General features: G+C 41.1%; 3 protein-coding genes and 1 pseudogene across 3 annotated transcripts; 2 read left to right on the top strand and 2 right to left on the bottom strand.

Moving 5' to 3' along the window:
• The first annotated feature begins 2,351 nt into the window (after positions 1–2,351).
• On the top strand, positions 2,352–3,342 carry LOC147884158 (uncharacterized; annotated as a pseudogene).
• An 18,645-nt stretch (positions 3,343–21,987) lies between these two features.
• LOC147884157 (pentatricopeptide repeat-containing protein At1g08070, chloroplastic-like) lies at positions 21,988–27,681 on the bottom strand. The gene is made up of 4 exons (XM_087398427.1): positions 27,387–27,681; positions 27,225–27,292; positions 26,926–27,122; positions 21,988–26,719 (listed from the first exon to the last, which is right to left on the bottom strand). Exons 1-4 carry the CDS (start codon positions 27,553–27,555, stop codon positions 23,611–23,613), a joined length of 3,543 nt encoding a protein of 1,180 aa, XP_087254553.1. The 5' UTR covers positions 27,556–27,681; the 3' UTR covers positions 21,988–23,610.
• A 9,681-nt stretch (positions 27,682–37,362) lies between these two features.
• LOC147884156 (borneol dehydrogenase, mitochondrial-like) lies at positions 37,363–38,526 on the bottom strand. The gene is made up of 2 exons (XM_087398156.1): positions 38,459–38,526; positions 37,363–38,188 (listed from the first exon to the last, which is right to left on the bottom strand). The coding sequence occupies exons 1-2, from the start codon at positions 38,524–38,526 to the stop codon at positions 37,363–37,365; spliced, it is 894 nt and encodes a 297-aa protein (XP_087254282.1).
• A 25,552-nt stretch (positions 38,527–64,078) lies between these two features.
• Positions 64,079–68,354, top strand: LOC147884155 (uncharacterized). Its single transcript, XM_087399056.1, has 3 exons — positions 64,079–64,761; positions 64,870–65,676; positions 67,924–68,354. The coding sequence occupies exons 1-2, from the start codon at positions 64,080–64,082 to the stop codon at positions 65,253–65,255; spliced, it is 1,068 nt and encodes a 355-aa protein (XP_087255182.1). The 5' UTR covers position 64,079; the 3' UTR covers positions 65,256–65,676; positions 67,924–68,354.
• The last annotated feature ends 3,735 nt before the right edge of the window (positions 68,355–72,089 follow it).

Below are 72,089 nucleotides of genomic sequence, written 5' to 3'. Positions count from 1 at the left end.
GTAAAAAGTGTCCCTTTCACATGTGCCAAGTTTCAAACTCCAAGAGATCTAGGTCCCATCCACACGTGTGAAAACTGACTCCATTCCACACGTCTAGGATTTAGTAGCTGCCTTGTTTGTATTTTGCACTAATCTTTTCCCTCCTATTTAATCTATCTTGTCTTGGCCCTCCAATCTCAGCTCTCTTGCCTCCCTACCTCCATACTCTGCAACATCAGCATCTTGACCAGTTGCACAGGTTCATCCCCAGCACAGGGTACTCATCAGCAGCACAACACATCCACAAATAGCTTTCAGGTCAGTATTTATGGGTTCTTCCCTCAGTCTCTGCAATCTTCCCTCAGTCTCTACAATCTTCTTGCCTTCTATAGAAACAATTTATCCTGCATGGACATGCAAACACATGAAATGACTGAAGGCATGTTCCAGCATGCTGCCTCATGAATTTGTAGGAAAATGTGAGGAGAAGGCTTTAGGAATTTCAAATAGCCGAAATTGCATTTTCTTGCAAAAATTGAAATGTTGCTTCATCCACCCCTATCATTGTGGTTTTGTGTCATGGCTATACTCTCCTTGCATAGACTCAATCAATATTCTATTTAGTTGTAAAGATAGAGAAATCATTGTAGGAATGCAGATCTTCAAGTGTGATAATTGCATGTGAGGGTAAAACTGTACTTATGGGTTCTTCCTTCAGTCTGTGCACACTTCTTGCCTTCCATAGACTCAATCCATCCTACATGGACATGCAAACACCTTGAAATGACTGAAGGCATATTCCAGCATGCTACCTCATGAATTTGTAGGAAAATGTGAGGAGAAGGCTTTAGGAATTTCAAACAGCCGAAATCGCATTTTGTTGTAAATATTGAACTGTTGCTTCATCCACCCCTGTCATTCTGGTTTTGTGACTTTCATAGTTGTCCATGGCTGTACTCTCCTTGCATAGACTCAATTCATATTGTATTTAGTTGTAAAGATAGAGAAATTACTGTAGGAATGCACCAGCATGTCACTTCAGGTATTTGCAGGAAAACGCGATTTCGAGTTGTTAGGAATTTCAAACTATCTGTATCGCGTTTTATTGCAAAATTGTCAATGTTGCTTCATCCTCCCTTGTCATTGTCTTTTTGTGTCATACCATATTCTCCATGGCTATAATCTCTTTCCATTGCTTTGTATGCAGTTTGTCAGAGTGATGGCAAGAACCAAGTCAATTGCAAGGAAATCTGGCACAGGGCCAGGGCTTGCAGCAACAGCAGTTGGGGCAGGTACCAAGAAATTTAGTGTGCCTCCAAAGGGAAGAGGTGCACATGGCAGGAAGGGTAAGCCAATGAGCCTACTCTAGCAAAAGGCCAAGAGATTGAAACATGGTGTAGGTGTGCTAAGGGAGATTAGGAAGCAACAGAAAGCTATAGGCTTTGCAATCCCCAAGGCACCTTTTCAAAGACTGGTGAAAGACATATGTGATAGCTGGCACCTTGGGTTCAAGTGGAACAGGACTGCCATTCTTTCCTTATAGGAAATGGTAGAGGATTACTTAGAAAAATATTTTGAAGATGCAATGCTGGTAGCAGCCCATGCTCACAGGGTGACTCTGATGGCCAAAGACTTCAACACTTTGTCTAGAGTGAGATGGAGGTATGACAAGCTTGTTCATCCTGTGGAATGGTAGGACATAAAGATGAGAGACATATTAATAATTCCACCTACAAGGAAGTCGAAGGTAGATGAGGTTAAGGTTGTTGAAGTAACCCACTCAAAGAACACCAGAGGGAAGGCTGCTTATGAGGAGTCACTGAAGCAGCAAATAAAAGAATCAAAATCTGTTATAGATGTGGAGACTGGAAAGAGGGAGCTGTAGATACAAAGAATGTTACAGGATCTGGGCCCTAATATAGTTCTCCATATTGAGGATGAAACTTTAGTGAATGATTTTAACTTGACAAAACCATGCTTGGTAGCATTGGCTCATAAGAATGAGTATTGCTCGGATACTATCATTCTTGCAATGCTCTAGTAAGTGTCTATTATTTTACATTTGTTTGCAAAACAATCCTCCTTGTACCTCCTTTATACCCTACCCTAATTATTTTTTGGTCCCATGCAGCATGATGAGAAGCTGGCTTCACCACTCTGTACAGCATACAGTTCATATTATTGATCCTGCCATTTCTTCCAAGTTAAGAGATGCAAAGGAAACTCCCATCGGTATTTCCAACTGGTTCAGACACTGTAATTTTGAAGTTATCGATGTTTTGCTACTTCCATACTATAACAAGTATGTGGGTGACTGCTTCTTTTGGGATTCTTCTTTAAGATTGAGAACTCTTGTAGCCTTTGATTTCTTAATGCTTTTTTCCTTATGCAGTGACCACTGGAGTTTTGTTTCTATTGACATCCAGCAGAAGCAATGCTTTATATTCAACTCTCTTCAAAACACACACAGAGAGCTGAAATTGTAAGTGGTGTGTGTGCTTTTTTTAAACTTCAAACGTCATTATTTTGATTTCATACTAACTAAATTATATGTATTGCAGTTGTATTAGAAGGCTTCTAGATGCATTGGATCATTGTCCTCCTAATGTCTCTCTTTTGGATTCAATAGAGCCAATAAATCTAGAGGTAAAAAGTCGTTCCCTCTACTGATGTCTATTTCATGCTATGCCTTTGAACTTATTGAATAATTTTGTTTTGTTCAAATGGTAATAGTTTCTAACATATCTTCCAACTGTACAGACACCACAACAAGATGATTCAAGTAGTTGCGGATGGAGAGTGCTGATCAGTGCCAAATATCTACTTTCAAGCTATTTTGAGATAGAACAGCTAGACCTTGTAAGAAAAAATAATTTTCATTTAGCTTCAAGATAATTGATAGTGGTACAAAGTGTTCTAAATCATCATATGCCACTGCAGATGAAAGAAGATAGCTTCAGCTCAAACTATGTATGTAATTTCAGAGCTGATACAATTTGGAAGTTTTTGAGCTATGCCTCCCCCAAACATATTGTACCAACTACTGTCGAGTTGGGTGCGAGCTCTAAAGTTCGAGAAGGTGTCATACACCTTGATGACACAGATGAAGCTGATGTGGTACCACATGAACAAGGACCTAGTGCTGATGAGGAGAAGCCACAGGAACAAGGACCTGCTGCTGATGTTGTTGAGGAGAAGATGGAGCAGCAGCAAACAGATGCTCCAGGGGTAGTAGAGGAGACAATGGAGCAGCACCAAGTTACTGTACAGGATAGGATGGAGCAGTAGAAAACAGATTCTCCAAAAAATGATGATACGGAGAGCTTGGACCATGTAGAGCAGCCTCAAGCTGTAGGCAAATAGAAAATGGTTGTCAAGAATATGTTCTACATGTACAATTAAACACTTTTGTACAAAATTTTACTTTATTGAATACAATACCTTTGTTTATGGAGTCTGTGTTATCTAAAATTTTAAATTTTCAATGTCTTTGCATTTTATTGAACTCTCTCTTCTTTCGAGCACCTGTAAAAAAGCAATATGAATCAAGAGGGTAAAGTAAACTAATAGCAGTGCTTAATGAGACTAGGATAAATCAGATGGTGTACCTTTTTATTGTTGTAGATAAATAAAAAGTCCTTTGAAATAGAAGCTTCTGTCTCAAACAGAATGTCATTGCACAATTGAGCTAGGGGAACATTCTCATAATGATATATTGACTAGCACATCACCATTCTCAACAACATCAATATCAAGAAGTTTCTTTTCTACACCAAAAGAATCTTCGTCTTGATCCATTGGGACTAGTTTTGTGCCTAGCATTTGACTGCGCTTATAATAAACAGAAAAAATAAAATTTTGTGATGCAACCATGTACTTCAGTTGCATAGAAGGTTGGACAACCTCACAAAACACTGAACTACATGTCTTCTTATCCCAACCTTTATCCAAAAATTGTGGCATGCATGCTGAACTTGTTGCTTTAAATGTGAACATTGTTTTGAAACCTTCACTAGAAAGGTATTAAACAAGTCCACAAAAACTGTGAGAGGCATGCATAAAGAAATTTTTATTATCCTTGTGGCAATATTGGGCCTTAGAGCTTTCTATACTTCTTTGAAAAGCTTGGCCCTATATGCCTGTATAATACTAAAATGTGGGTGAGGCCAATCCACTGAATTCCATGCCGGAAGGTCTTGTTTCCTTAACACACCATGTGTGTTAGCATTGTCCAGCAACTGATAAAAATGATTAGTAAAAAATACACCCGATTGAGCTAGCTCTATTGCACATCGACCTTGGTATTGTTGTTCTCCTATCGATCCATGCAAAACATCTATAAATCCTAGAATACAATCGATGTTTTGCCATGTCTCATATGATGAAGGGTATAAATCTGAAATAAAACAACACAAGAATGTCGATAAGCAAAGAAAGAAAGCTTCATCTTAAAAATCCACACCTCGTAAAGAAAAAAACCACAATAGAAAATATACAATTAGGACTATGTTGCAGAAGATCATTTGGATAGTCTCGCAAGACAAGTTCTTTATGCATGTACACATGCTGAATCAAAACTTCTTTCATCGATATCTTCCCTCTGGTGATTTTAAAATCTCGTACTCTTCCCTTCCATGATGCCAAGAAAATGTTTTTTGTCTGGGGTCTTTTTCTTTTGCTAGGTTGCATGAGCACCCATGCTCCTTTTGAAACACTAAACCTTTCCCAAGTTCCTTCCGTTTTGACTGTACTTGAATTCTCTACCGAAGAAATAGAAGAAGCAGGTCGATGGGGTAAGGATGTGTGGTATAATTTTGCCTTCAGAGCATTATCATCCATAGAGCGTCTTCCACAAGTATGGCCATGGTTTTTATTCACCATGGAGATCTTGTGAATCTGTAACAATAGCAAAGTAATGTAAACAAGATAACAAATTGAAGTTTCAAGAAAGAGAAAGTGGGCAGACAGACAATTGACAAGAAACATCTTACTCTACACCAAACAAGATCAAGGGAGCAGTTTTGGAAAAGAAGAGGCTACTGCACAATGAGGCAGTGGTGTAGAATGGTAGACCTTTCGAAGGAAAGGCAACACAACATTTCAAAGTTCAAAGGAAGGTGGAAGCGGGAAGGCCCTTATCAGATAAAATGTCAGACTAGATTCTATCTTCATGTCCAAAGATCTTGTGAGAATAAAAAACCAAAATCTCCATATTAATGTAGCACGCTTGTACCTACATAAAGTATTGTTTCTTTTTTCTATTTTCTCTTATTTTCATGAATTTCCAACATTACATTGGCCCTCTATTGATTGGTTGAGAGCTTATTTTTCCAAATTGTAAAAGGCCCCAAAATGAGCTCCCTTTTTTCCTAATGTCTGTCTCCTTCATCAAGAAATACATAGCATGTGGTAAGAGCCTACTGCTAGCAAATATTAAAGACATCCAAACACACAAACACACATTCACTTGCAATTTTTTTGAAACAATAAGTGTAGATTCCACTACCCAAAATTTGTCCTGCATGAAACAATAATATTAGAACCTCTAGAAATAGAGCAACATCCAAACCATTTATGCAAACATAGACTGTATGGAACCTGACTCGAAGTTGACATATACTAAATGGATTGATAGTATTGGAGTGGATATACTAACATACATACTAGCACTACATTCATCAATATCAAAACCAACTCTATTCTTAAGAAGACAACCGAAATACATTTTCACTAATGCTTTCAATCGTGAAATGAGTTTCTTATGGCAATCAAACATGGACATACAATACATTATGGATCCATACTCATCTTTAACATACTGTGCTTCATACATCACAAACATGATAATAGCAAGCCTCCAACAAACAGTGAAGACATGCACACAAGATAACAATAGCACACATGATAGATTATGAGAAATGGGCAATACATTCTTGCATGCACAACAAATGAGTGCACAATCAGCCACTTCTTGCACAGTTATGAAAGGTTCTCATTCCTATAAGCCACTTCCAAGGAACATCTTGGAATTAAGGGGAGGCTAGCTGACCACCTTGTGAAAGCTTGTATAAGGTAGCTCCTAAGAGGCGGACAAGGGTTGTCATTGACAAGGCTTGCAAGCTACATGCTCGACCAATGTGGCTTTCAACCACCTAGTAATAGCTTTATGAATGATTGAGCAATCTCTAAACATATATACACTGCCCTTGCTACCCTCACAATGTTGCACAAAACAAAATTTCCAAATTGATTCATGAGATGAGAACTTCAAATCCATGATCAAATATGGTCCATCATCCTTTCACAAGCTACGCCTCTCTAGAAGCTTCTTATTGCTTTGCCCATCTCATGGGAAAGCTTGTCTAGCCCACTGCCCTAATTTGTAAATCAATCTCCATTCATACTTCCAATCTCCATTAATACTCTCATAGTGACAATGCCACATTGCTCTTTTCTGTGGAGTGGCAAATTGGGCCATGTAAATGTCATCGTCGCGAACTCAAATTGTCACATCTATGTAGCAAGGGAAGAAACTACACGTGAACCCAAATCATTTGTTTAGCAGGAATTCCACACGATAGTGAAGAGAAATAGATCCTCGCAAACTGGGTCGATGGTTGCAACTAATGCTTCTTTGCCCTAGCTCTATGAAGTTGTTGTTGGAGGTAGTAAAGGACTCGATAATAGCTTGTGAGTATGGGGGGATGGCTAGATACCAAGACACCCACAGCCACCCTTGCCACTTCTCTGATGTTGTTGATGATCTGGCATGCTTGGACATAGAATATAATGAAACGGTATAGAACAAAACATTGAGAGCTAGGATGAGTTTGGTGTCTTACCATCTGTGTCCGCTATGTAACGAAGACAATAGCTTGTGATGATTCCATCCACCATGGGGATCCAAGGAACAACAACAAAGAGGGAGGCATGCATTTTGATGAGATCTCTGCATTAAGAATTAGGACAATGAAAGACACATTGTTGAAAGTTATAGACAGAGACTCTTGAAATCAAAGGATTGTGAACGGAGGTTGGAATTACTTGAGAGCCAGTTGGTTATACATATTGCTGTGCTCACATGAGTTATGCAAGATTGGCTAAAAAGCTGTTGAGGAATGGAATAGTGAAAGGTTGTTTGTTGATGAAGGGAGGATGCCGGTGTTGGGGGATCAGAACAACAAAAGGCGGTCATGGCTCACAATGTATACAATGATCAATCATGAAAATCACCCCTGACCGATACTATTTGAGGTCAAGAAGAGAAGCCCAAGTGAAGCCTATTAAGAGTGTAGGGAAGTTAGCCAGTTAAAAATGCAAATTGACACTAGGTTTTGAACGAGTCCCACAATCCTCACCATCTAGCGAAGAAGCTCATAATGAACCTTGCACAAAATAGGGTACATCATCGCCCACAACCCCACGACAATGGGAAGAGAGATGGTTGCTAGCTTCACAACCTTCAGCCATGTATTAATCTCTTTGACGTAATATCTGATAGCCATTGCCAAGGACATGTCCAAGAGGATCCACATGAACAGGTGACACCATCTCCTAGAAGGGGTCCTCTGTAACAATACTGTTGAGTATTGCTACAACTACCAGCAAAATAGTGTGGAAATTAAGGAACTTGCACTAAGAAATCAATTGCTGAGGCTTTTTCATGATGAATTCGTGTGGAGAAGAGCAGCATCAACATCTCAATCACTCCTCAAGCAAAGCTTGATTGTTAAGCAGCTCAATCGTAGCTTCACCACGATGGATTAAGCCCCAAATTTTCTCACAATCTCAATCATGAATAGGCATCGCATGATCCAAAGAAGAAGCAAGATCTGCATAAAAATTAGAAGCAATTGGTCCTATAGCCAACACCAAAGTAAAAAGTCATAGATGTAACAATCTTCACAATCATCAATTGGTCCTAGGTATCAATCCTTCAATGTTTTCACAGGCAGGTGTGTGGACTTGCAGTTCCCCATTGAGGGCCCCAAGAATCCACACTGTTATCACCTTCCCACTAGCATTCAGATCAGTGCAAATAACCTGGACCTTCCTCACGGAGAGTTGTTTCATCTTTACTTCTTCATCAATATCTGAGAGCGGCACTCCCCAAGCCAACAAACTCTTTCCCATCTTGACCTTCCTAGAAGATCTAGCCTGGGAATTTAACGTCTAAAGAATTCCATGGACCAGGCACTCTTGTCACCCCGCAATACCTAGCTAAAAAATCATGTGCCCTCCTTGAGAAGATGTGCTTCAATGGACGCAGAGCTATGGAAATTTCAAAGCATCAAAAGCATCCCAAAACATCAACGAAATACGCAATGTTACAATTAATGGTAGGTATAAATCTACACATGAGGAGCAAGAGCGTCAATCAATAATTGGAAGATGCCGTAGATTCAAAAAAAGTGGAGTCCACAAGAACAAAGAGATGAGGAGAAGTTGTCTGGAGGGGTGGCAAGCGAAGCTCGAAGGGAGAAGTAGGTTGGAAGAGAGAAAAGCGTTCCAAGATGAACAGAAAGGGATCAAGAATAGAAGTGAGTTGCTACTAAAAGGGGAGTCTACTCACCCAAAAATACAACTTTTGAATTTAAAAAATTCTAAAAAAACTACCAATAATCACAAAACTTCGCTTCAACTCGATCCTTAAGCACTGTCTCTAGGAGAGCCAACTAAAAAGGTAGCTCAACATTTTACATGAGTCACGAGTGTAGGAAGGCATTCTTGGCACTTTTAATTCCACTACAACACACACAAAAAAAGCCTTACTCTTCATTTTTCCATTTTTTTATTTTTTCTAGGGGCACATCTACTCATGGCCTACACAGGCTAGTAATAGGGAGGCACCTTAAGGGATTCAATGTGAGTGGTAGCTCAAGTGGACAAATGCCCAACCACCTTAAGCCACCGCTGCTTTGCGTTTTTCCTTTTCTTAACCTGGTATAATCAATTTGGTATTTATCTCCCTTTTAGGAGATATCTTAGGCCTCTATATTAGCACCACCTTATTGCTCTCATCAACTCCTTCCATTAGTTTGCTCACTTGTACTTCCCATCCACCTACTCTAGAAGCCCTTATCTACCTATTCTAAAGGCCTTTAATTTCAACAAACTATTACATAACTAGACCTAAAGAGGAACGTAATTGAAAAGGTCTTATTTTCAATGGAGGAATAGAGGCATTCTCATTTTTCATGTCTCCCTTCTCACGCTCTCCCCCATGCATCTCTTTTTGTAGCATCCCTTTCCTCCCCATCTCTTATCATTGCATCCATTTCCTCTGTAATGGGGATTATAGTGGTTTTGCCACCTTGTTAGACCTACACATGCACCCTTCATAAGCCTATGATGAAGCCATCCCTTGCTTTCAATACATATGTTTGTATGTGCATACATATCTATATACCTCATATGTACATACGTACATACATACATGTGTATGTGTATATACATACATATCTACCTACGTACATGTATGTACATATGATTGTATGTACATAAATACATGCATGCATTCAAAAACACATGCACACGCACATGTGTGTGTGTGCACATGCAGGTGCACACACACACACACACATAGATACATACATTTGGTATGTATGTACATACATACATATATACATGTGCACATGCGTGCCCACACACACACACACACACACGTGTGGAAATATTGATGGGGTACTTGCACAATTACTTGTGCCATATATGTTCCTTGCACAATCACATGTGCTTTATATATTCCTAAGAAGGTATATTCCAAAGAAGTTACATACATACATTGACATGTAGTATATATATTCCACGGTATGACATAATGGCCATGTCTGACAATATTCTTACTATAGTTTGGAGGATTTGTTCCACACACACAAGTATGTGTTCCAGATGTGTTGTGGATATGGTACTTACACAATGAAATGTGTATTAATGGCTCCAAAGATGATAAATTCACAACTTTTTGAGACATGTTGGTAGCTCCACTATGGTGACCATACTCCAACATGTTCTAAAAATTTATTTTCTTTCTAGAGCTATACATAGTCTATAAATGACATAGTGCCTCCTTGTTTACCATCTTTTTGCACAATGGCATGTGATATTGGATGATGGAAAATTATGTGATTGACCTTGTGATCAAGGTGATGGTCATGTGAGACACCACATGTATCATTTTTGTAAATGATGGTCATGTGAGACACCACGCTTTTGCTAGTAAATGACATTATTCTCGTGTAGTAGCATTCATGGCCTTGGCTTGCATTTGTGATGTTGAAGGAAATGACATTGTGATGTTGGCCATTGGATTATATATACATGTCCATTCCAAGGGTCGAGTTATCTATGAGCACACATAGACCCAACTCGTTCTGCCTCTGTTCTAATGTACAAGACCTTCATGGTCTTTGCAACACTACTACACCACCCACCTCATATCTACTGCTATGACTTATGTGTGCTATCTCGCTCTTCGTTGTTCTCTTCTATTCCTTGCTTATGACCTTGAGGTGGTAGCGCATATCTTATTACCCTTAGTGAAGGAGTGGCTAGCTATCAAGCAAGTCATGTTTTTGTATGAAAACATCATCGTTGGTAGATTTAGATGCACCATTGAAATCATGCCAAACCAAGGAATTCACTTCTTTAATGTGGTGATTGAGATCATGAGAATAAATTCATGATCCAAAAACATAAGAAACGATAGCATACTATCTGAGGGTGAATGGTTAAGTTGAAGTAACAATAAGGCACTCAAAACATAAAATGGTGAACAAGCATCAAAATGATTGGGACGATGAGATCCACATGACACTATGAGCCTAAACACCAAAGGGGAATAGCGGCAAGGGCACCTCTGAGGGGCAGTTGGCTCAAGAGTCTGCACAAGGGGAAAAGGGTAGTGAAATACTCAAGGAGCAAAGGGAAGAGGAAGCTATTGAGGGAACAGAATCCCTCGCAAACACCTCACGAGTAATCCAATTATTTCTAAAGGGCTTTTTCTTGGCCTTAGTATGTCGAACATCGAGCCTTAGACTTGACATAAGGAATCCCACTAGTTCCACCACTTCTCTATTCCTTTTTCTCAGAGGTTCCCTCACTATTGTTCCCCTCTAGTGTTTGTTCCTATTCCTTCTCCTCGACACCCTTGTCAATCTACTCCTATTCCTATTGTTTTGGGTGCTCATCATTCTTGGCTCTTGATGAGCCTGATCCACCTTATGCTGAAAGAGTATTGGGTCATGGAACCTGTCCCATCATAAGATGGTGATGCATCATGCAGAGGTGAGGACCAAGCTTGCAGTGCATCTATCCCATGCTTACTACCTTTAGTTGGGACTCGAATGTTTTTTCAAATGTGGTGAACCATTCTAGGGCCAAGTCATCCTCTAATGCTGCCCATGATCGATGAACTACAATTGAGGGAAGCTTGATCACAAAGCGTAATCAAGCAATAGAGGACAAAGGCATGGCATGACTAGCACAACAAGAAAAGAGCATTTAAGGATGGTATGCTTGTGTTGATGTACAGTGCACCATTGGGAGCAATGAAGCAAAACCTCCATCGGGGACCATACTGAATTAAAAAGTGCTTTGAAAATGGGGTTGGCACCTTGGAAGACCTGGATGGAACCAAATTGCTAAAACAAATCAATGTGATGAAGACCGAGTCATTTCAGCCACAAACACAATTTGTTAGGATGAAATTCACCATGGTAGCCATGATGGGACACTAAATGGGGACAATTTCCAAGGGGCTAATACAAGTTAAATCAAGGTTGTCCCTATAATCAAGCAAGATCATGATTGGAGGAGATGTCAAATTGGTCCACGGGTTCCCAAAAACATGCAACATTAAATGGCCATGATTCCACAATGAGAGGGGATGTCTCGGATGGAAAGGTTGGGAGTAAATGTGGCCGGTGAGCTAGTAGGTAATGGGCAAACAAAGGAAAGGAACCCTAAATGCCCCACTAAATGAGCCTTTCAAAAAATTTAGGCCCATATTTCTAATTCAATCTCTTTAGAAACCTAAAAAATATATTGGCTCCACAACATCCAAACTCCCGACCACAAACATCTTCCAAAAACCCATGCCAACCAAACAAATGGCAAGTAACACAGAGAGCTGAAAGAAAATCAAGAAGAGGGATGTGCTTGCTGAAGGAAGATGATACAAAGGAGACTAAGATTCATTCTCCCTCTAAACAAAATTGTCCATTAGCAACCATCTTACATTAATGCCTTATGTAATTCTGTGGTTGCAATATGCTCTTTCATGCCTTCTCTTCATCATGAATGTTGCAATGTTCTAGTCTACATATCATTTTCTATGGATGTTGCAATATGCTCTTTCATGTCTTCTCTTCATCAAGAATGTTGCAATGTTCTAGCCTACATATCATTTTCTATGGATGTATACATGTTTCTAAAGGTTGTGCTAGGCCACTTTGGTAGCTTGTCCTATTTAGCCAATAGTATATTGTGTTTGACTTATTCATTCAGTGCCATAGGTTTTAGTCTATTTTGTTATATTCAATAGCAGTTTCTACTTTCTTTGGTGTGGATGGTGAGGGCTCCATTGGGAATGCTAATGGAGCCAAGTATATATAGACTGTTTAGAATTTGGATTATTCTTTTATTTTTTAGGCATGCCATACTTTGCATATTTATTTACATTTGATATGACTATGCAAAGATAGGTTAGCTTTGTGCCGATCCTTGCTAGCCTAGTGGAGGAACCTCATGTGAGGTGACATTTGAGGCCTCTTTGTCAAAGGGATTCTACCACTTCAAACACTCTCTCTATCAATTCTACCAAGCAATTAGTAACTCCAACTATGGAGCTCTGGGAGGTGAGCATCATTGAAAGGCTTGGATGGAGGGGATGTTGACATGTGATATCAACATCGTACCTCATCTTCATTAGTTATGTCTAAGTATTACATGAAGAGATTATGCCATAACCAAGGGCAGTAGTCTATTTATTTACATTTCTAGATGGTGATTTGTGTTGCACCTATGAGCAACATCATATTGATCAATTGTCTAATTGAGCAATATGTGGGGTGGCATGTGCATTCTCCTTTACTCAATCTTGTCATGTGTTAGGTATGAAGCAATAGAGAATGCACAACTTAAGACATGTAAGTTTATTTATTAAAGACTTGGCTCATCCATATTATCATATAGTTTTCCATAACTTGTATGCAATGGAGAAACATGGGTAGAGAGATATACACATGTATGGGAAAGAGATCTCAAGAATTGTGTTGACTTATGTTCTAGAAATATATTTGAGCATGCATGCATGTATAACCATTTTCATCTATGTTTGCAGGAGATTCCTAGGCTTTTGGGTAGTTAATGTCCATGATGCAAGCTAGCGAATATTAACTTGTAGCTTCATGGGTCAGTTTAAGACACAATAAATAATCATTGAGCTTATTATTACTTAATAACTTTTATATCAAAACTAGCAGAGAAGGCATTATACCCAAACCCTACATCCTAAACTTTAAACAATTAATACCAAAACATCTTAACCACCATAAATCCTAAACTTTAAACATTTAATCCCTAAACCCTAAACCCTAAATCCTAAACTCCTAAACACTAAATCCTAAACCCTAAACCCTAAACCCTAAATCCTAAATCCTAAACCCTAAACCCTAACCCTAAAAAACAACCAAAATCTAATGAATTATTTTGATTTGTGCAATAGCTTGGATATATCCCCCAACTTGTTGCTTGAGCTATAGATTGGGGGATATATCCAACCTGTTGTAGAAATCAAGAAATTTCTTAACTTGTGAAACAGGTTGAATATATCCCCCAACTTGTTGCTCAAGCAATAGGTTGGGGGTGCATTTTCTTGACTTCCCCAGCCTGAGGCTGGGGGGTATATCCAACCTGTTCCACAAGTCAAGAAATTTCTTGATTTGTGCAACAGGTTGTGGTGACCCCAGCTTGTTGCTCAAGCAACAGGTTGGGGGAGGGATATATCTAACCTGTTGCACAAATCAAGAAAATTCCTTGATTTTTGCAATAGGTTGGGTGCACCATTAACCCGTTCCACTTGCAACAGGTTGGGTGATATATCAAACCTATTGCAAAAATTTTAAAAAATCATTAGATTTTGATTGTATTTTAGCGCCATGAAATGGTGACGGTTTAGGCTTGCTTGCTTTGGACCTAAAGCCAGAATTACCCTATAGTGCATATGCATATATGTATATATGTTAGTTAAAAATTTATCTATCAAGATCTTATTAAAAGTTAGCAGGTGTTCCATAAAGAAAATAACACAACAAGAAATCATATTTCAAAGAGTTGGTTATGACCATAGATATGTGAATGCTTGTATGACCACTAGGAAAATGGCATGCTTGCCCTACTTCTATTTTCCATCATCCTACATGTGTTTGTAGGAAACCACCATGGATCTGGGGAATACCACACCATGCTGAGTATATAATTCAACCAGAATAATCCTCAATAGAATTTCATAAAACCACAAGTGTAGTGGTATGAGCATCATAATAAAGAAATCTTTTAATGATATACACCATAAGATGGTTTAGCAGCCTTAGTGTGTTCATAGGCTCTTCACCATAATATTATGCTTTTGTAAAATGATCTCTTTAATTGACACATCAACAAGATATATAGCTTGCATGACAATGTTGCAATACCTTTGCCTGTCACCACACGATTCTCATGGCAATTCCATGCATGTTGCAAGCTTTCAAAAAAGGTGCTTTAGGCACATTTGCAATGATTGAATGAAAATAATGCTAGTATTACCTCGTATGTGGCATCTCCTTCCATGCTAATTCTTCCAGTGATCACTTTGCCAACTAGCTTGTTATGCATATATGGCCGGCTACAACCAGATCGTTGCTCGTAGAGTAGCTAATACTACATACATCCTCTCTAGTCTGAGGTGTGAGGTTCAACCTCATGCATATGCTCTTTGATTCTAGATGAGCATTGGACACCTCTCTTTATGGCTCACATACTCCCCCTTGTGAATGATAGGGTCGAGGCAAGAGGAGCCACAACATGTATCAGCACATAGTCATGCATTGCCTGTGGTTTGGGTTGTGTTGTTGCATTTCTGACATAATCAATGGCCTCTATGATGTATTTGTTTCCCCTTGGATGTGTTGGGATTTTGCTTGGACTAATGAAATCCAATCCCCATTTTTGGAAGGGTTCCCATCGATAGGTCATTCGTAATAGTGTTTGGCCTCTCTACACATTGGAGTGATCACATCTCTTACACTGCCTTGTGACATATGCGTAGATGGTACTTCAACACAGGCCTACACTTAGAAATTTCCTGACTATGATGTTAGTGGAGAAAATGGCCACCTGCCTCCCTTCATGTGCTTCATCTATGATGATTGAAATCTCTTTCATGTGGAAAGACACATTGTCAAAGAATCACAGCCCCTCCTTTTCTTTGGATAAGTAGTCCGCAATCAACATATACTTTTGGGGTTTGAGTGCAACCCTTGCCATTCATTGATGGTTGCATCTTTCAGAAATAGTGCCATGGAGAGGTATTGTGAATAGTATGGCATCATTGAAAAGACCATCACCTATCCCTTTTGTGGATTTCTTGTGCTCAATGTAAGATAAGTAGTTAGTGCCATTGTTCTATGTCTTCTTCTTTATATAGGCTTTAGTAGTAGGCACCAAGCATCACTAACCCCATTTGGTCTAAAAGACTATGATTTTGTTTCATCTAATAGATGGTGGGTAAGGAGGTTAGACAACATAGCTTGGGGTGAGGTCACTACTTGGCTACATTCTTAGGTTAAGAAAGCTACACAATGGAAAAATCCATGGGTCGCTCCCTCACGAGTCCAGACATAGAATTGAATCTCTAAGGTCAAGCGAATATTTAGGTGAATTAGATTTTTGCCCCACCAAGATCCTCACCAATAACCCATGAATGCACAAGGATTTCATTACAAGTAGCATGAGAATAATGTCATGATTATCCAAAAAAGAAAAACCAATAAATTGGATAAGATTCTCTAGCAAGGTACTTATTGCACATAGTATTCATGGTACTAGTGGTTGCATTCACGGAACAATCATGGCTTTATGCTATCAAGTGGCCTTGACCTAGAAACCGGATACATACCAATGGTAACAGTAACACTATCAGCAACATCTAGGTATCGGCAGTAGTGCTAATAGTACCGCTAGTAGACTGACACATTATCATCGATAGTAAAAGTGACCATATTGCTAGTACTTTTACTACCGTCAATAGTTTAAGTTTAACCACCGATAGTATTATTACAACCGGCGGTATTAATCTTTTTACCACCAGCGGTTATACTTAAACTACCGATGATAGTAATATCACCCCAAAATATATGCCAACCATCGGTGTCATTGTCCACTAACAGTGGATTGAGAAGAGGTTTAAAAAAATCCTCCTCTCTCCATGTCTTGGCTGAGGGGCTTGGTGGTCTAGGAAGTGGTTCTTGGTCCCACGTCTTGAAAAGGATGGGGGGCTAGTAGGGACCACGACCTGGAACTAGGTTTCCTTGGCCCTCCACTTAAAGGGGGGTTATCAAAAGTCTTACAAAATTACCATGCATTTCTTGCATGCATGCATTGAAATCAATTTTTTAACGAAATTATCTTGCATTTCATGTATGCATGCATTGAAATCAATTTTTTTACGAAATTATCTTGCCATTTCTTGCATGCATGCATTGAAATCAAAATTTTTTAGAAATTATCTTGCATTTCATGCATGCATGCATTGAAAGAATCATTTCTTGCATGCATGCATTTCATGTTATTAAAAAATTTGCATTGAAATCATTTGCATGCGTGCATTGAAATCATTTGCATTTGCATTTCATGCATGCATAGGGTGGGAGTTATTGTCAGATGCCTGCTTGCTCACTATTGTGTGGCAACTGCAGTTGTTTGCTAGTGTCAAGCAAGAAAGCTTTTCGCACACACATAGCAAGATCTAATCGCAAGCATGGCCTCAACCATCGGCACTATGCGAAAAGTAGGGGAAGCGCTAAGTAAGGGCGAGTGTAAGAGAGTGATGAGAAGCATTCGGGATGCCTTTTTTATTAGGGTGTGCAACATGGAGGAGAATGAGATGGAATCAATAGTATCTAGTTTAGAGGGAGTTAGCACTATGAAGAGGAGGATTCTTGGTGATGCTAAGACCAATTTGTAGTTTGAAGTCAGGATGACCTTGCGAGCTGGGTGCGATGGGAGATAGATGCCATGCTTTGGGTTGATAGCTTTATTGGGAATGTAGAGATTTGCTTCAACGAAGCATGCAATGTAGACCCTACTCTTGCACAAGAGTTTGATGTCTTCAAATTAACACAATGGACGAGTGTATGGGCCAAGCATAAGAGTAAGGTCGTTGCGTCAGATCGCCATGTCATAGTGGCTAAGAGCTAGGAAAAGAAGGCTGTAGTAGCTTATGGGCAAGCTACGTCCTTGGCTGTAGGTGAAGAGCAGCCAACCTCTACACCCTCTTAACCATTGAGAAGTGATGAGGTCCAAAGGGCACAACACCTGGCTAGTAACATAGACAGTGTCAATCTTGGCCTATGTCACAAGATTGCAACATTTGAAAGCATTTATCCAAGATTGCAACATGTACATTTTGCATAGCATATGTAACATTTTCATCTTTCATCAAGCATATTGTATGTGACATTTGCATCTTGTGTCCTATCTCACACAAGAGAATTCACAAATATTGAATTTGATGCATGTAGACTTTGCATACTGCACTTAGGGCATTTATCTATATTGTGCTATCCAAACTAGAGTATCCGCAATACACTTTTTGAAAATGTCACAAGGAGAGGATACTCCTCGTCCGCACAAGGAGGAGGAAGTCTCCAGCAGAGCAAGAAAGTGTCCACTGACACAAGAGGAGGCTAAAAAGAGGCTCGACGTGCCGAGCATCAATGGTTACAGTTGGAGCGACTACGTAGAGTTGCCAGCGCAATGCCCGAGCATTGGCCAAAGACTATTGCACGTACATCCATGTACGCTCAACCTGGCGGTCTATATGTTTAATAATTCAATTTTGGTTTAAAGATATTGCCAATAAGTATCTGACTAGCAATCGGCACCATGGATGTTGGTTTTGCATGCATGCAATGGAAAGAAGTAAACCAGCTGGTCTCCAAACAAGAGCTCCAGGCAATCTGGCCCTTAGAGGCAGATGAAGAGGCAGCCTTAGGCAGTCAGGTGAGGAGACACAAAAGAACACAGGGAGATGGAAGCACCCCAACCCAAGCTTTGGACTAGCATGGGAGGTGGAAGATAGTCAATTGCCGAGACGAATGGATTCGGCAAAATGCCAAGCAAATCTACATCGAGGTATATGGAAAGCCCCCACACCATAATGAAGTGGCGATGTACTTCGCCAAATTCTTATACGCGCGCTTCATTGAGGGTATACATGTGGACTTCTCCTCTTACAAGGACAAGCGTATGCATGGTCATACAGAAGTGACAATTACCCAATCACAATTGTCCAGGGCATTGGAGGGTGCGCATGGCCCACTGGAGCAACAAGTGGTGCAACTTCGTGGAAGAGAACATGGCTTGGTTTGAGCAGGTCCAACACCTAGAAACTGAAAGACCGTGAATCGAGCCAAAGTTGCAGAACGAGATTATTGCTCTACGTGACCAATTGAAGAGCTTGGAGTACCTCAACACATGGTTGTGGCAAGAGGCCCATGAAGCACATGCAATACCAATCGGAGATGCAAGCATGGAGGTGCGGTTAGCTATTTGTCGCCCATCCATCCTCACAACCATAGGCCGTGGAACCCCTTCCCTCTGATAGCCCAGACAATTTCTTGTGCCCAATATGCCAAAGCTTTTTTGATAATTGTACTGGCTATTACTCTCTACCTTGCGGCCATAAATTTCATCTTTATTGTCTAGTAGATTACTTGCCAGCTAGACCAATTTTTCCACTTTGTAAAGCCCAACTATCAATGGCATTGTACATGTTGTTGGGGCTTAGGACAGTTGTATCCAGGACCATGACATTGAATGTAGTTATACATTCTCTTTATGATGGAAATATATGTATACAATCTCTTTATGATGGAAATATATGCCTTTGTTTTAAGTTCATTGAAGTTTTATGATGGTATACTATATGATCTAGTGGAATTCATATATTTAAATGCTTAGTGATTAATTTATATTCATCTAATGCTCATAATTATTTTGCACTATGCAATCCCTAAATCCCATCACATGCAATCCTAAAGTCATCAGTTAGAATAGTGTCAATATATTATGTCATAATAAATAATTTAAGGAAGGCTATGGTTAATTGAAAACAAATATAATCCAATGGTCATATTCATTTACATCCATCCTAATACTTAAAACCTAAACCCATGCATCCATGATCCATCATATTACTTAAAACCTAAACCCATGCATCAATTGGAATTTGGAATTTAAAACACTATGCAATCCTATATAAAGTAAACTTTAAACTTTAATCATGATAAACTATATAAAGTAAACTTTAAAAGCATTTTCTATTTGCCATTGAAATATAATTATCTACACTTTCATCACAAGCTCTCTCTCTCTCTCTCTCTCTCTCTCTCTCTCTCTCTCACGAAGAGGATAAAATGCTACGAGATGCACGCAGAAAGGTTGAGGAAGGAGTTGGCACCACCAAGGGCAATGTGGATGAAGAGAACACTGACCTAGAAGAGAACCAAAAGAGAATCTAGACTGACAAGGGGGACAATCAGGATAACAATGATGATGAGGACAAGTCAGATGCATTAGGGGAGAAATGGGGTCTCAAAAGGGCCTCGTAAGGAATGGATAAAGAAATGAATTAAGTTAATGGGAAGTGAACCAACTATGGTAATCCATGGGCTAAGGGCCCCATAGCATTGACTAATTGACATGGACACCTTTAATTTGAAATTAGGCAACCTTGGCCCTTTAATGGAGGTGGATGGTGGATGGATCAAAGGCCTAGGATGCCTTTGGTGGATGGTGGATGCACTTTGGTGGGCTCCAAATGGCGAATTTTGACTTTGGGGAGGCCTCATTAAGAGGGGAAAGGCTCCTTTCAATGTGGACCCTTGATTTAGATCAAGATCAATGGCTGAGATGGAGGTGCATAGCATAATGGAGGGTGGACATCAACCTCCTTAGAAGGAGGGCTAGGATGAAGATGCATAATGGATGGCCCGGATTGAAGCGCCTAACTCTACAACCTCCTCCCTAGGATCCTCCATCACATCAATAGCCCGGATTGAAGTGCCTTCTACACTCATCTCCTCCCTTGGATCTACAATCAAATCCATGGCCTATATTGAAGCGCATTTTTCTCTCACCTCCTCCATTAGATCTTTGTTCTGATCAAGGGTGGATATTTAATCCCTCTTTGATGGTATTCCTTAGATCTACCCCTTGATCTAATGGGTGGGAGTGCTCTACCTCAAATTTAAATGTATCCTTTGATTGGAGTTAGATCAAGGGCTAGGAGTGAAGATCATGTGTGCAAACTTTGGGTCAGAGGTCTCCATGCCCTTAAATGTTGTTGTCAACTTCAACATGGCATTGCCCCACATCTCAAAGCACTGTCATTGGTACACCTCAAATTGCTCTCTTAACCCTTAAAATTAGGAAACACTAATTCGAAGCCCTTTTGAGAACCCATTTCTCCCCTAATGAGGATAAAGCTAGGGGTCCACTGTAGTATCCAATTGATTGTAGTATCTTTTGATTTTTAGCAAGACAAGTCCGAAATGTAAATTTTATCGAGATAAGTACTACTACAAGGATGTTGTGCATATTGTACAGACGATATAAATACATCATCATAGATAAAAAGTGGGCCAATTACCTATTTTCTTTGTGAAAATGATGACAACATAAGCATCAGTAAGATTACTCGAACAATGATGACATGGGAAAATGATGACAACATAAGCATCAGTAAGATTACTCGAACAATGATGACACGTTCTTCCCATGCTAATACCAATGCTTATTCTAATGTTACATTTTTAAAGCTTATACCAACAAATGACCACTTCTAGGAAAAATTTCAAGTGCAATACCATTAAAAGTAGCATCAAAATTGCCTATTTTCTTGTAGTGAGGTCTATGGATAAAAAAGTCTGCATACAGCATCTATAAAGATGTGTGGAGCAAGGAAAATAGCATTTAGTGTGTAAAGTTGAATTACAATAAGCACAAAGGTCTTAGCAGCTCTTGCATTCATGATCTTATAAACATTGGTTTTCAAAGATCAGCAGTCAGCAGTCGATCATATTTTTCCTTTAAAAAGCAACACAAGGACAATTTAACCAAGACTGGAAGCAGTTTAAAGTCAAAAGCAGGTTAAGAAATCCCTGAGATCAAAGGATTTGAACCATCTTATTTCAAACTAAACTGACCTTTCCAAAGACATAAATATTACGAATTATCTTATTTCAAACTGAATTGACCTTTCCAAAGACATAATATTACTAAGACAAATATTGTGATGGCACCTTGGTAAATGCTCCAATGGATCAGTCCACATTTATGGAACCTATGGATGAGCCTATAGATTCAATCAGTAACAGCAATTCGTGGAAAGCTTCGTTTACCTTTCTATTACCACGCTTGACACATCTTATGATGTGAGTGTATTTGCACAATGCACACCCCACCACCAATGCTCCTATTTGGTTGCATCGAAAAGGGTACTTAAATGGCTGGAGAAAAAGATTTTGGTCTTAAATCTGAGTGGATAAAGTCATTTGTGATGCAAATTTAGGGTTCAGTTATGCCTTAGATCTGAATGCAATAAGGTCAACCACTGGATATGCATTTTACCTTGTAAGATGAGCAGACAATGGGTTCTAAAGAAACACCCTAGCTTCACCAAAAGTTATACAAAAGCAATCCAACATTTGGATCAGAAAAATCCTTCTGAAATTTGAGATCATAGACCACAATGGTTTATTTTAACAACACTTCCGCTCAAAGAATCCGGTTCCAAATACAATGGCCAAACCTCCAACACGTAGGAGCATTTCATCAGGTAAAATGTTCAGGCTACAAAAATCAACCTGAGAAATGTGGATATCATCACCGAGTGGCTGATATTGGAAACTGATCGATTTGAAAACACAGAAAGGAAGTTGCCCTTAAGGAAGGGGAAGGCACGGGGATGTGCTTGGGGGATGATGAAGCACCTAAGTGCAACCACCTTCTCTCAAAAACCCTAACGGCTCTTGTACCTGGTTTGGGATCGAGCACTTAGCAATTGTTTGACATTGTGGCTAAGATCTGAGCCTGGCTTCATTGAGCTAGTTGAAAAGGAGCGACCAATCATCACAGCTTGAAAATCTTTGATAATAAATACAATCAAGTGTGTGAGCCCTCAGCTTGATTTCAGGAGGGCTGATGCATCAGTTGGCCAACCAACTAAAGGGCCTGCCAGTTACATGGCCAATGAATCCAGCTGTCTAGCCCCAGTTGCCAAGCGGACAGTTGCTCTGATCTTGTTTGCTCTCGCCAGCAATTGTAACATTCACCTTGATCGTTTCAAGTTAGCTCACCCACGTCCACGACAGTTGCCTTACTTTCACTAGAGTATCTCCCTCTTAGTAAATCCCTTTCACAAGCTTCTCCACTGTTCTTTTATGTTTTCTCCTCATTTGTCAATCTCAACCTGTTTGCCAATATGCAGTCTCCGTTTCTCTCTTCAATTTTCCTTCTTTCCTTCTGTTTTTCAAAATTTCCTGCTGTTGTCTTGCATCCAGTTTGGGACCTGGCACTTTGCATCATCCAGCTAAGATCTGAGCTTTGCTTGTATTGGGCTGTTATAACAAGGAGCTACCAGTCCTTGTACACACATTGAAAGTCCTTGGTCAAAGATACAATCAAGTATGTGGACTCTCAGCTTGCCTTTGGCAGATTTCAGCAATTCCTTGAAGTCAGTCAGATGACAGTTGTAGAAGCAAGTGGTGGCACCAAATTTTCAATAATTGATGATAAAAATAGTGAGCCACCTTCTCATGAAGATCGCTGAGCCTCCATCCAAGCTACCAGAAGATGTAACAGTTTGCCAACCAAATACAGAGCCAGCCAATCATATGGCCAACCAGTCATGCGACCAGCCAGTCAGCTATATAAGAGGGCAACCAGCTTGCATTCAGTTGCATAGTAGACAGTTGCTCTGTTCTGCTTTGCTCTTGGTTGATTCCTCTCGTCCAACTGCTAGCAAGTATTACATGCTCTTGATAATTTCGAATCAACTCGCTAGTCCATCATGCTGTCCTTCCCTGCACCGTCCCCTATGCGTAGTGCGTGTTCACACCTTTGACAAGATTTCAACTGTACTTTTCTCCTGTTTCTTTGAAGCTCCCAGTCTATTCACATGCACAATTATGTAACTTCCTCTCCATCATGCCTTCTCTCCCTTCTTTCTATTGATTGTCCCAAGTCAAACCTTAAATCAACCATTTCTACTATTATCTAGCCAAACTGTTCCTCAAACCCCAAATCACCAAGACACTCCTCAAATCCATCTTCGAATCTTGAAATTTTGATTTTATTGTGTCAGTGTTAATTTTTACAACAACATGTCCCATCGTTGAAGTGGTGAATACAATATGTATCTTTAATAATGATCTCACGCTTTTCAATCTTTGATATTATCTTAGTGACATTGTGGCAGTCAGCACAAACACGTAGATTCTTTGCTACACGGAGAGTAGCTCCTTTAGGGGTACAGAGAAGACCAAAAGCTATAGCCAATTTTTCACTGTGTCCACACAAAGCATTCTCCTTGTCCTCATCTGAGGATGAATCTTGCACTAAGTCCAAACGTGGGATGTACCCCTTTTCTCTCATTTGTATGCTTAAAGTCCTGAGCTTTGCATAAATGTCATCACTTTGTGGATGAGTTTTGTCTCCCACACCAAAATCATGCACCTGATTATCAATCTCAATGAAAGCCATTGCCGGCTTCTTCCACACATTCACATGTCTCCTCAGGTTTTCTACTTTTTCTGCATCCTCCTTCATGCCGGCATGCATATAGATGTTTGACATAAGTACATACCCACTAGAGCTCTCACCTTTCATAGTAACAACACGATCAAAGCATTGTCTTCCTAACTGAACATTCCCATGAGTCTTGCATGAAGCAAGCAATGATGTCCACCCTACAAAATTTGAGGGGGATGACAAAATTTCGAGTAATTCTTCTGCCTCCTTTAGGTAACCAGCCCGGCCAAGGAGTTCAACTATGGAATTATGGTGTTCAGGTGTAGGTAAGATGCCATGGTTTTGTGTCATTAACTTGAAGTGAAGGCATCCTTCGTTCAATAGCCCTGCATGATTGCAAGCAGAGAGAAGAGAGAGAAACGTCACTCCATTTGGTTTCAAGCCTCTTTGTTGCATGTCCTCGAAACATTTGAAGGCAAGCACATAATTAGTATGTTGTGCATAGCCTGCAATCAATGTACTCCATGTGACTTCATCTCGCTTTGGCAATCTGTTGAAAAGCAAGTGTGCATCCTCCATGTTCCCACACTTAGCATACATATCAATGAGGGTGCTGCCGATGAACAGATCAGACTCGCATCCACTTTCACAGATACGGTTGTGAATAGATTTTCCCTGTTCTAGTGCTGCTATGCTAGAACAACCTTGAAGGATGGAGACAAATGTAACTCGGTCTGGCCTTATGCCTTCCTGTTGCATTCGCTGAAAGAGCTTAAAAGCATCCTGAGCATGACCATGCTGGACGTGCCCAGCTGTTAACACATTCCATGTGACCACATCTCGCTTTGGCAATGTGTCAAACACCACACAAGCAGCCTTAAGGCTCCCACATTTCGCATACATGTCAACAAGAGTGTTCCCAACAACAAAATCTGACACAAGACCCCTTTCAATTATGTACGTGTGAACCTGCTTACCCTGCCCTAGGGCTCCTATTCTAGAACAAGTTTGCAGCATGTAAACAAATGTGAGCTTGTCAGGTTCCAAGCCATCCAGTTGCATTTGCTGGAACATTTCAAGAGTTTTGTCAGCATCCCCTAGGTGTACTCGCCCTGCGATTAATGCATTCCAAGTGAGCTGGTTCGGCCTGAGGCCCTCCTGTTGCATTTGCTGGACATATTGGATAGCCTCCCCAACACGTCCATATTGAGCACACCCAGCAATCAATGCATTCCATGTGACCACATCTCGCTTTGGCAATCTGTCACACAACATGCATGCATCCTTGAAGGACCCACATTTGGCATACATGTCAATAAGGGTGTTACCAACAACGATATCTGCCTCAAACCCCTTTTTTATGAGGTGGGAGTGGAGCTGCCTACCTTGCTCTAACGCTGTTGTGACAGAACATGCTGCAATGAGAGAAAGAAATGTAACCTTATCTGGCTCCATGCCTTCCTGTTGCATTTCTTGAAGCAGTTGGAAAGCCTCTTTACAAAGCCCATGGTGAGAATAGCCTGCAATCAATGCATTCCACAAGACCACATTTCGTCTCAACAATCTGTGAAACACAATGTGTGCGTCCTCAAGGTTGTCACATTTGGCATACACGTCTATAAGAGTGCTGCCAACAAGGACCTCTAACTCAACCCCACTCTCAATTATTTGGGACTGAACCTGCTGTAGGTCTTCTATGCTAGAGCATGCTTTCAGAAGGCATACGTATGTGATCTGATCTGGCAGCATGCCCTCCTGTTGCATTTCTTCAAAAAGCTGAAGAGCCTCCGGGGCGAGCCCATGCTGGGCATGCCCAGCAATCATTGCACTCCATGTTACTACATCTCGTTTTGGTAATCTGTTAAACAATGTGCATGCATAATCAAGGCTCCCACATTTAGCATACATGTCAATGAGGGTGTTTGCAACAAATATGTCCAACTCAATGCCACTTGCAACAATGTCGAATTGAATCAGCTTGCCATGTTCCAAGGCTGTTATGCTGGAACATGCTTTCAAAAGGCAAACAAATGTAAATTGGTTTGGCTCAGTGCCCTCTTGCAGCATTTGCTCATAAAGTTGGAAAGCCTCCTCTGCATGCCCATGCTCTGTATACCCTGCAATCAATGCACTCCATGTAACCACATCTCGTTTCGGCAAGCTGTTAAAAACAGTACACGCATCATCAAGGCTCCCACATTTTGTATACATGTCAACTAGAGTGTTGCCAACAAATAGATCCCAGTCCGAACCACTCCTGATGATGCATGCATGAATTTGTTTGCCCTGCTTTAAGGCTACCGTGCTGGAACATGCTTTCAGAACGGCAGCAAACACATGTCCATCAGGTTCGGCATTTGAATTTACCATTTCAAAATAAAATTGTATAGCTTGCTCATTCTGACCAAGCCTTGAATGTGCTGAAATAATTGCACTCCAAGAAAATGCATCTGGTTTGGACAGTCTTCTGAATACTCTGTTTGCTTCCCCCAAATTTCCAAAAGATGCAAACATTCGGATTAAGCAACTCCCTAAGAAAGCATTTGACTCGCATCCACTACTCACAATGAGGCAATGAAGTTGTCTTCCTGCTACCTGGTCCCTCTCTTTCATGCATCGTTGCAGAAGACAACAGAAACGTTTCACTGACGTGGAATTTCCTTGCTGGGCTATACCATCCAAGGCAAGAAGCGCCTCCTTTTGCCATCCCTCGCTAGTCAGTTCACTGAAAGCTCCAGCACACAAAAGAGCCAAAAATAACCGTCATTTCCTGCCACCCTGCATAATAAGAAAATTCGGAGCAATACAGGTACTTCAAACGCACATTAATAGCAGGGAAATCCGATATCCAGGATACAACTTTCTTCTACTTTGAACAATGGCAAAACGCAATGATATTCCAAGAAATACAATTCATGTGCAAAGAAGCACCTGCGGGACTCTCCAGTTCGAACTTCCCAATTATGAACATCCTTCGAATGCGGTAGTGTTACCGTATGGTCAGTCAGAAGTTCACTTTGCTTTAAAAGAGCCACTTCTGCTTTTATCCAAGAAGGGCTCCAGAAACCATCCGTCCACAAAAGCTCATTCGTGGTACGACGGCTAGAGTCAGGATGTTTTGAAATTCTCTGGGAATGCCAACGACCACCAATTTAAAACTAAGAAACGGGTAGACTAGAATAAACGGGACAGCTGATTTCAAAATTGAGAGGAAGTTTCTTGAAATTTACCTGGTTGGACCTATCGTACACCCATCCACCAAACGTCCTCCATACATCTTGCGTCGCTACGGTCTTATCTGCATATAGGGGGACGCAAAATATCATAATTTGGCCAGTGACGCGGACCCAAAAGCGCAGCAATGTGATATGATGTGAGAAAAGCATGGCGACCTTCATGTCGGACGTTCACGACGCCAAGCTGAAAGTGGGCGACGAAGCAAGAAGGCGTTTGTTGGATCCTGCGAGAGCCAACGAGGAGAGGGTGCCGTGGATGGATGAAGAAATCCTCCACGAATTGGGAACTTCCAGATGGGAGAATCCATGGATCTGCAAGGGACATTTGTGGAAATGGCAACACAAGAACAGAAAAGGTCTGAAGCTAGCTGTTTAAATAGCAAAACAAATGGAGGAGGAGGAGAAGCTAGCAACAACCCAAGAACAGGAATGGTCTCAAGAAAATGAACTTTGCGAGAAATGCTCTCTCTCTCTCTCTCTCTCACACACACACACACACACGTCAAGGCCCGAGGTCCACCATAATTCAATGTGGACCATCCGATCGAAAACGATTCCTATGCAGAAACCGCCTCCAACCGACACGTGTTAGTCACCCGTCGGAACTACCAACAATCAATGGCCTCCCTCAGGGCCTCGATGCTTGAGAAATTTCTGTGGTCGGCATTACTCGCCTGTTGGGAAGTGACCGCAACTCACGGCCTATCGTGCCCAGAGCTTGTGCCCAAATGTCATGATCACGACACGAGTGTTCCATGAATTGGCAGAAGCGCATTCGAGCACAACATTGATCACGGCGCTTCTGCACCAATCACGGTGTTTCATCATTTGGTTCTCCACTCGGACGTCCCCCCCAGTGTGAACATGCAGGGGCGCTGGCGGTAATCCTTCAATGAGAGCTTTGGTTGTTGTCGCTCGGTGTGAACTTAGCCTAAGGCTAGGTTTCCGAGCACCCGCCAAACCATCTTGTTCATACCAATCTAGTCACCACCGGAGGATTCCCAGAGCTGCATGCCCACGAGGAGTTCTGATTCATGGATTGAATAGAGAGTATGCTTGGGCAGGGAATGAACTTTGGAAGAAATGCCTTGTCTCTCCCTTGTAGGTCTTTTTGGCCTGCCCATATTGGCAAGGTCCAAGGGTGTTCACACATGCCGGATGATGTTTGGCAATGCGAGAAAGTGTGTGACACTCTAGGCGGACGGGTAGGTACAAAAACCAGGTACATGACAAATTGTTTGGATGAAAACAATATTTGATTTGGCAGATCTAGTCAATAAGACCAATTGCCAAGGATGGGCAGAGGTCTTGGATATTTGTGCTCATGGGCATTCCCCTTTTCAAGGATTCAATCTAGTTCACCCACGCGACAACCAAATTACCTAATGTTGGGTTCACACCACCCGCCCGGCATCTTCCCAAAAGGTTGCTTGGCTATCACCTCACCTTTTCACACCAATTTGCCTGTCATAACTGCGACATGGGATTGGATTCCCACATTTGCACGCTTGGGAGGAATTCTAATTCGTGATGGTGTACAAGAGTATGCCTGGTTGATGCTTCGGCGGGGGAATGTGCCGGATGATCCTCCCTACCGCGGGACACCTTTTCTATCAAGTCAGTGCGGGACAAGTCATTTGAGCAAATTTTGCATCCTTAGCCGTCGCTTTGTTTGAATCCTCCCTAAGAGTTTGGCTTGGTTTTTTCCCTTTCTATGGTAAACATGTAAGGTCTTAAAGGATATAGATAATGTCAGGCCAAGTGGAGTTTATTGGATGTAGTGTTAAGGTTTGATGAGGCCAAGTTGGATAGGGTAGGGGTTACCGTGGGATGAGGTGAGGTGTAGTGAACATAACGTTAGAGTGCGGAGAGGCCAACTGGGGGTTTAATATCGAGGGTACACATTAGAGTTTGGTGAGGTATTGTGGTTGGGCTAATTTGTTTGTGATTTTGAGGTAGACGTTAGGGTCTGATGAGGCAACATGGGGTTTTAGGGTAGGAGTTTAGAGGTCTTTTCTCTTTCTTTGTCTCTATGGCTCACTGCCAATTGTCTGGCATTGCGCTTCGTTGATCTGCTCCTAGTTGCAATTGCTTCATCTAATGCAGTTTGCTCTACTTTTGATTCAATCCAGCTTTGCTGTGGTATTCTTCTGCCAGGGTCATCCACTTCAATTGCTTTACTCTAATAATTAAAAAATGCCTTAGCTTGGAGCTTTTTGTGATACAATTAAGAGATGCATGTGCACAAATGTCCCTTCCTTCACGTCTTTTGGAACTCTCATGAAGAGTGGCAAATATTTCTTCTGATGCATTTCAAAGATTATAGGTTGAGGCTGATATTGATGTCTTGAAGATCACCGTCATGATCAGGAAATGCCCATACAAAATCCTGGGGCTGTATAGAGACAAAGGCATTTAGATCTACTAAATGTACATGCTCACACAACCCTAAAAATGGAACCCAAAAAGAACTAAAGTAATGAAAGAAAGGGTTTCGAGAAGTCCATATTTGGCAAAATAGATATTATTATAAATTTTAGAAAGTGTAAGCCATGGACTTGAAAAAGTTACTTATATTGAGTTTATGGTTTTTTAGTCCTTATTTGAAAAAGCAAGTATTTTTATATTATTTTAAATCTTGGACTTGAAAAGTTATTTAAGTTGACATGATTACCTTAGACTATAAAATCCAAAACCTAAACCCTAATCTCCCATTGTTTAATATTTCCCAAAACCTAATCTCCCTCTTGCCAACTCTGACAGCCTCTAGAATTGTAGCTTGTAGCCATAACATCTACAAACCCCAAAAAGTGAGTGGAATAATAAGATTCTTTTTAGATGGATTAGCATGCATTCTCATGCTAATCCAGTCCCACAGATTGGATTAGCATGGGGAGATATGTTAATCCCATCCTGAGGATCAAATTAGTATGTCGTGTCATGCTAATCTTATCCCATGGATTGGATTAGCATGAGGGGGCACATTGATATGATCCCCCAACATTCAATTAGCATGATGATGCATGTTAAATCCATCTCAAGGATTGGATTAGCATGCCTCCTCATTGAATACAATCCCTATGATCAGATTTGCCTAAGAATGCATGCTAGTCCAAACCCATAATATGATTAGCTTATATGCTCAAACAAATCCGATACTTAGGATCCGATTTCATCGATTAGGGATCCAATTTGATGTTCTTTGTGGATTTTCGATCCTGGGGATGAATTTCGATGTATCTTGGTAGATTTTTTGCTCATGATAATCATTTTTTATAAATTTTTTTTACAACTTGTATTTTTTAATGGTTTTAAAGCCATTTTTTAATTTCCTTTTATCATTTTTTTGAGGCAAAATATATTGCTTTTGCAGGATTTTACATGTTTTATGCTCTAAAAATTTGTTTTTGTGCCTTTAAGTGTCTATTTTGCAATGTGTTAACAAATTTTCTTAGTTTTAATCAATTGTTTCTTAGTCAATTGCTACTTTTTGATGTCTCCCTTTGTGCAACCAATTAGGTTGAAGGTCAAGAAGCCCATAGATGACATCAACCCTTTAGGAGGTCTTCTCCTAAACCAACTCCACAAAGTGACAAAGAAATGCAAGTCAAAAGCTTCTTCACCTGTAGCACAGAAGTAGTATTCTCTCTCTCGAGGCTAGCAATGAGGGCTCTTCAACATCAAGGCAGCTACACAAAAGAAGTTGCTGGTAGTAGAGCAATTTCGCTAAGAAGGCCCCCAACCCACTCATCAGGATAAGGACGCCAAGGATAAGATTTTTTTTGTCCAAGTTTAAGGGTGAATGTGTTTGTCTACCCATAAAGCTTACAGGGTAAAAAATAAGGGGGGAACAAGATTATGACAATGTAGGTCAATAATGGGCGAATCTTTCCCCATATAGAGTTATATATATTAGCCCTCCTACCACTTTTAGGGCGAATTTATCAAATTTGAGGCTCTAAAAATTAGCCCACCTTTATTTTTGGGCTAATTTATTAAATTTAAAGCTTTGAATATTAGCCCAACCAACTTGGGAAAGCCTATAAATTAGCCCTTGGGCTAAAATTCGCCCCTAAGTTTTTCCCTGATTAAAGGTTGTCCGGTCACTCCTTTGTTTGGCTATCTCTTTCTTATGTGGTGTTTACTTGCTTTGTTGTGCTTGTGGTGGCACTACAGTGGTAGCCTGACATCCGTGCATTGCGGGTCTTTGGGACTACCTTCGGGTTGGCTATGCCTTAGAGTTGGCGTTGTAAACATCATGATCTTTCACATGCTCAATACTCACGGGCCTTAGAAACCCCCAGAAGAAGCCGATAAAGCAATATCTATCTCCGGAGCTTCTTCTAATCGTGTGCCTTGCGGGCTAGCTGCATCATTGTTTGAAGTATGACAGTTGCACCCCACAATTACAACCAAAATGTTCGGGGGTGTAGGCTTCATAGCCCTAACATTAGTATCAACAAACCAATAGACACCTGTACCTAGGCAGGGCATAAGGCCGCCTATACATCCTATTAGTCCCATAACAATTCAACCTCCTCCAGCATCCTAGACAATGCTATCGGATGAGGTGATGCGTATCCTAGTGGATGCACTAAGAAGTGGGGCCTCTCTAGTACCGATATTTCTAGCATGGAACATGAACCCCTCTAGGAGTCGACATTTAGCTATCTCCAAGCTGATAATTAAATTCTTTAGAGAAGGAGATCCAGTCTCCCACATGGAGTGGTTTGAGCAAATATGCAAAGCATTTGGTGCTCCCAGAGATCTGGAAATGGTTAATGCCTTCAGCCTCATCCTGGATGGCAAGGCAGGCCAATGGTATAAGGCCTTCAACCGCCGTGATGAGAAAATCAACTGGGAGGTGTTGCAAAAAGCCTTCATCGTAGGGTTCGCTCCAAGTGGCCACAGGTGGAGCCCAATCAATCAGTTGTATGAGGTGAAATAGAATAAGAATGAGTCCCTTCGCGACTACATTGCCAAGATCAATCACATCAATTCCCGCAACGAACCACATGAGAGGATGAGTGACAATCAACTATTGCCACGCTTCCTCATTGGATTGGCTGATCCAAAATTGCATGACCATTTAATGGTCATGAACCCAACTTCTTTTAAACTTTGCAGCAAGGTATCCATCCACATAAGAAACAATATGATGGATAGGGATACCAAGGACAAAGCTAAAACCCCGTCAGAAGTATCACATCCGATAAGGTCTTCCAGTACGGAGCCTACCAAGGAAGAGAATAAGAGGCCTAAGGGTTTGGACATGGGAGAGTTGGCCTCTAATTTGCTGAATCATTTGGACCAGCAGTGGAGGGTAGGAACGTCCAAGGAACCACCAAGCAGCCCCCACCTATTCTCTAGAAGGGATAATGTTTGGTGCAGGGTATGCAATGGCAACCATCCCTCAAATGAGTGCCCTCGCCTTAGGGCAAGGCCAACACTCATTGTGCACATTGCGTTCGATGGGAAAACCACGAGACCTCCCAGTGTCGATTTTTGAAGGTCCTCTCCCAACCAGTCTACCAACCAAGGCCAATTGGCCTTAGTAGCCCCACCCAACTCGATGACTGCACAAGGAACCCCTCTTGCCAGTCAAGGACAATATAGGGCACAACATGCTCCATTACCGCCGCTTGTACGTGGCTCACAACCACCCCCACCTCGTATAACTCTGGTCAACCAAGTATTGGTGGAGGAATAACCTAGTGATTGGGAAGAGCCTGAGCATGCCTCGGTATATTAGACAGCCCCCATACCCCAGAGGGAAAGAGACATGAATTCCTTAGCACGGAGCCCCCCGATCCAATGTTATATATGTCAAGGGCCACACAGGGTAAGCAAATGCCCATACAAGGGAGCAACAAACCCTCACGTGTCATGCTTTAAATGCCAATGGCTGTACTTTTTAAACGATTGTCCTTACAGGGATCTCACCCCAATGGATCCTTCCGCAACTGGGCCCACGCCCTTGTGCACTAGATGCAGAGTCGAGCATATATTTAAGGATTGTCCCCTAAGGAGGCCAGCAACTCCGACCACTCTGTCCAAGAGCACTAGCACCAATTTGCTAAGCATAGATCAAGGTCAAGTACCAACAGTGCCCTTGAAGGTCATCATGAGGATGTAGGCAAAGGCCCTGGGCAAGGAGATGAAGAAGTAGGCTAGGAAGGGTAGGGCTTCCACGTCTCAACTTCTCGAGGCAAACCAATCCCACAGACCAAGCCCAAGAAGGTCACTAGGGTGGGCGAAGGGACAAATCAAATGCTCATCCAAGATGGTTTATACGAGGAGCTTGGCCACCTCCTTTGCATCCAAACGATCCCCTTCCCTGGATGATCCTAGTGTGCCCCCATATCCAGAGGTAAACAAACCAGTTTGGGCCCAAGGCCTCACCTTCACACTTGCTCATAAAGGAGCTTATCAATAGATGCTCAAAACTTGGTATGGGAGTGCCAAGATAAATTTGAGCATAGACTCAAGGTCAACAAAGGGTCAGATACCATCCACCCTGACTACCTAATAGCTCATAGGGTAGCAAAGGCACTTCGAGTGCCAGAAAGGGTGGAAGAAGAGGAACCACCCAGCTCCGATAACTCAGAGGGTCCTGACATGATGCAACAGATATTTCATGAGGACCAAGTGTTGCAAAACCTGTGAGAGGAAGAAGACCTAACCCTCTACATCTTTGAGGAGCCACTATCGATGGGAAGGGAACCCTCCCAGGAATCATGTGATATTGCTAGGTTAACAGCCTTCCTCTCTACAAAGGTTAAGATGTCGATTGCATCCTTGCTGCGAGGGAAGCCTACCCTCTGGAGAGACCTCTCAAACTGGATGAATGGGCAAATCTTGGCACAAGAGGCTACCAGCTCGAAAGAAAACCAACCGCAAGAAGAGGGCCAAAACCTACCTAAGGTTCCCATTAATAAATGAGGCCAATACTTCAAAGGTGATGACACCAATGCGATTATCCCCATAACCTACAGCATCGATATTTCTCTCAAACAGCTTCTTAAAAATTTATCAGAGTTGATATAAGCGTCAAAATTGTCTTGATAGAGCTTTTGGAAATTTACCAGAGTTGATATTAGTGTCGATATCATAGTTGAATTTACTGTCTAAAACAAATGGTTGATATCGACGGAATTATAGTCGAATTTTGATCAATATTTGCATTGTAAATCTCATTTATCAAATGCAACTCATATTTCTAACACTTTTGTTTGGACACACATGTTGGCGCTTTCCAAAATCTCCCTCTCATGTGAGCTTGCTAGGTTAGGGAGCTAATACTGATTGTTCATTGCAAGCCAAGGTAGCTTGGTTATGCAAAGGTTGCATCAATACAAGTTGATTCATTTACCTATTCCAAGAGTGTTGTCCACTCAGTGTATTGATAATTTCCTCACCATACGGTTTTTTCCCTTCAACAACCATCCCCAAACTTGGTGTGTTTAATGTTGGCATCTATTTCGCCACCCTAACCACACTGCACTAAGGATTGCAAGAGCAAGAATCTTCACTCAAGCATTGCATAGGGTTGGGTTAGTTCTGAGCACCGAGCATCTTATAGTTAGTGAGTCGAGGGTGAGCAAACCGGAGTGTCAACAGCCATGGAGGAGATAAATAGTGAGCAAGAAGGATACGTCTTTTAATAGACAACTACCAAACTAGAGGCCATCCTCTCATTGATAATGAGAAGTTAGGTCACCAAAGCTAAGCCATCCTCTCATTGATACTACCAAGTTAGGTCGCCATAGCTAGTCAATGTACAAACAATTTTGTCAAAAAAATATATTTAAAGACATCTACTTTGAAAATTTTAACCATAAAATAGTTTTAAATTCCATTCTAAATGGCTAAAAGGTAAGCAAAGCAAAGCCAGCTCTCAAAACAAAACAAAAGGTAAGCAAAGCCGGCTCTCAAAACAAAACAAAAGAACAGCAGAGGAGGAGATAATCTCCATCCCACAAAAAGAAACCAAAAAATGGGCATATGCATGGAGAAACAATCAGTCCACAGCCTATCCAGAATTTAAAAAAACCCTACAATGTATTGTAGAAGAAGCCTAATCATGCCCTCAACACCTTTAAATAAAGAACCTATCCATCTTTTTCCAACATGTGGATACGAGTGGAGGAAGACCTCCACTTTTGTAGCCAGGGCTAATTGAAAAAAGGTGAAAGAAGACACTTCTTGCCCTTCCCAAAGAGTACTGATGAGCAAGAGAAGCAACGAAAATAAAGAAAAGCATGCAAAATAGAGAGATCAGTTTCCCTTGAACCCAAAACAATACACCCCAATAGACCATCTTACCAATGTCTAGGTTTGGAGCTGAAGCAGGTCGGCCTTCTCAAAGAGAGACAATGACCAAGAGGACCATGAGCAATGTCTATTTGTATGAAGATGGAGCAAGTAGACCAATGCAAAAGACAGTGACCAAAAGGGCCAAGGGTTCATCCAGATGGGAAAGAGAAATAGGTCAACCAGCCCCCACAACAAATGGTAGCAGCAGGTACAAATTGGGAGGGGGGGGAGGAGGAGGCGAAGATGTAGCATTGAGCCTAATCTCAACACTGCACTCACTCAAGAGTGATAGGAGAGATGACGGGAGTGGTGTGACAAGAGGATAGAAATTATACAAGAGGTGGGAGAGTAAGAACTTTATCTGACCTCTACAATATGACAAAAAATCCAAGGGGTAATATGTAGTCGCAAGACATCCCAAGCAAAGTCAAATGAAAAAAAGAAAACAATCCTAGGTCCTCATGAACGAGTTTAGACTCTCTTGCTCCTTTGCAGAGGACCTAGCACATTCTCTCCCATTCACTCCTAATGGTGAAAATAACCCAAATAGAGGCCAATATAGTAGCTAAAGAAGATGGCTAGCTGCCTAAAACAAGTGCACATCTCAAACACGAGGTCCGCCATAGTGCGATGATGGATACCACCTCCCAAGCCAAACCAACCTGTCAAGAAGGCAAGGAATCTTGAGTTGGAATAGGAATTAAAAAATTCCTATGGATCCATGATGCAAAGCTCTGTGTAGAACCACATCTCAGGCAACGCTAAATGAAGGAAGCATGGTAAGTAGTCTGAGACCCATATAAAGCAAAGGCATCAGATCCTATGCCCCATATAGCAACTCCCAATATCATAAGACAAGACCTGGATGTGATATAAGAGGACAATCCCAAAGTTCGGCAGATTATAAGGACCCATACAATTGGATGTATCTGGCATGCCAAGAGCAAGTTAGTCTTCAAAAAATGCTACGGAGCAAGGGCATGGTATAAAGAACTAGAGAGTTTCACTGAGATTTTGCTTCAAAAGTCTAAGTGAGGAATTGTTGTGCTTTGTGGGTAGCAAAGTAGAAAGTTGTCTAATCCCTCTGTAATGGCCTCTTTGAGGCCGACTTTTCTTTTTATATAATATACAATATTTTATTCCGCAAAAAAACTATAATTTTGTTAATACTTTTGAGATTTTTGTTCTTTTGTAATAACAGGTTTTTAGTCTAGGTTCAGAAATGTCTCGCTATAACTAGAAATTTGGAGATCATTAGAAAATCTAGTGGTACCTTCCATCACCTCTGTTATTGTCAAAGGTTTCTCATGTTTTGGTATCTTTTTAATACCATCAATCTAATGGATTTCCTATTCTTCACAAGTCAAAATGGTGTTTAAGACACAAATTGGTGGTGAGGCCCAAGCAATCGAAAGGCATTCCCATAGGATTCTCTCTCACAAGTGGTTTCACTGCATTGTACCCAATGTTTACACAAGCTCAAAAGCAAGCTAAGGCATGATTCAAACATATGAATCCACATAGATGAGGCTAACGTATCGCAAAGAAACATAAGTGTTCTTATGAATAAGGGCTTGCAAAAAATTAGAGAATGTTTAAATGTTGATTGAAATAAAATGTATCTAGTTCAAGTGAATACCTTCTACATCTCTTTCTATGAATCCACTCTTTTGTAGTGTTGCCTTGATGTAGGAGAACATTAATCAAAGATACTCAATTGAGGCATGGGTAAAATACGAGGGAGTTTTGCAAAAAAAAGAAAAGAATTCATGAAGTACGGGTCTATGCAACTCTATGACTTGTTTCTGCTAAAAAATCACTCTCTCTTGTTTTTCTTAAGAAATGTGAAAGCATCGAATTCTTTTGTTACAGTAAGAGCACCATCCACTACCAAGTCATGGCCACTCATGTGGCCGCTAGATCTATCATCTGCAATGTATAGGGCTGCTTGGGCAATCATATCAACTGTTAGAGGAGGACCCTTGAAATGTAGGTGCTCATGGAGCTCTCGAGAGATGTCTGCAAGTGAGGATCCTTGAAAGCCTTGAGCTTGAAACTTGGTTAACCACTTGGGAATGGGAGTCGCTCCAGGTGAGATGCAATTCACACGGATACCTAAGGGGGCAAGCTCATAGGCGGCAGCTTTCGTAAGGGTGACTATGGTGCCCTTGGATGCCACATAGCAGATTGGTCCGATCCGTCCGAGGATCGTAGATGCACTGGCCATGTTGATGATGCATCCTCCATGACCGGAGGCATGCATGTGCTTGGCCGCCTCATGGAGGCCAGCGAGAGCACCGCCGACATTTGTAGTAGCCACTTTAGAGAAGTTGGACCAATTGGCGCAACCAGTGAGGATACCGCGGGGATCACCACCGATACCGGCATTGTTGAACATGATGTCGAGGCGGTTCCATCTGGAGAGGGCGGCGGCCACGGTGGCAGCCACATGGGCATCGTTGCTGACATCGCAAGGGCATGCCAGGGTGGACTCTTGGCCGAGCTCCTCACAGCAGGATGCTGTTCCAGGCTCGTCCACGTCAGCAAGAACCACCATAGCGCCCTCCTCCACAAACAGCTTGGCAGTGGCCTTGCCTATGCCTCCTGCAGCCCCCGTGATGATAGCCACCTTCCCCGCAAGCCTGCAGTAGCACCACCCACAATCGCAAAATCAGCAACGAGCATCCTTTCTCTCAACAAATTCAATGCTGGAGCTGCCAATGCGAGAACTTTGCGGCTTAAGGCGACGGATGGATGATTGAGATGGCGGAAATCTGCATCATGGGCAATTGTTGAACGCAAAAGTGGGCAAAAGAAGGCTTTTGCAGAGTCATCCTGAAGCAATCGCTTCAAGAATAGCCCTCTCTCGAATACAGTGAGGATTTTTTAGGTCTTTTCGAACGAGCCTTTACCTCTGACGGGGCGATGGTGAGCTCGAGATTTGCCTTGCAGGGCCGGCTGCACGCCAATGCGCTGCCATGGACCTGGAGATGAGCCTGAATTGCAACAAAGTAGCAAGATAAGCTTGCGATAATCTCGAAAGAGGTGGACATGGTTGTGCGTAAGGGCCTGCATTGTTGACGAACTGGGTTGAACAAAACTTGCGAAGGGATCGCTATTGTTGAAGATTGAGCTACTTGATGCTAAGCTTGCAATTTCAGGAAGGCGTGAAGCTTGGGATCTGTGTGTGTCGCTCAGTTCAGATCTTCTTCCTTGAGTGGGTGAAACTCTCTTGCACAGATCTTTCTGTTTCTAGCTATATCCAGATCGTCCTTCTTGCTGATGTACAAAGCTTGCAATGCAATTGCTACTCTTGAAGATTGAGCTATTTGATACTAAGCTTGCAATGAGGAGCGCATGAAGCTTGGGATCTCCATTTTTATCTCTTCCCTGTGTGGGTGTTAGGGATCAATCGATCTTTCTGTTTCTACCTCAAAACCAGATCATCCTTCTTGACTTGTCTTTCTCTAAAGATCAATCGATCTACCTCAAATCCTTCTTGCTTAGACCAATCTCAAATCCAGATCGGCCTTTTTACTTGTCTCTCTCTTAAGGTCAATCGATCTTCGTACTTCAAATCCTTCATGTTTGCCGGATATGGGCGGCTACATTTGCCGCCCTTAGCTGGAAATTTTAATATGGAAAACTCGCCAACTTCAAGGTGGTCAACTTTACTTTGATTGGTTGCTATGATGTGTAATAGTGTTTGTTGGATAAGATGTCTATTTTCTTCTTTGTAAATTTGTTAGCACTCCCTCTTAAAGGGGTGGGCTATAGCAACGATCTAGTTTTCCCTTGGAATTTGGGTTTTCAGACATTTGGCAGCCATGGAGCTCGTTCTCACGAGAGTAGTCATATGTGGTACCCATGCGAGCTTTCGTCTTTTCTGGATCGTAGGTTTATAAGTGGTATCGGCGCCTCATCTTTTCTTTTCTCTTTTCTCTTTTCTCCTTGCTGCTGCTCGTTTTTTGTTCACCCGTAAAATCAGAGTGTTTTTCTCGCATACAAGTTGCAAGTCTGTGACGTTGCCGTGCCAAAAAATATGCGATAGTGAGCTCCTTGTTGACGATAGGCAGGTGCTACTGTCTATAGCCTCGGCTCCAATCGTGGACATCGAGAAGTTAGACAGAAGTACAGCTTTTCCTAGTAGGGACAAAGCCATAATGTAGCTAGGCCCGAAGCCCCAACTATGAGATATTATTTTGTTTAGGAATCGTATAATAAGGTAATGAACTGGTCAAGTGAGCACATGAAGGTCAAAGGGCAAATCGAGGAGCACGGAGTGCAAGCCATAGAGGTTGGGGATCACTGAGTCGTTAACTGGGATGAATGATATAAAGACCATGGCGAGGAGGGGAAGAGCTGCTAGCAAGCTCCATATGGGTCCATTCTTCGTAGTGTACGGGATTCATAACACTTGGTTGGATGGGATGAAACTAGACGCCATAGCCGAGGGAGCTCAAAGATAATTCTTTAGGGGTGAGCAATAGAGCATCTCTCCACATCACATCCCAAATCCATGCCTAAGAACTTAATAGATGACAAATTTTGTAATTTGAGCAACACCCATAGAAAACAAGCTAGTACAGTCTCTTTAAAAAAGGGCAATGTTGTAGGCACCCGAGCCTCTTGTTTTTCTAAAAGATAGAAAAAAAGATTATTTTTTCTATTCATCCATTCATTAATTAGTTTTGATTGATGGAGGCTTAATTAACCTATGTTCATATGTGGCTTAATTTATTTATGCTTTCATTAAGCTATGTCTCTCCATGGCTTTAACTCATTTTATGCATAGACTATATCCAAGGGGGGCTTCCTCAAACATTCAAGAAAAGATTCCAACCCAAAACCTTCTTTTTCCCATGCGTGAGCCCTACCACTAAGCTATAAAATGTGATAATATATGCCCCTTCTTGAAGGAGACTAATCCCAAACTAGCCATGTGGCAAGGATTTGGAGGCTTAGGGAAGAATTCTAGAGGTTCGGGGGAGGAGGAGGGAGGTTCCGGGAGAGAGGAGGAGCTCTAGAGGTTTGGGGAGAGGAGGAGGGAGGTTGGAGCACCACATCGCACTACGAGAGGGCAGAGTGGCAGACTGGTCGTGGAGGACACATGTGCTAACCATGGGGGCACTGCGAGAGGCCAGAGATTAAATGCACTTGAGAAATGGTAGAAATGGGAGCCACAGCAACACGTGGCACAAACTCGCATCAACAGCGCAATAAGAGGCTTGTGGCACGGGGCAAGGCGGGGGCTCACACGAAGCACCAACACGTCACGTGGTGAAGAGAAGGGACTATGACAAAGGACTCGGGAGCAGACTACGAGCTACAGCAGGCACGAGCATGACATGTGGCACATGTGGTGCAGTCGGTGACATGACGTGAGTAGTGCCAACAACTAGGGAGTAAATGCACTAGGGGATGTGGTAGCCTGACACATGGCCAGATAGCTTGCCACTAGGCCACAGATGCTTACATGGCCCGACCCACATGGCATGGCACCGTGGACAAAGACGAGTGCGTCGGGGAGTGCACTGGTAGAGTTGCTGATAGTGCGCCGGCGGCCACAGAGTGCACACTGGTGATCGGATTGCATGTTGTCAAGGACTACGAGCTACCAGGAGTGTGTCGATGGGGAGAGTAATGTAATATAATATAATAATATATGACATTATACTATATATATTATAGTATAATATTGTATTATATAATATTATACATAATATATTATTACATAATATATAATATATCTAATTTATATTATACTCTACATGTGTGTGTGTGTGTAGCGAGAGAGAGAGAGAGAGAGAGGGACATGGACACGGGCACGGACACGAACAGGGACAAGGACAAGGATAGGGAGGGAGGGAGAGAGAGAGAGAGAGAGAGAGAGAGAGAGGGAGAGACAGACAGACAGACAGACCTTTTGTAGCGCAGGAGAGTTTGCCCACCATAGGCCAACTCATAGCCAAGGAGATTGGACTAGTAGCAATCTAACAGACTCTGGACTCCACAGAGCTGACACGTAGTTCACACAGAGTAAATGTTAACACATAGAGTAAATGCAACTGACATGTGAGGAGATAGAGAGAGAGAGAGATAAAATACATACATACACACAAACATACATGCATGCATGCATACATACATACATACATATATATATAGAGAGAGAGTAACACACACACACACATGAGTATATAAATATAAATATGCTGGGTAGAATATACTATAATTTATAAATAGATTGGCCCATTGTTATTATTATTGAAGGGTCATGGGAGAGAACAGACCTACCAGCGATGCCATTGATCCTAATGATGATATATGAGGAGGGAGGAGAGGATAGGAATCGAGGGAGAAGTGACACTTAGGGTCAGTCCATGGAGAGGGTAGAGGAAGGAGATGAGGACTGAGATTGCCCCAAAGTTATTACCATCACCACACCCCTCCTTGCCTCAGTGAAGAGTGTAGCCGACTACCCACATCTCTTGCCATCAATTGCTATTGCCTAGGCACTACAACACAACTAAGTTCCAGCATGAAGGCCTCTACTCACATTGCCTTTCTTTATGATAAGAGTGACCTAAAAGACTTAGACACACAGGCGATCCAAGGCTTGATGTTTCTTTTATAGGTCTACTTCAAAACATCGATACTCATGCTGATTTCAAGAACTAATAAGAGTGACCTAAAAGACTTAGACACACACGCGATCCAAGTCTCGATGTTTCTTTTATAGGTCTACTACAAAACATCGATACTCATGCTAATTTCAAGAACTAATAAGGCCACACAATGGGAAGAAAAAGGGGACTGGGGGAGCGAACATGCCCACCAACAAGATGCCTTTGATGATGATAATGAGGTGTCGAGGAGAGAGGGTGAGGAGAAGAATCAAGGGGAGGGATCAAGCTCGATGGCAAACTCCATCATGAAGGAATGACATGAAGCTTGAGATTGCCCTATGGTTATCATTGTTGAAGGATTCGGGGAGAGGATAGACCTACCAGCGATGCCAATGATCTTGATGATGATATATCAAGGGGAGGAGAGGAGAGGAATCCAGAGAGGGGCTACAATCCATGGAGACGGTAGAGGAAGGAGATGAGGACTGGGATTTCCCCAAATTTGATGCTATTGTTGCTCCTCCTCCTACTGCAAGTGGCTACATCATAATGCTACTATTGTTGGTGCATCTTCTAGCTACTACTATGGGGGATGTAGCTATGGCAACGCCGGGGGTAGTGATGGAGATTGCAGTGGCAATTGCAGGAGGAGCTACAGGGATGCCAATTGTGTGGTGCGATATGGAGTGATGGCGATGGAGATTTAAAAATGTAGGAATATGGAGATGGATATGGGAATTGCAATGGTGGAAAGGAAGAAGAGGGCGCTATGGCAATGGCGATACTATACATTCAAGGAAGAAAAAGAAGAAGAGAAGGGAGCTATGGCGATGCAAAAGCTTGCAATGAAAGAGATGACCCCTAATCACCTTTGAGAAAGAATTCATAATGAGAAGGGTGAATAGATACAGATATTCCTGAGGTGAACTAGGCCACATATCCACATTGCAAGTTGCTCTAACCGGACTCTCAAAGAGAGAAGTCGATTCGGATGTGTGAACATCAAAGTTTTAGGGGATTGCGATGAGAAATATACAGAAAGGACAGAGGTGGTTTCTCCTAGTCTAGCAGAAGAGGACTATGAGGGAAGTAAATGGTATATACATAAGAGCATAGGAAGAAAGTATGTAATGCACAATTAGATCATAGTAGTGTGTAGGCTACAAAGAGATAGGTCTAACATAGACTCAACACATGTACATCATGAATGGATAAGTCTAACATAGAGTTGACACATGTAAGCATGTGCATGCATATGTGTCCAACCACACGCATGTACATACGTGAGTACATGTACACACAAATACATACACATGCACATTGATATCACGTGCACATAAAATTACACACATGCTCAAGTGTCCATATACATGCACATTTTCACGTGTATGTGTGTATATCTGTGTGCATATGGAGGTGTTTTATCTACATATGCATATACATGTGAGGGTGTGTCTATACATGTATGTTGATTCTCTAGGCATGTGTGAGTGTGTCTATATGTGTCTACATATGGTGTAGTCTCTTTGTGTGTATGTTTTTGTTTGTGTGGGTGAGTAAACACACAAGATCTCACAAGATACACACACATGTACATCTACATGCATACACATACATAAGCATAGACCGCATGCACATGTAGATAGAGATGTGCACACTCAAACCTGCCCAAAGACTCAACACATGTGTGTAGACACACCATGACCTATGTGCACACACAGGCAAACACACACATATGCATGTGTAGACAGATAGGCATACACATGTACATGAGCATACATACACTTGAGTATGTGCACACATGGGTGATATACAAGTATGTGTGTGTGTGTGTGTGTGTACATATGCATATAGCCACGTAGGAATGGTCATGGACTGTGTGTGTGTGTAATGAGATGCCCATCCATCTTTAAAAAACTCGCCTCCAATTGTTTCAATCGATTGCCCAGCCATCGGTGCCTATCAATGTGTAGGGGAAGAGAGAGGTGTTGTATAGCGCAAGGGTCTAGGGGGGATCTAGGAGAGAGGGAAGCACAAGGTTGGAAACAGAATGGAGAAGGAGAGGTGCATGTGCATGCGCACACACACACACACACGTGCACGTGCACACACATTGATCCAATTTTAAAATTCCCTAAGAAGCATTGGATATACATATTAATAAACGAAATCTTAAAATTCTTTCCTTGAAATGAAAGGGATCCTATAATCCCAACCTTTAGACCCGGTGGAGCGGGTCTCTAACCCATCATAGATAGGTCATGCTACTCGTTCCTTATAATAGTATTATAAATAATCACCCACCCCCCTCCTTAATTCCCTTCATAAGTGGTCCCCCCTCCCCAATCTCACACACCCCTCCCTCTTTAATGCCCCTCGTCGTACCCCATTTATTTAATTCAAGCTCTCCCCCTCCCCCCGTGTGATACTAATTATTACCCCTCCCCCTTCCCCCTTTATTCAATTCAAGCCGTCCCCACTTTACTGAGAGATCTCAACAACGGAAGTGGAATGGAAGAAGGTGAAAGAGAGAGCCACACAAGTTTTGGTGGGTGCAAAACACCCTAGTCTTCTATGTCATCTATATATATGTGTGTTTGAGTATTCTACATAACCATGGTTAAGGTACAATGGCCTTTAACCCCCACAACCTCCCACTTAAAGGCCAATGTGCCTTTAAGGGAGAACAACCAATGGGCATACTATCCAATGCCCATCAATACACAACAATACTCAAACTGCTGACTAGGTAGACTCTTCGTTAGCATATTTGTAGGGTTATCATCTGTATGAACCTTGATAAGCCCTATGCACTTGTCCTTAAGTACCTTCTTGATAAAATGGTACCTGACCTCAATGTGTTTGGTCTTTGCATGAAAGACCGGATTACATGCCAACTGAATAGCACTCATGGAATTACTATGCAATATTGGTACACCTATATGAATCCCCAAATCTCCCCCCACTAGCCGATTAAGCCATATTTCCTCCTTGCAACCCTCTATGGCTGCAACATACTCGGTCTCTGTGGTAGACAAAGCAATGTAGTTCTATGCGTGAGACATCCACGACATTACACCACCTGCAAAGGTGAACACATAACCAGAAGTGGATCTCTTGCTATCCACATGCCTTGCATAGTCTGAATCTGTGTACCCAAGTACACACATCTCTCCTTTGCCAAAGCAAATGCACATCTCCTTGGTACCCTTCATGTACCTCATGATGCACTTAATTGCCTCCCAATGCCTCTTTCTTGGATTAGCCATACACCAGCTAACAACTCCCACTGCAAATGCAATGTCCGGTCTAGTAGCTATCATAACATATATAAGACTCCCAACCGCTAATGGATAAGGAACCTTTGCCATCATGGCCCTCTCCTTATCTGATTGGGACTATCTTCCTGACTCAGTTTCACATATGGAGGCAATGGGGTATGTATTGCCTTCCCCCCATCCATATTGAAATGTTGCAACACTTTTGTAGCATACTCCTGTGCGTGATGCAAATACCAAGAATATGACCTGCAGGTCCCAAATCCTTCATGTCAAAGGCCTCATGCAACTTGGCCTTCAATGCATCTAGCTCGTAAGTGTTCTTGCTAGCCAATAGCATATCATCCACATAAAGTGCCAAGAGTATCAAGCTATTATTCTTAGCCCTTTTAGTGTAGAGGCAGTGATCAATCTCACTTCTTCTGAAACCCTGGGACTGAATGAAAGCATCAAACTTTTGATACCGTTCTCTAGGCGCTTGCTTAATGCCATAGAGACTCTTTTTCAACTTGTAAACCAAATTCTCTTTGCCCTTTTCTTCAAAGCCTTCTGGCTATACCGTTCACAACGGAGAGAAGATCTCATCAAAGTCCACACCTTTCTCTTGCTTGAACCCTTTAGCAACCAAACGGGTCATGTACTTAGGCACATCATCACCTGTGACCTTCATCTTGTAGACCCATTTACATGGCAATGCTTTCTTTCCATATGGCAAAGAAACCAAGTCTCAAGTATTATTTTTCATGAGTGAATTCATATCTAATTGCATAGCACACTTCCACTTGCGCTGATCCTTGTGCATCATAGCCTCTTTGTAGCAAGAAGTCTCCCTGAAATCAGTAAGCATCACATAGTCTGCCCCTGGAACAAATCTCTCAAGCGGTCTCGACACTCTAGATGATCTTCTCAAGGGAATTTCAACTTGATGTCCCACTTGCATATCAGCCACATTTGGCTCATCATTTCCACTAATAGATTATCCATCATCTGCCCTTGATCGTGTACCTATGGGAGTACCTGGTGGCACCATTTCTTGCACATTTGGTGCATGGACATCTTGATGTCTATCAGCATATGTGGGTGGATTCACATCCTAGAAAGTGATTCTCCTCATTTCCAAATCCCTCATGGGTGTCATGCATATTATTCTCATTGAAGACCACATCATGACTTCTAGCTTCTTTCGAAGCTCTTTTGGCACATGCATATGCCTCACACCCAAACATATGTGGTAAGAGGGCTTCTTGCCACTCCATGCCTCTTCACGAATACCACCATTGCATGGACTTGTTTCATAATCAATTGCATCTCATTGAGGTATACTGCTAGAGAATCTCCTTCACCCATATTGAGTCCAAATAGCTCCTGCTTGAGCATTACTTTTGAATGTTTTACCTATGAATCGAACATTTCAACTCCAACTTTAGGCTGTTGCCATTGAGACATCCACATGATGAAAAAACTCTATGCCCAAAGCCCTGCCAGGTAGCCCAGGACCTTCTCATTCTTTAGAACCCACACCTATATTTTTTCAAGGCCTTGGTTGTTGTTTGTCTTCTTCTTAGTGCTAAAAACAACCCCCCATGGGCCCTTTTCCATGAGAAGAAATTGTACTACAAAGAGCTGCTAGTAAGGGAAATTCCTCCCATCAAACCTGACAATGGATGTTCTAGGTGGACCAAACTTTGAACTCTTAGACCATGTGTCCATGGCTCTAAGATAGAAGACCTTGATAGCAGAGTTCGACCAATATATATAAAGAGGAAGCTTCCTCCTTCAACTAGATTTCCTCGGTTTCTTTGGAATTGCAATTCCAAGATTTACTAGTGACTTTATTCGTATAGTCTTTCTAAGCATAAGGACTCAACTCCAAGCAGTATGATGTACTCTGATACCAATTGTTACATTTAGGTGATTGCAGGTCTTATCATAATCCACAATATATGTCGCTTAGCCCTACGAGGCTTGTTGCAACTTACAAAGCTTGCAAGTAACTAGAACTACAACCACAAAAGCACTCTAAGCTTGGAAATAAAAGGAACTACAACCATAGAAGCTCTCTAAACTAGTCACAACATGACTCTATGACATAAATGCCACACGCTTTGATGGACACGAAAGCCACATAGGCTTGAAAGAGTACCTAGCTACACATGCAATGTATGAAGAGTCCACACAGGACTTAGGAGGTTTGCCACACAAGCTTGATCAACCCTCACACTGTCTACCATTAGTAGCAAAACAGGACTTAGAAGGTTTGCCACACAAGCTTGATCAACCCTCACACTGTCTACCTTCTACCATTCAGTACGTGCTACTCCACCAATGCTTATATGAATGAAATCCATGAGCTAGCTTGCTAGCAACATCAATCTTCATAGGCCACTTCGAATCCTTCCAACATCTTCTAGCTATTGCCAAAGGTCACACCTTGCGACTCTCATGGAGAGCTCTCGAACCACAACCGGAGAAATGAAGAATGCTCATGATGACAAAGGTCTAGAAGAGGCATGCTATCAACATGCATGTCCATTATTGACTGCACCACATCTGCGTAGTCTCGATGGTGACTCACGTGTCATGGGGATCTTGAAGGAATGTCGATGGAGCCTCCAGTCCAAGCTACTCCTTGTGAGAGCATGCAAAGCATGAGCTCCACAAGTGTATGCAATGTGTTTCCATGAGAGAAGGAGGGAAAGGGGAGAGGGGAGAAGACGGAGGAAAGGGAAGGAGATGAGGGGAATGAAGGGGGATGGAGTGGCAAACACAAAGGCACTACAAAGGAAACAAGAGAGTACCCAAAAACACTCTTGGAAGAGAAGAGGAAGCTTGTATTCCAAACTTGTTTACCAACAATGAAGACCAAAGTCAATCACTTGGCCTTTTATACATGTCACCTTTTGAATCAAGGGCCAACCCTATTCCTTGTACCACACACACACACACTCTCTCTCTGTCTCTCTCTCTCTCTCTCTCTCCAACCACTTGGGCCCATATGGCACCAAGGCATTTGTGGATCAAAACTCGTAGGGTTTGGATGGGCTAGACCTGTTAATATGACCAATGCCTATTAACATGCCCCCCTTGCTATTCTTGATCCAATCCCATGGATCGTGCAAAGGCATTGGTAGTTGGAGTGTTGTTAATGAAGATCATGCAAATTAGTCTTTCTTGTGCATTGGGCTGAATCTTCTTTTGCTACATTACAACAAAGGGATGTGGTGGATCCTTGTTATGGAATTGTTGTTGGAAGTATGGATGAGTGATTCTTCTAGAACTGGCACCTCATGGTTTGAGTGAGTCGAGTTGAGTACTTGTGACCATTCAACGAAGGAAGAAGAAAAAGAAAGAGAAAAATCTAAGGGGTAAGTTCTTAGGAAAAAGTTGTTAGTAGGGGTTTATGTAAGATCCTAGTGGGATTCGTGTTAGTATTAATGTATTATCATGCTCCTCTATAAGTCCAATATTTGAATTGAGTGGGATATATATGGAATTCTCATCAGACTATGTTTCTAACATGCCATGTTTTTCATGCTATTTTCATAGGAGCTTTTCTTTTGAGCCTAGTTGATGGATTACACAGCATTGTGGCTTTTGTTTGAAGTTAATAAGCTTTTGGTGCAATCTAGAGCACTCTTTGTTTGAGTCATCGAACACATCTAGAGGAATTTGATAATACATTATACAAACTCCTAAAATGAGGACTATGGTTGAAGAGGTTTGTAGCATCTGGATCTAGGAAAGGCTTCTAGGCTAGAAGTAATAGGAAAAAGTGGAAGGCAAAATAAAGAGAAGAGGATGATTCTCAGCTAGATAGTTAATGGTGGTGTTAGACAGGGAATGTGGGAAAAATATTTGAGGGTCACAAGAAACTCATCCGAACCCATATTGGTGTCATCACCTTCACCCTATAGTTGCATGCATCCTCTAGAGCTGCTTGTGGAGAATGGCTTGCCGTCCATGTGTGAACTCAAATTCAAGACCCTTCTAACTTAGGAGTAATAAATCGGTGCCCTATTCTATTTTGGCTCTATTGATGGGACTTGTTGTGTTGATGCCTAGTGGTGTACTGACTTTCCATAGTGTTTGTAGCTTATCTTCTAGACCAAGGAGCCCTTGGACTAATGTAGATGCGCTTTGCTAAGTGTACTGTGCGGAGGACTGACTACTTATTTTCACCTAGCCATTTTTTTACCTAGGACAACCCCCCTTCCTAGCGCTTGCACTAGGATTCTCAAAGCTTCGTCTTTAAGGACCATTTGTAGTACAGGAGGAGGCTATGGAACGGTGGACCCTATCCTGTACACTGGTGGTCCTGTGATGAAGGATTCCATGGCACAAGTTGGGATTAGAGGGCCCTGACCCACTAGGCATTAGCATTGTGACTTGGGTCACCAGGCTAGGCCTACTGTTGCCAAGGAGGGAACATTGGGGCTTTTGAGGTGGGGGTTCTTATTTGTGGACCTTCCTTGTTATGACTTTGTTCCCTTTGTTCTGACATTTGGGACTCTTGTGGGAGTTTGGGGCCAAATCCGTCCCCATAGGACTTTCTATCCTTAAAGAATTGGCACGATGGGGACTGATTTCCAAAAGGCATAATGGGACTTGGTTCCCTGAGTATTGCTTCTAACATCAGTGGTTGGGCTAGCAATAGAGTCTATGTCATGCCCTAGTTTGTCCAACAAATGGGTTTAGCAATTCTATTGGGTCTGTCAATCCAAACCTTCCCATGATGTTGGAAAAGGTTTCCCTTAATCTAGTTGCTTTTGTAGATGGGGTAGGAGAGTGGAGATCATTGGGGATGGAGTTTAGAGTCACTGAGGCTCTAACACTAGAGGGTTCACCCATGTCTCCATCCTTACTCATGGACTCTTCCAAGCTGGAAAACTCACTTAGCGATGGTTCTTGCAAGAAGTGAGAACCAAGTTTTGAGCTTATTGACCCTAAGGATGCTAAACTAGGTATGGAGGTTGACAAGATTGTATTTGAGGCACTGTCTTCAGGCTTAAGGTGAGCTTGTAGGACTCTTCCTAATCTCAAGATCATGTGTTCATTGGAATAGTTGAGGCCCCAATTCTAGGTTGAGTCCACCTCGACCTGGTGTCAAGGGGTGGCAGCCCCTTGTGGCTTCCTTGCACCACAGCAAGGCAAGATCTAGAGATAGCATCTCGACGGGGTTTGGGAGTGTGTCCCCTCGATTTTTTTTGCAAAATGGGCTTAATTTCAATGCAATTTGCATGCAAATTTTTTCATTTTCCAATGCTCGGGGTCCCAAATTTTAGGTGCTAGATTACACTTATATCCCTACTTTTTCCTTATATTTCGGACCTCCGCTTGGGGTCCCAAATTTTAGGTGCTAGATTACACTTATATCCCTACTTTTTCCTTATTTTTGCATTCCTAGATCCATCCCTTTAGATGCGGGGATAGAGGCCTACAACATCCATCTGGCGTGCACCATCCAGGTGGGATAGCAGGTTGGCGGGATGTTCAATATGGATTTGGTCGGTGGGATAGATGGATGGCACCAATTGGTGGGTTACGTGGCTATGTCTTTAGATCGAGGGCTTAAGGCCTCATGGCACTGGGTCAACGCCTATTAGATCGATGAGAGAGCTAGCTAACAAAAATTAATTAGGGTGGCAAATTAGGTAACTAACGTTGTCAGTCGGAGGGATAGAGGGCTATCCCTCCAATCAGAGGGTTAGGGGGGGCTAAGCTATCGGGTCGACAGGATAGGGACTGACAAAGGACTTGCAGTTTCACCACCTAGTTTGTGATTATTTTTTATGAAATTTTCATTTCTGTTCAAGTTTCTTTGTGATAGGCAGATACTAAACTACCTACTCGCTACAACAAACAACAAAAAACAACAACATTTGAATGGCAAATAAAAGTGACAATTGCTCCTTCCAAAACCACTTTAAAAATCACTTCAAGCATCACTTTAGGGTGTTTTATTGGAGCTTGCTATCACATACACCTTAGCAATCCTCTAAACTTGAAATAATCTCTTGCTAAGAACATGAAAAATATTAGCAATTTGTCATGAGGGAAGCCATTGCCGAATAAGTTGAACCTAGCACAATTGGCAAGAATGAGGATGGAATAAGGCAAGCCTACAATGGAACATTTGATACAAATGAAGATAGTTAGGGATGGAATAATAGAGATTGGTTAAACAATAAAGAATTTATGGAGTAGATTCTAAGAAGCTTTCCCCATCATATGAGGACTCCTGAAAAAAAATTTCTAGAAAAAAGTAAAAAACAATGGACTTGATTACCAAATTCCCTAGTGAAAAATACATTATTCAATGGAAAGTTATGGGATATAATCAGGGTCATGAGCATCCTTGTGACCATGGTAATCATGAAAAGGGAAACCACTACAACAAGTGAAACCCAAATTGGTAGAAGCCAAAGGTGAAATGCTAAAACTAGGAAACGAAGACCCATTGCTAAGGATGTCAAAGCTAAAAGATAATTAGCAAGGATACACATGGAGTATGCTAGTCTAGCTCAATAAGGGCAAGGGGTGACAAATTTCTCATATGGATTATAGATTGGAAAAAATTGGTTCAAATGAACCAAACATTATAGCATTTATTGGGCATGACATGCACCTTTATAGGAAAAAAGGCAGACAATAATGCTTCTTTGAGAAAGGAAGAAAGAAATGAAATGTTTACAATAGCAGAGTTGTGTGGGTTTACAATGGAATAATATGTAAAGGATGCTTCAAAAAAAAAATCTATGTCTATCAAGAAGAATTCTATGGAAAAGATCCAAACAACCAAGATAACAAAAGTAGATGTTTTCTCTCTTACGTAATTATGGAGCCTAGGATATATTCCTTTTTTAATACATGACTTTGTATATGTCCATGACAAATAAAGAGGAGACAAAATTGTGGCAAGACAAAAGTTCACATGATGCTAGGGAAGACGATAGCATGCTTCGTTGTGTTGAATCAACATACAAAGTAGAAATTCCTCAAATTTATAAGAAAATGGTTGGATTTTGCTAGATTTTTATAGGGGAAAAAAAAAGAAATCTTTATTACATAATCATACTTAATTTTATTTTCTCAAAGTATCTTATGACATGATGGTCATATTGGACCAAGCTAATAAAGAGCAATGTGACATTCAAGTGTATAGTTTAAATAAGTGTAAATGCTTCTTTGAGAAAGGAAGAAAGAAATGAAATGTTTACAATAGCAGAGTTGTGTGGGTTTACAATGGAATAATATGTAAAGGATGCTTCAAAAAAAAAATCTATGTCTATCAAGAAGAATTCTATGGAAAAGATCCAAACAACCAAGATAACAAAAGTAGATGTTTTCTCTCTTACGTAATAATGGAGCCTAGGATATATTCCTTTTTTAATACATGACTTTGTATATGTCCATGACAAATAAAGAGGAGAAAAAATTGTGGCAAGACAAAAGTTCACATGATGCTAGGGAAGACGATAACATGCTTAGTTGTGTTGAATCAACATACAAACTAGAAATTCCTCAAATTTATAAGAAAATGGTTGGATTTTGCTAGATTTTTATAGGGGAAAAAAAAAAGAAATCTTTATTACATAATCATACTTAATTTTATTTTCTCAAAGTATCTTATGACTATGTTTTGGATTCGATGTCACTTACACTGTTTTCTCCATTCTTTCTTCTTTGCAAAAAGAGAAGTTACTCTTGGATTCTTTGAATGACATATGATATAGCTTTTACTAAATTATTATAGAAAATATCAATTAGTAGGGCTTCAGTGACATTATATTGATTTGTACTCCATATGCATGGTATATTGCAAACATAGTATATACTATTCTACGTTCAAAGAAGATTCAAAGAAATGGTACGCTATCATCCACCACCTCAACATAGAATATAAATCAATGGTTCTTCCTATATACTTCTTGTCTCACTCTTAGTTTTATATTAAAAGACCTCATCATGATTTTAGTTTATCTAGAGTTTAAATAGTAAATTTTAGTTTTTTATTAGTTTTTGAAATTGTTGAGTGAGGACGCACAAGATTTAGATAGAATGTCACTCACATTATATTAATTTCTACTCCACATGTGTAATATATTGACACAAAATCAACTTTTAATATTTACCTTTGAACGATAAATTAAAATAAATTGGTTATACAATTCTACAATTCATATTATAACTTTTTAATTAGAAGAATTCTAACAAGTTATCCAATAAATTGATCTTGATGATTTTTTTTAAAATAGAATTTCTAAGCTATATAAATAATACATGTTTGAGTTTTTAAATTTATTCATTCACAATCTTGTATTTTATTTTTCATAGTGCAACCAAAACTTGTATACCTTTGAGGAAGATACTTTCTACTCAAAATTTACATTTCTTGAGCAAAAGGTATACGAGTTTTTGTTAAACTATGAGAGAGAAAATAAAATGTCAATGCATTCCTAATTATACCCTACATATCATGTTTATACATTGAATAGATAATTATTAAAATGATCCATGATGACATATACCATCTTAATTTATCAAATATGTAATTTTGATCGTATTTTCTCTAAGTGAAGGATCACCAATTGGACTATAATTTTTCAAGAGGGCATTTGAGAAAGGACTTGGCTCTAATACATATCATTGCCTATTCTTTAATTTTATGTTTTGGAAAGGAACTATTAGCAATTTAAGCTTTTTTATCCTTTAGATATTAAAATTTATTTTAATCCTTTTTTTTTTGGGACAGCTAAGGAGGCATATCCAAATATATGACTCTTGCATTCATATATTCAAAGATACTAATTACATTGAATAAACATCTTTTACATGTCGATCGCATATGAGCCCCCTAATTAAATGCTTATTTATGCAAAAGGGTCAGTTTAATGTGCAAAACTCTTAGTACAACTAATATAGGCTACAAGCTTAAAGGGTGCAAGTGGATTGGAATGATGGTGGGGCATGCATTGATGATGTCCACTCTTATTGTTTCTTTCAAAATTTATCACTCATTGAAGAATAGGTGAAGCTTTTATTCATTGATGCTACCCATGTCCATCACTCTTCATTTTGGGCAAGAAGGTCTACATGGGTATAGTAGAGTCATGGTAATCTTTTCAATACAAGAAACATAATCTTTGCAAGATGAGGGGGGTGGGTGCACACGACATATAATGCAGAGAAAGGGGATTGGCGCAACAAATAAAAACAAAAATAGCTTATTTTAAAAACATGATGAGGATAGGGTACATCTAAAAATATAATCTAAGAATTGATTTTGTATATTTTACTTAAGAAATAGAAAATTTTATTCCCATGAATCATATTCCCTTCTCAAGAGAGCTAGCTTGCAAGGTAGATAAGCGCATTGAGACTTCTTGTATCCTTCATTTACATGTGACCCCATGTACTAATCCCTTATCAAATAGTTCTTAGTTATATTTTCATTTTGCCATACTTCCATTTTATCATATTACATCCATGTCTACATCCCTTGCACAATTATGTTTTTGTCATATTCTCATTTTGTGCCTCTTTTTTAATGGTCCCTCCATCAAGTCTAATGGAATCTCTTTATCTCTTATTGATAATATTTTGTGATCTTGATTCCATTGACCTAACAAAGATACAACTTACAAAATTTCATAAGCAAAGGCATAGCAGACATGGAAAAATTTCCTCAACCAATTAAACAAGCATGCTAAAAATTTAGAGAACTAGATTGGCTTAAGATATAGGAAGAAGACGAAGAGATATGCAATTACTAACCAAATAAAAGGTTAACATGGAGATTCCAAATGATTATCTCATAACCAAACTAGAATGCTTGGCCAGCTGTTGCTAAGTATATGGGCTACTATAAGTAGCCAATAATAGGCCAGTTATTTAACAGCTACTATAAGTATACAGGCTACTATAAGCAACCAATAATAGGCCAGTTATCTAATGGCTTAGAATGTGCCACATGGCTTTGTAGGATTTTAGAGTTTCATAAAACGCTTTAGTGCTAGTAGCTAAGTAATGATTTCAAATTAATATCTCATTACATTCACAAGTAGGGAGACCTAAGTGAAGTCATTCATATGAACCTCAAGGCATTGGGATGGTAGTGAGTGAAACTCTATCATGGAGAAATTTAAACTTGATTATGTGTGTATGCATGTGCATGCACATGCACTTACGTGTAGACAAATGTGCACACTCATGCGCGCATGCATGTGTGTGCACGTGCACGTATGTGTGTGTGTGTGCATGCGTGCGTGCGCGTGCGTGTGTGTGTGTGTACTCCAAGCGTTGATACACATAAGTTTATAAACTCATGAAGTAAGGCAAAAAGCCACGTGGTAAATAAAAACATGAAAGGCAGTCGACGTAGTGGAGAAGGGAGTTGTTAAGGAGCTGAGAAGGCAGTGCTGCCATGAGCAGAGAAGCAAAAAAATAGCCGTAGCTTACAGCCATGAGGTGCAACCAAAGAGCAACAAAGCCTAATAGAGCTAGGCGGGAAAGAACGAGCCAATAGGTCTAACTGAGAGGAGCCAACGTAGCAAGAGAAGTGTAGAGAAGTAGTCTAGCGACAAGGGAGAGGATCTCACGTTCAATGTACATGTGAGATGAGTTGAAAAGATAACAGCATCACTATATTATGTTGATATGATTGGTAGAGAGATCCGCGTATACTTTTTAGAGCTAGCATCAAAACAAATTGAAGGAAAGAAATCCTTGTACCACAAAAGTTGGTCATGTTGCTCCGAAAAATGTAGCTGACAACAAAAGGCAACTGCAGGATATTTGTGGTGGGAGAGAGACAAAATAGCAAAACAGTGATCTGGGAATCCCACTCTAGAGCTGCCCTTAGTTGGATTTCAATGGCACAGTTGTTGCAATGGAAGCTACAAAAACACAATGGATTGAAGAAAAAAGAATGGAGAACCACCTTTAAATGAAAGTCCAATCGATTGTCATCAAGGAAGGACGGTAGTGGAAAAAAAGTAGAGCAACTAGGAATTAAGCAAAGAGCTTGAGTGAGAGGAGGTATAAGGGGAGTAAGCAATGGAGAGGTAAAGACGATGGAAGGAGGACAGAGCCAAAACCGGAGGTGAACTGTTGCTTGTCTTGTGTATAAATACGGATCCATCAACCACGCTCCATCAACCTTGCACAATCACAAAGGAACCAGAAAACGCTCTAACGAAGCAATGAACGGTCATGAAAGGTAGGGTGGTGGTGCAAAACTAGTATGTGGGGAAAGAAGCTAAAGCATTCTCCAAAAAAAAGGGGAGCAACACCTAAAAAGATCAACTTTGGAAACAATATGGACGAGGAGTACGAGTTGGAACCAAGCAAGGAAAGGGGTAGCTAGATAAGGGTGCTGGCGACAAAGAGTGCGCCCATATATGTGGCCACGAGCTAGAGCACAATAGAGAAGGTAGAAGAGTGCTTGCACAAGTAAGCATAGCTAGTAAAAGAAGAGGGGAGAGGCTATGGTGTGGAGAAGGGGGGGAGGAGGGGGAAGAGTTGTAAATAAATTAAGCATGCAAACAAGGTTTAAGCCCTCATGAGTTAGGCCAAGGAAGGACTTGTTAGTAAGTGTATGAATTATGCCAAGAGACAATTAGGGGTGGGTTAAGAGTTCTATATCAAAAATGACAAAGTCTAAATTAAAAAAAATAAACAATTACATAAATTAATTAAATAAGGGGTCATAAATAACAAATTTAAATGAGCAAGAGGGGGGAAAAGGAATTAAAGTAAACCACAAGAGTTTCAAAGTTAGGAGATAAGTAAACCCTCATTTAAAAAAAGAGGGTGTAATTGACATTTAGCATGTGTGAGTGAGAGTCAAAAGTGGAAGCAAGGGAGGGTTGTGTTGTGTGTATGTGTGTGTGTGTCATAAAAAATAAATAAATAGAAGGGGGTGGGTATGTAAATGATCATTTAATGAATTAAGGGGGGGTTTAAGTGGAAGGGAAGGAAGTGTTGTAGGTAGGGGGCATTTTGCTACGTCCTCACGTACAAAAAATGCACTTTTAGAAGAGAGTACAACAAGTGTTGAGGATGAAAGTGGAGTAAAAGCAAAAGCCAAGCCAAGGGGCTGCATCGTGGGTGGAGCACAAAGGTTGGCGATAAAAAGTAATCATTGTTAGCTTAGGGTAAGGCTAGGGTAGGGGAAGGTCTAGGGCCAAAGTTTGTGTTCTAAGAAGGGGGCAATCTACTTAAGAAACTAAATTTTGAGTAAGAGTGTGTGTGGGGGTATGATTAATAATAATTAATAAAATAGTTAATAAATCAAGGAGGTAGGGAGGGGGGGAAATAATTCAATGTAAACAAATTATATATTCTAAAAGAAAGAGGAGTAGGGTTAAATAAATTAAAAACAGTCTAAGAAAATTTTCAAAGGTTAATTGTATTAAAAAGAAGCTTTCAGGTGGGGGGTTTATTTTGTGTAAATCATAAGTGGGGAGTGAGGGCAGGGGTGTGGGGACCAATGTGTGTGTTTGTAAAGTATAGAAAATGTGTGTGTGTGTTTTTTTTTCAAGTCTTGGAAAATATATCCTAAAAACTAGTTGCTAGAGTTTCAAGAAGGCTAACAAGGATACAAAAGGTTGAAACAAACGTCCAATAAGTTCCTAGACTTTATTATGATAAGCCTTTGCTATACATACACTTGAACAAGTAATTCTATAAGCAAAAGGATTTGTATTTTCATTCTTTTTTCACAAAATCCAATATTTTTTTTCCCAAAAGGAACAACTCAGACTCATGCTCATCATTTGATATATCTTGATCAACTCTGATCATTCCAAATGGATCAACATATATCATACCATCCAAATCAGTCTAGATCATCCTCAATACATACCACCTAGATTGTATCACCCCCGTTACACCCTGTATCACCTATGTTAGCTTAGGCCACCTCAAATATATATAGCTATATGTGTCCAATGAATATGATACTTTTAATAGGCCTTAATATTAGTCATAGCCATGCCCTCAAAAAAAAAAAGTGATTCTGATATCATTTGCATCATAAAACATGCATATTTATGTGCTTTTTATCATGCACCATGCATAAGTGTTAAGAAAGTGTTCTTGTACCACCATGCTTATGTAATTTGAACAAACTTAATTGAGACTCGGTAATAGCAATCCAAAAGTTCATCACCAAGCTCATCACAAAGCAACCGAGAGCTGAGTTTACTAAATGCATGCATGATTTTTTCAAGTTAGTTTCATTAAGAAGATAAACTTTTATATTGGCGTCGAAAGTTTGTATGCCCTAATAAAAATACATGTTTGAAACATTCACCAGAATTTGAAACTTTTATGCAAAAAAATTTAAAGTTTCGCCAGGATTTACATTTTTTCCTTCAAAATTCCAAAGAATATATATAAAAAAGTACTATGAAACATAAAAAATGATCTTGAAAACTTTCACCGAGATTTGATTTTAATATATAAGCATAGCTTCAATAAAAACATACCTAACTAAATGGTTAAGTAAGCAACAACTTTCATATGGATCATGCATTCCCATTTGATTTAATACGTGCTATGACCACATTTGGAGTTCAAGATCAAAATATATGGGCCTACAAAGTTTGGCTACTTTTAAGGTCATCTACATGTTTTTCGCCTTTTTGTTTAATGATACTGTCATCCAAATTTTGGCCAAAAGCCAAATGAGCACCTAAATTTTTAAAATTCACTTGTACCAAAAAGCGTTGATGGGATCAACTTACACCTTGCTTGTGCAGCCTGTAAACACAAGTTTGTTGTCAAAATATCAGTTAGACATTAAAGGAACCCCACACCAAATTCAATTCAACATTTTTTCTTGAAATAAACTACCATTGAAGATTTTCAACTGTACATAGCAAAAGCTTTCGTAGGCATTAGTGATTTATCGGGTATAGGTACTTGTATTCTAACTAATGAATCAATTGTTTGCAGAGCCATTAACAACATATCTTATGTAGGTAGTTGTGTTCTCATTAATTACTCAATCGCTATACACTGTTCAACTACTCATCACAATAGGCACGCCAGATGTTGCACAAATTATATTAGAATCATTAGTTGGAGGATGCTTGAGAGAAAATCTAGGGAGAAGCATAAGAAGGCTTTCTTTCTAGGAGATTTCAAATGTATTCAGCTTTGATGATTTTTGAACTATTTTTAAGCTCTCTGTTTTTTTGTAAATCTTATATAGCTCAGGGTATGAGTATCAAAGAGGAAGCTTTGATTCATGAACATCTGACAATCTTGGTTCATGAGCCACAACTATTTGACAATCTATTTTTTGGGCCTTAGATTTGACTACTTTTTGTTGCATCCTCTCCCCCCAACCCCGTTTTGACCTCTCCCTCCCTCCCTCCCTGCTCCCTCCCTCTCTCTCTCTCTCTCTCTCTCTCTCTCTTTCTCTCTCTCTCTCTCTCTCTCTCTCTCTCTCTCTCTCTCTCTCTCTCTCTCAATGCAATGATTTTCATTTCATTCCCACAAGTGCACAAAAAGCTGCAAGTTTCCTAATTTCCAATAGCCATTCATAGATTATATGAAGTCATAGGAATTACCATTTGTATAGCTTTTTGGACTTCATGTATACGTGAAATCATAGAAATAAAAATTTTGAAATGTAAACTTTGTCTACTTTTTTTAAATTAAAAAAACATTAATAGTCAACTTTTATCGCTACTTACATCCTTTACAATTGCAATATTGGTATGATGTAAAAAAAGACCTCAATCATTATATTTACAAAAAATAATAATTAATGTGAAGATGACTTTACCATTCAAAGTAAGAACTACTCTATACAACTTGCAACAAGATCGTATATGGTGTAGAATATTTGCAAGCATTATAACCTTAGGACCATCTACCTCATGGAGTGATATTCTCTTACATAATATAGTAGGGCTTCAGTGCCACCTTATTGGAATGGTTTGAAGGGTGGGGATTGTTGAATCCTTCTATCCACTTAAAGTTGGCTAAGAAAACAAGCAGCTCCTGTATCCAAGTGACTCTATTTATTTTAGTTGCACTATACAATACTATCAAAATGACTTTTAAATGCTTTCCTTGCCCCCTTTATGAATAATATTTATGCAAACAATGTCTTCAAGCATGCTTCAAGTAAACGAAGATTGCATTTCGAACACTTAGAATTATGATTCTGATAGCACTTGACCACCTTTTTTTTTCAATCCACAAAAAAGCTAGGCATGTTGTGTTACATAATTCCTCATGTCGTATTTCTTTTGCTATGAGGAAAAAAGTGAAAGTCTATTCAAATACCTTTACCAAATATCGCAAAATGGAATTATTTAGAAGCTATCATTAATCCAACCTTCTAAAACACAATTATAACAAAAACTGTGTTTGTTTTGTTTTTAGCTCCTAATTTGAGGTATTCCATTCTTCCAATTACTTGCTCTTCCTTCAATCTAGTTGACTTGAGAATACTAGTGATGATCAAAGTAGCTAACACAAGGCCCTTGATGAGTCTATGAATTTGCCAAATCTAAGATGCTACAAAAGATGGGGAATGATTCCATAGAGTTTTATTGTTGTTGCCAGAGTGATCATAGTTTATGCTCACTCTTGTTAATCACTCACAAAGAGCTACTCGGTCAGGGTTCTAAGTGGGGAACGAAGGGGTCATCATTTTAAGAAAAGCAAGAGAGGCTATCTTGTCTTCAACTAGGTCAGTTGATGCCAACTTCCACTTCTTTTTTTATATATTCGTTTCCACTTGTTTCCCATGTTTGTGTATGGGAAAATTTGGTCTCCATGTGGATGTTAGGGTCCAAAACTCAAGAAGTGAAAACTTTCTCATCAATTTATTTCTATGCCAAAACACCTATATAAATCATCAAAGCATCAAGCACCTTTTATTTGATGCTATAGCTTATGTCATCACAATTCCTTTGTGGTGGAGATCCATCATTTGATCATGAACATCTTTTGTCTAGAAAATTATCCCAACGTTCAAAGAATGTAGCCAATGCAATGAGAATGTCTCAATAGAATATGGAAAATAATGTTACACAGAGAGAGGGTCCCCTCACTCAACAATGACATGTCAACCTTGTTAGAAAGGACATCCTAACGACATAATGACACATTTTCAACATTTAAAAGAAATAGAAAATAAAGAGGAGTTCACTTGATGGCTTCACTTTTAACATGACGATTGGCCAGCTGCTACACTGCATGGTGCCTACCACTTGATGACCATGATGTCTATGAGGGCCTTTATGATTAGAAAGAGTTAGAAATCCAGGAAGCTAGATGATTCTCATGATGGAGACACATAGCCATTTGGTGGATGTCATCCACCATCCCCATCATCCCTTTGACACACTTTCCAAGAAAGAAAGGGAAAATATCCAAAAAATATGGTCAAGGATCTTCTTGACCAAACTTTAGGGGCCCATCACATGGGCATTTTGGTGACAATGATGCCCCTATCATGTGAATGGCCCATGTGAGATATCTTTGATTGGCCCTCTGGGTAGAGGCGATGCGTTTATCTATTGCCTTTGAGATGGTTGCAGATCATGAATTAGTACGAATTAGACCAAAGTGTGCATACAAGAAGGAAACTTGGGCTCATACTTTAGGCCATTTCTTTGAGTATCAAGTAATATGACTTTCGTCCTTGAACATGTTAGGCTATAATACCCCAAGGAAAGAAAGAAACTATTTGTATTGCGTGCTATCAAGGATAGTTGGGCAATAGTGAGATTCGATTGGAAAATGAGAGATTCATGCAAAGAGAACGAGAGATTCTCCATGACATTGGAACAAGGGAATGGAGTGGAGATTGGGGTCTCGAAAGAGCGTAGAAAAATCCACCCTAGAGCCTTGATGGAGTTGGAGGTGAGAGATTTTGGAGAATGAAACCTCCACCCTTGTAGTGGCCTAGTAATAAGGAGAAGTTGATCAGAGGAGTGCTAGCAATCAAAATAAAGGCACTCTTTACGTCATCGGTTTGTACATTTCAAAACATACAACTTTGTTGATTTGATTACTAAATGGGTATTATCCTAATGGGTCGGTGAACTTTAAAAATTTGTAACTCAGAAATGAAACACTATCTTCCGCCCGAATCAATTGTAAAAAATTCCTAATTTTTGAAAGAAAATTCATGCATATAATTAGGCAACATTGTAACGTGATTTTGGGACTCGTGCAAAAGAGAGCGAGAAAACGCACTGGCAAGAAAAATGCACTAATGGGAGAATGAGCGAATGGCTGGGAGCCGGATTTGGTGCTATGTAGGAGATGGAGAGTTTGCATAACAGCAAAGATGATGATTTGCATGCATGAGACGAAGCAAAATGGGCAATGGAGGAAGCAATGCAGGCAACAAAGAAGACGAGGATGACGATGAAGAAACGAAGAAGATCGATTAAGGGTATCCATAAAAAATAACCAGAGAGAAGAACTGCAGAGAGGAGAAGGGAGGGAGAGAGAGGTAGCAATAGCGCTGAGAGAGGCAGGCAGGTGATGGCTATAAGGGAGACGCGATGGCAGATGAGAACAATGGAGAACAGTTTCCAGCAAATTCTCTAATTCTCAAACATTAATCGGGCATTACATAAATCAAGTGCCCTTCCCTTAGGTCTGATTGGGCATAGTGCTTCTTCCACTAATATTAATGCCCATTTTTCAACATTATGGGCACCTATTGATTTTATTACTAAAATTACCCCAAAACTTAGCTACTAGTATTATAAAGACAAGGTGAGATCTTAGTTGTTTTTTCTCAATTTCAACTAGTGCAAAAACATTAAAGGGTAAAGTAATGATTTGCACCACAGTGTGCATTCTTTGTTTCTTTTTCTGTTATCTCGCACTCATGTGCATTAGATTGTCTCTCTCTCTCTCTCTCTCTCCCCCCCCCCCCCTCCCCCCACACACACAGAATGACTACCAAGGACCTTGAGGCAAATGGTATCGCAATCACTTGCCACATCTATCTCTGAGGCAAATGGTATCACAATCACTTGCCACATCTATCCTGAGAGGGAGCACCAGGTCAAACACGCCTGTCAATATTGTGTTTAGGATGCCTGGTTTGTAGTAGGTGTTTTTAGAAGACAAAAGTCTAGAGAAGAGAAGAGAAGAATTTTGTAACGTGAGGCCAATAGGGCAGGGCCGTCACGGGGTTTCAGATGGTTCGATCCTAGGGACCGAACTGCTAAGCCACGAATGAGTCTGCTTGCTCACGAGGAGCGACAGGGAAGGTGGGTGGGATGAGGCTGTACACACACTGAAAAGAGAGAGAGAGAGCGAGAGAGCGAGAGAGAGAGAGAGAGAGAGAGAGCAGAGCCAGAACATCGCCATCGAACACGCGGGCAGGGCGAGGTACTAAGTGACTGATGAGGAGGTGTGCTAGGCTGATGAGTTTGGGAAGGTGCTCGAGGGGGGAAAGTGGTGACGTGGGCAAGGAAAACCTCGTCATTCCTCTTTTGGAGAGGGGGGTGTGGAAAAGGTGAGCTGGCGCAGTCTTTTTCTTTTTCGTAGTGTTGTGTTCTTCTTCTTCTTCTTCAAATTTTCTAGCTTCTTCTTCTTCTTCTTCTTCTTTCTTCTGATAACTTACAACAACAGTCATGCCTCATTCTTCATTGCAACAACACCAACAGCACCAATCTTCAGCTCCTTGGATCTTCCCCTCCTCCCCCTTCTTCCCCCTCCATCTCTCTTTTGATCATCCCACCTTCCCTCCCCCTCCTCCTTCCCTTCCCCTTTCCTGGCTTTCTCCTCAGCCTCCCGTAGCTTCTCCTCTCCCTCCCCCACAGAATCACCACCACCTTTGCCCTCCTGCTCCTCCTCAAACGTGTCGGCTTAGCATCGTAGATTCCAGAGGCGGCATGCAGCAGGAGCGGCCTGACGATTTGCCTGCCCTTTGTCCGACGCCTGAACCTCGTTGCAACGACCAGGAGCTTCTGTCTGGAATCGAAGATGATTCGGCTGGCAAACAGCAAGAGACATGGCCCGAGGATTGGTCTCGCAAATGTACAACGCTAGGAGCTTGTTGCACGGGCCAGAAACCGCGCTCAGGGATGGGGGAGTGGGCGGTGAAAGAAGAAGAGGAATGGCCGGAGCATTGGTCTACAGATTTTTTCAAGGAGTTCTTGCGGGAAGCGTTGAAGACAGACAACACAGTCTATCGACCATATGCTGAATCTTCGGTCGCTTCGAAGCCAGATGAAGACGCAAACAATGCAGCAGCAAGGGCTTTGGTTGAAGAAGCAAGACCTCTCGTCGAAGGCGTGAACAATACATTGCCGGGTATGTTGATTTTGTGCTCGGATTGCTCCGATTGATCTTTTGCTCACGTTCTTTATGTTGAAAGAGCAAAATAAATTCTTCGCTGCTTTGCTTCTGATCGTTTTACAGCGCATGTCGACACTCGTAAGCAAGTAAATGCTTGCACGCAGCGTTCCGGAGACAGTTCCCGTCATTTTCCCGGGAACTGCAGCCAAAGGAAGCATCCTTACAGGGGTATCAGACGGCGTCCTTGGGGTAAGTATGCCGCCGAGATCAGAGATCCTCGAAGAGGGGTGCGAGTTTGGCTAGGCACATTTGAAACAGCAGAACAAGCCGCCCGCGCTTACGATGCAGCTGCCCTGAAGATCCGAGGACCCAAAGCGAAGCTGAATTTCAGCGATGCTGCTTTGCAGGAGTGCCCTGATTCTAGCTCTTCACAAGAAATCACGAAGCGCAGGTTGAATTTCTGCATTCAAGATTGTACGTGTGAAACCTGTACGCAGCCTGAAAACTGAAGCTCCATGCATGCTCTAATAAGCCGTCCAAAGGGCCGTTGCATGCTCGCAGAAGTGGCGAAGATGCAAAGCTTCGTGAAGCGTCAATGAGCTAGATCCTTCTAGCTCGGTCCATGCCTCCCCCCTGCTGCTGTGAAGATGGTAAGCCTTCTGTTGGTTGTGACGCTGAACATCGCAATTTCATTGCAGAGCTGCTTATGACTCACCGACGTACGATACTGCAACTTCCGATGGATTGGATCCATTTCCCTGATCGTCTAGCACTATCCTAGTTCTCCCTCCAAGTTCCAAAGGAAGGCTGAAAACTCCAAGCAAGCAAAGTCACCTAGTACAACGCGAATAAATAATGAAGTCTGGACATCCTTCTGCAGCTCTGATGACATCAGTCCTTTGACAACTTCTTGAAGAATGGGTACGTAAGGTAATATTGAATCAAATTACTTCATTACCTGCTGAGGGAATTGCAAGAGCACTATCTATAATAGGCTCAGATTCATAAAGGTGAGAGAGAGAGAGAGAGAGAGAGAGAGAGAGAGCCCGGGGGTGGGGGGGGTTTGCGGGATAAAACACACATCTAGGGATACTTATCCTTTCTCTTCTTGAGGATATAATGCACCTTCTGAGCCCTGTTAATTATTGTCACAATGCTAGATAGCTAATCAATACGTATTGCAGGAGCATTTGCCCAACTTTCAGAAATTGTTAAGTGGAATTTGTGTTTTTGGCCTGCCGTGAGGTAGGTCTAAGTGAAGACAGAGTCGAAAAATCGTCATTTTTTATTTTCAGAAAATCAAGAGTTATTTTATGATCCACTTACTATTTTCTTCCCTACAAGTCCTCCATATATTCTCTCTCTCTCTCTCTCTCTTTCAATTCATCATCTCTCCAACCTCTTTTCCGAGCTACAAATCCAATTCTTCTTTTTTGGTATTTTAGATTTTGGGAAGGCCTTATGAATGATTTATTATCATTCACCTTGTTGATCTTGTCAAGTGATGCAATTGCATTTCTCTACCACTAGATAAAGAGTTGTACTTGTAGCATGGAAGGGAATGTGCACCCTTCCTAGGGGCCCACAGGTGGGTGTCTGGCTCTTAGGGACAGCAGAAGTGTAGTGGGTGAATCCATGGTAGCTTGGCTCTTAGGGACAGCAGAAATGCAGTGGGTGAATCCATGTTGACAACCTGTTGGAGAGCCAGGAGTCCCAACAAGATTATGTATGGGAGACTAAGCCAGCGTCACAACTTGGTGTATCTGGGTTGCCCTCTACAGCCTTGTAATGGAAGGTCAACAAATTTGCCTTGTGGCCACTCTGGTGGCTATGAGGCTCAATGTTATCTACACCTCTGGCCTTACTTGAGAGCAAGATCAGGAGGATTCTTGCAAGACTTCTGGGTGTTGTCAGTGTTTTAGCAAGACTTGGACTGCATTCAACAATTTGTGAGTTGAGGACCCTGGAAGCAGCCCATAGGGAGTCGGTCTGCACTATACATTGGTGGACACCAGATTTATATCCCTTTTCAAAGCTCAATCAGCAATTTCTTTTGGTGCCAAAAATAAGTATTGCACCATCTTGTAAGCTTTGAGTCTGCAAGTATTCTTTTGAAATCCCATTCTGTTTTCTGCTACTACACTAAAGGTTTGTAAAAAGGCTAACCCAATCAGGAAGAGATCAGTTGTTTCTATGAATTGCTTTGATGATGATGGGAGGCGATGGAAATATGAAAATTGAGTTGAGATATGTAGATTGGAGCTTCATTAACCTTACAATCATCAGCAGTTAGTTTAGGAAAATCTATTTTATTTCACGAGTAAAGTCAAAAGCTCTTTGTACGTCACTATTGAGTTTACATGAGAGCCATTCCAAATGTTCAAATTTTTTCAGGTGATCTTTTTCCTGAGGAGTTAATATGGTGAACCTTTTCTCTTTTTTGGTCTTCATATTTCTGCAAAAGATGAACCAAGAGGATTGACCTTCAGTTTTTCCATATGAATATTAATTGCTGCTGATTGTGTTTTTCTTGGGCTGAAACTTTCTTACAATGCAAATAATATTAGTCCCAGCGTTTTCCACCTGCTGTATGTAACTAATAGATCGGCTCGGGTCATTTCCCAAAAACATGCATAGCTGAAAATATTGAACATTCCTTATCTATACTCAATAGTGAAATATATTGATGTTTTGATGTGTTTAGAGCTCCATGTGGTTTCTATTCACTGTCAGCATGCATTGGAAGTACATTTATTTCATTGTTGTATCCAAGTATCCCTGCCAATAATATGCCGATGTAAGTAAAATTTGGGGTTTGAACAAAGGTGATGTATGCAAATCTCATGGGTGAATATACAAGCTCTTGTGGAAGGTTCTCTGTCCGAAACGGCTCCTGTTGGTCTGAAAAAGAGTATTTTTGTGGTTGACATGTATAATAAATGCTGGATTGACTTGTTTCCGAAGAAAGTATTTTAAAGAAATAACTCAACTCAGTTTTGTCTACTTTTTTGTTAGTCTTTCACTGACTTGGAAATAACATTTTCCCTGTTTTGCTAGAGTTTCAGTTGTGCTGAGTTTGAAGTGTTCCAAGAATGCTCCGAAAGTATTGTTGGATGCTAATTAATGCATTTGCTCCAGCAATTTAGCTAATCAAAGGTCATGTGCTCCACCGTGCAGGCTGAGGTGGCTGCCAATTTGTTGCTTGCCATGCAAGTTGCGAAGGGAAGTTGAATGGGAATTTGCCAGTACTGCCAATGTCCTTGTTATGCCTCTACGGGGCCAAATGATCGATGTGGATTTCAACGTGAATTGAAATGTTATAGCATACCTGGATCCTAGTATGGAAAGTAAAGCATCTTGCAGACTGCTTCTGGATAGCCCTTTTGAATGAAAATTTTGCCTGTATAGGTTCTCGAGACCTTCCAATCAAGCCTGTTACCAGATGCAGTCTGATCGCATGTTATGCTGGTTCTGGGAAAAACATGCTCTGCTGGTATCCTTTGGAAGGAGATGCTTAACTGGGGTCCCTGTCTTTGAAAGCTCACTGATGTTAAAAGTCTCATATCAAGCTATTTATTTCATGATCTGTGTTGACCTTTTACGGAGCTTAATGTTAGTGTGTATGTTGAAATAGTTTTTAATAGTAGTAGCATGTTGTGTCTTTCTTCCTATTAAGCATGTTGCTTTTTTTGTCACTTTCAGGCCTTGAAGTTTGCTAAGGAGTACAGGTACTGAAATGCAATCTTGCAGGTTGCCTATGTTGTCTGAAATAATTTACAAAGAGCTTCATGTAAATCATCACACTTGCATTTGTTCTTCTCCTGCTCATACTCTCCACTCATGGGCATCACATATTTGACATGGGGCCTCATTCTAATGCGGTGCCATTGCAAATTTGGGCTCTTTCACATGTTGCCTTTACTCTTTGCCATGGGCATTGATTACTTATGTGAGTACTTTCAGAGCATGCATATTGAGCATCATGGCTGCAGATCACAGTAAATAGAAGCTTGTTTTAAGGAACTTTTACTTGGGGGTTGAGAGATGACCTTTTGTTTGCAGTACACAACAGTGAGGGAGAAAGTCCACGTTGGAAAGTAGAGGATAGAATCACTCACACCTCACACTCTCGATCGCAGCTTAAACAACACTCAACGAGAAGGGAAGAGAAAGATAGCAAAACTCAGATATATATTCCTCTACAGATGCGAGCAGACAAAAGCTCAAGGTGAGCATACAACCAGCCAAGAGATGCTGGAACAAACCTGAGCCTACTTCTCTCCTTGTGCGCTCGCCTGTGCAAGGCTGGTTTGTGTAGGTGATGAGAAATGAGGGAGGATTTTTATAGGAGGGTTCGGTGCCCTCAAAGTGGCTGACTAGGCCAGTCGGCTGCAGCCAACTGCACCGACCTCTAAAGGGGCCAAAATGGCCACCCCTTGGTTTCTGGGCCAGCCTCCTGGCCTATATAAGGCCCCATATGTTGGGCCTTTGTATTGCTGCTGGCTGGACCTGGTACTGCTGCAAATGCCCTCGCACGGTCACATGGTGCTGGCGCAATCCTCCACACAGGGCACTGCCACAGATTTGGAAGAGATCTGCCTCCAAACAGCTAGGTACCCTTGGCCCTTTCCCCCCTATAGTCTCCTGCCCCCTTGTCCCCTCCAATTGGGGGCTCATAGGTGGGGTAGTGACATTTCTAACACCCTCTCTCAATAACACAACTGTGCGTCGATCCCTATGTGTCAAATGAGGTGTTCCATTTGCTCCCTTGGAAGCGCCTTTATGAAGACATCCGAGATGTCGTTGGTCAGGCAGTACATCAACTCTAGGACTTCTTTGTCGATGAGTTCTTGAACAAAGTGGTAGTGGACCTCGATGTGCTTCGTCCTTGTGTGAAACACGAGGTTTGTTGGCAATCGATATGCAACTTTGGTTGTCACACATAACCATCGTCGCATCTTCTTGCACCACATTCATGTCCTCCAAGATCCACTTGAGCTACAATGCTTCGCATGCCGCTGTACAAGTAGCCTTGTACTCCGTCTCTGTAGATGAAAGGGCAATAGTAGGTTGCTTCTTACTCAGCCATGACACAGCTTTTGATGAGAGTAAGAAACAATATCTAGAGGTCGATCTTTGGGTATCAATATCACTTGTCCAATCACTATTGTAAAAACCTCCCAACTCAATGCCTTTCGTATAAGTGATGCCATAGGTGCAGGTATCCTTCAAGTATCTTAGCACCCTCATACTTGCATCCCAATGGGTCTTCTTCGGTGTGGTGGTGAACGGACAGAGCAATCCAAATATCCGGTTTGGTATTGGTGAGGTAAAGCAAACTCCCCACGATGCGTCAATACAATGATGAATCAATCCGTTGAGATGGATCTCACACACTCAACTTCAGACCAATCCTTATGGGAGTCACTATTGCTTTGCAATTTTTCACCTGAAAGCGTTGGAGCAACTCCTTGCAATATTACTTCTGTGACATAAAGATACAATCCCAAAAAAGTAGTGAAGTAGGCTTAAGTCAGTCATTTCGAACTCCTACATGAGAAGTCTTTTGATTTGAGCAATCTTCTTCATATGATCCCCCTGCAATGATGAGGTCATCCACATATGCTTCTCCTTCTCGGATCTTCAGTCGTCTCCACCTCTTGGATGGTGACCTTAGGTGGGGGTAATGGCGGAAGTTCAGGAACTTCTTTTGTAGGCTGTGGCTCTGACTCCTCAAAGATCTTGTCCCTCCTGATAAGGATCTTCTTTTTCGGGTCAAAAAGACGATAGGCTTTGGATTTTTCTCTGTATCCCACAAAGATACATCTTCGACTCTGGGAATCAAGCTTCATCCACGCATCTTTATGCACATGAACAAATGCATTAGAACTGAAATTTCGTAAATGGGATATTGTGGGCTTCTTACCATAGTAAGCTTCATATGGAGTTTTGTCATCAATAGCCTTGGTCTTGGTTCTATTGAGGATGTGAACGGCAATGTTCATGGCTTCACCCCAGTAAGCTTTTGAGAGATTCCTCCCTCGCAACATGGTCAAACTTGTCTCTGTGAGGTCCTGTGCTTCCTCTCAACAACTCCATTCTACTGAGATGCGCGAGCTGTAGTGAGCTGTCTCCTGATCCCGTGCTTCTTGCAAAATCCATTGAACTTGCTAGAAGTGAACTCTCCCCCTCTATCTGTGCGGAAGGGTTTGATTACCTCCCCGCTCTCCTCTACTACCTAGGCCTTCTAGTCTTTGAATTTCTCATAACCCAGGGACTTCTTGGCCAGGCAGAATACCCACGTCATGCGACTGAAATCATCCACAAATAAAAGAGAATGCTGCAAACCTGCAAATGAATTTGTTGACATTGGGCCGCAGATGTTGAAATGAACCAACTCAAGCAGCTTCTTGGCCCGTGATGAGGCCTCCTGCGGGAAGTTGTCCGTGTTGCTTGCCCTCCAAGCAATCCTTGCAAAACGATCATTGCTTGTAATCGGTGGAAGTCCATCCACCATCTTTGACTTCTGCATCTCGGCGAGAGTGCCATAATTGACGTGACCGGATAGCCCATGCTCCTCAACTCCTTGAGCCACCACCTTTCCATTTGCCTTGGATGTGACAGTGACTTTGCTGATGTCGAATAAGACCGACATGTTGTCCTTGTCCATCTGACAGACAGACAGACATGTTCTTGCACAAATTTGGTACATACAGTACACCAGAAATCAGCTCCTCGTTTCTTGGAGTCGTGATGAAAAAGACACTACCAATCCCAAAAGCCCTACCACCAAGGCTAAGAATGGGAAGAACAAAATACTAAGTAAAACCCCTCTCCTTTCTCACACTTAGTGTGTGTGGATTGATTGACCCCTCAAGGTCTATCCCCTACTTTTTAGCTTTGCAAGATGTGAAAATTACTAAACAAACCTTGTAATATAGGTTGAAAACTATAGACAAGTGGAGGGACATCCATTGAAATTGTTTCTCACTTCAAAGGTAGCATTATTAGTCATTGTTGTGACTTAGAAGAGAGGTGGGTTGCCCTTCGGTGCAAAATTAAGTGTATCCACTATTCTATGGTTTCCTTGTATGCACCCACAAGCTCTTGATCTAGCAAAGCAACTCGGGGTTCTCTCAATGCTTTTGGGGGAACATTATCTTACTGGTTGACTCTAATATGGTAGATAGTCAGAAGGATACTTGGATTAAAAAAGGTTCAATCAAGGGGGTAGAATTGCAAATATGGGGTAATCTCAAGGATGCTTTATAGTTGGTTGATTCTAGCAAGGAGGACATTTTCACTTCATGCAACAGACAAGTTGGGGAAATAGAGGGGAGGCC

The sequence above is a fragment of the Dipteris shenzhenensis genome, chromosome 27 (assembly GCF_047967505.1).
Source record: "Dipteris shenzhenensis isolate YYH24624 ecotype China chromosome 27, Dip_SZ_1.0, whole genome shotgun sequence".
Lineage (NCBI taxonomy): Eukaryota > Viridiplantae > Streptophyta > Polypodiopsida > Gleicheniales > Dipteridaceae > Dipteris > Dipteris shenzhenensis.
This window is presented reverse-complemented; position numbering and strand designations above follow the sequence as displayed.

Excerpts from the sequence above, each read along its gene's own strand:
- LOC147884157 (XM_087398427.1), bottom strand. The coding sequence starts at position 27,555 with ATGTCCCTTGCAGATCCATGGATTCTCCCATCTGGAAGTTCCCAATTC. Across the intron at positions 27,293-27,386 it reads CGTGAACGTCCGACATGAAG|ATAAGACCGTAGCGACGCAA; the intron begins GTCGCCATGCTT and ends CCCTATATGCAG. Across the intron at positions 27,123-27,224 it reads TGTACGATAGGTCCAACCAG|AGAATTTCAAAACATCCTGA; the intron begins GTAAATTTCAAG and ends TGGCATTCCCAG.
- LOC147884156 (XM_087398156.1), bottom strand. The coding sequence starts at position 38,526 with ATGGCAGCGCATTGGCGTGCAGCCGGCCCTGCAAGGCAAATCTCGAGC. Across the intron at positions 38,189-38,458 it reads TCACCATCGCCCCGTCAGAG|GCTTGCGGGGAAGGTGGCTA; the intron begins GTAAAGGCTCGT and ends GTGCTACTGCAG.
- LOC147884155 (XM_087399056.1), top strand. The coding sequence starts at position 64,080 with ATGCCTCATTCTTCATTGCAACAACACCAACAGCACCAATCTTCAGCT. Across the intron at positions 64,762-64,869 it reads CGTGAACAATACATTGCCGG|CGCATGTCGACACTCGTAAG; the intron begins GTATGTTGATTT and ends ATCGTTTTACAG.